The 51,384-nt window shown below is 41.8% G+C and overlaps 5 protein-coding genes across 5 annotated transcripts; all 5 read left to right on the top strand.

Annotated features, from left to right (window-relative positions):
* Positions 1-8,403: 8,403 nt before the first annotated feature.
* On the top strand, positions 8,404-8,994 carry LOC311607067 (interferon alpha-13-like; the record flags this gene model as incomplete). The annotated part of the gene is made up of 1 exon (XM_084798613.1): positions 8,404-8,994. One exon carries the CDS (start codon positions 8,404-8,406, stop codon positions 8,992-8,994), a length of 591 nt encoding a protein of 196 aa, XP_084654739.1.
* A 6,954-nt stretch (positions 8,995-15,948) lies between these two features.
* Positions 15,949-16,518, top strand: LOC311605441 (interferon alpha-13-like; the record flags this gene model as incomplete). Its single annotated transcript, XM_084795962.1, has 1 exon — positions 15,949-16,518. The coding sequence occupies one exon, from the start codon at positions 15,949-15,951 to the stop codon at positions 16,516-16,518; it is 570 nt and encodes a 189-aa protein (XP_084652088.1).
* A 7,812-nt stretch (positions 16,519-24,330) lies between these two features.
* LOC311607058 (interferon alpha-13-like) lies at positions 24,331-24,903 on the top strand (the record flags this gene model as incomplete). The annotated part of the gene is made up of 1 exon (XM_084798601.1): positions 24,331-24,903. The coding sequence occupies one exon, from the start codon at positions 24,331-24,333 to the stop codon at positions 24,901-24,903; it is 573 nt and encodes a 190-aa protein (XP_084654727.1).
* A 10,580-nt stretch (positions 24,904-35,483) lies between these two features.
* On the top strand, positions 35,484-36,056 carry LOC311607056 (interferon alpha-13-like; the record flags this gene model as incomplete). Its single annotated transcript, XM_084798597.1, has 1 exon — positions 35,484-36,056. One exon carries the CDS (start codon positions 35,484-35,486, stop codon positions 36,054-36,056), a length of 573 nt encoding a protein of 190 aa, XP_084654723.1.
* A 9,864-nt stretch (positions 36,057-45,920) lies between these two features.
* On the top strand, positions 45,921-46,493 carry LOC311607053 (interferon alpha-13-like; the record flags this gene model as incomplete). Its single annotated transcript, XM_084798573.1, has 1 exon — positions 45,921-46,493. One exon carries the CDS (start codon positions 45,921-45,923, stop codon positions 46,491-46,493), a length of 573 nt encoding a protein of 190 aa, XP_084654699.1.
* Between the last annotated feature and the right edge of the window lie 4,891 nt (positions 46,494-51,384).

The raw sequence follows: 51,384 nt of genomic DNA, 5'->3' as shown, positions 1-51,384 counted from the left end.
CAGTTTCATTTAACAACATTTATCTTCACATTTCATTAAAATTTGCAATAATTGACTTTATGTTATTTACCTGGCATTTTGTTTGATTTGGCACAGCATTGATTGTTGATTTTGTTTAAGTTCTATTACACCTTACTGAAAGCAAAATAAACACCCACATTTTAAAAACCAAAATTGAAAAAAAAAAAAAGAATGGTAAGATGCATGCTTCTGCATATGCAAATTAACACTATGGCAGTTTGTGATGTTTACTTCAAGAATTAGAAGTGAGCAAGTGAACAGATCCTGCTGTTTAAACTGTCAGGGTAACAAAGAAAGGCAGCATTCCTCTCATTGCAGTTATTTTCAACAGTATAAAGAAAAATAAAGGAAGCTGGTGGTGTCAAAGCAGAGGCTTGGGCATGAATAATGTCTGGAGTGAACTGTAAAAAGTAAAACTATTCGAGCCTCAAGATGGCGGCGCCCAGCAAGCACGGTATCTGGTCTACTGCACGGAGACCAGGGACTTGAGTGGAGCCACAGACTGTTAAATCCAGAGAACTTTAGGTGAGTTGGGTCCTGCACAGCGCAGACCACCAGCGGGCCTGGCCCCGGGTCAAGTAACAGTCCACGGAGGCCCTGAACCCACTCTCTGGATGCTCGTAAGGAATCTACCTGCGGGCTGCAGCTGGCAGATGAAGCCTGAATTCAGTGTGCGGGTCGGTACTGGAGCCCCTGGCCTGTGGAAGTCACAGGGAAATAGGGGAAGCTGCCCTTGGTCCCATCCACCCGCCCCACGCAAACTTGCTGAGGAAACACAGGCAACTGGGTCCACCTAGCTCAGAGAGAGCGCACACAACCCGCGGAACCCAACTGGGCCCACATTGGAACAGAGTGCAGGATATACTGAGCTGCTTGGGTCCACCTAGCTCAGAGACAGTGGTGCGCAGCCCAAGGCACCAAACCAGGCCCACATTGGAACAGAGCACAGGATACTGAGATGCTTGGGTCCACCTAGCTCAGAGAGAGTTGCATGCAGCCAGCAGGGACCAAACTGGGCCCACATTGGAACAGAGCTCAGGATACTGAGGTGCTTTGGTCTACCTAGCTCAGAAAGAGCGGCAGGCAGCCCGCAATACCAAACCGGGCCCACATTGGAACAGAGTACAGGGTACTGAGCTGCTTGGGTCCACCTAGCTCAGAGAGAGCAGTGTGCAGCTAGCAGGGCCATATTGGGCCCATATTGGAACAGAGCACAGGGGTCAGAGCCTGCAAATCTGAGCAGTTAGAACCCAGCTTGGACACTTCACACAGCCCTGGAAGGATCTCCCACCCTCTTGGTAAAGGCTGGATACCCCAGAGGTGCCTATACACTGGTCTAAAAGGTGCACATAGCTCAGTGGGTCTGAGCTGGGTGAGGTCTGGACTACAGGTCCGCAGGAAGTGCAGGCAACTGGGAACATATTGCCCACCCAGAGCTTGCCAGCCTCGATATGAGACCCCATAACAGCTGGCCTGAATCACAACACTAATGTGAAAGGGACCAGTCAGAAGCCTACTTCTGCTGACCCAGCCCAGAGCCTAAGGTGTAGAGCAAAGTCTCCAGGAGTGGAAACTAGGTCGCCTGCCTGTGTCAGGGAAAAACTCCCTGATCCCCACAGGCAAGAGCACGCGACCTATAATCATTCACCAAGTACCCACTCTCAACAACCAGTGAAGGAAACTATAAGCCACATTCCATTAACAGAAGCAGCAAAATGTCTAAAGGACAGTGTAAGAATGCAAACAACAAAAAAACAAAAACAGCACAGCACCTCCAGATCCCAGTTGTCCCAAAGAAAACCACCTGGAGAACTCAAACAGAATCAAAATACAATAAAATGACCTCAAGTCCTTAGTAAGGAAGATGATAATGGGAGAAATGAATGAAATCTGTAAACAACTGCAGGAGGATGCAACCAAGCAAGTGGAGGACATAAAAGAGTCATATAGAGAGGCACTAGAAGAATTTCAGGAAAATACAAACGGACAGATTAAGGAAATCAATAAAACACTTCAAGATCTGAAGATGAAAACGGAACCTATGATAAAGGAACATGCAGAAGAAAAACGTGACCGAAAGACTATAGAGAAGAAAGCAACCAACAAAGAGATGGCCTTCTCAAACAGAATCCAGGAAATGGAGGAACAAATTTCGCGACTTGAAGATACATTTGTAGAACTCGAAACAACCACAAACAACAACAACAACAACAACAAAAAAGCTAAATCAGAAAAGTTCCTGACACAGAACATCCAAGAAATCAAGGACACCATGAAAAGAAGAAACCTGAGAATAATAGGCATTGAGGAAAGAGAAGATGCCCGACTCCATGGCCCAGTAAATATCTTCAACAAAATCATAGAAGAAAAATTTCCCAATCTGAAGAAGGAGATGCATATGAACATACGAGAGGCCTACAGAACACCAAATAGAATAGACCAGAAAAGAAAATTTTCCTGCCACATAATAATAAAAGACAAAATATACAGAAGAAAGAAAAAAATAGTAAAAGCTGCAAGGGGAAAAGGCGGAGTAACATACGATGGCAAACCTATGAGAATTACACCCGACTTCTCAGCTGAGGCCATGAAAGCCAAAAGGGCCTGGACACAGGTCCTGCAAGCCCTAAGAGACCACAGATGCCAAGCTAAACTACTGTACCCAGCAAGGATATTGATAACCATTGATGGAGAAAACAAAATATTCCGTGACAGGAACAAATTCAAACAGTACCTATCCACAAATCCAATGTTACAGAAGTTACTAGAATGAAAACTCCACAGCACAGGGACGAGTTACAACCAAAACTACACAGGAAATTGATAACTACACGATCATAAAATCACAACCTCACAAACTCTTGACTGTAAAAAAAAATCAAAATGATGAAGGGATTTAACAGTCACTGGTCATTAATATCTTTCAACATCAATGGTCTCAATTCTCCAATAAAAAGACATAGACTAACAGAATGGATACATAAACAAGACCCAACATTCTTCTGCATCCAAGAAACACATCTCACCCACAAGGACAGACATTACCTCAGGATAAAAGGCTGGGAAAAAATATTCCAAGCTAATGGTCACAAGAAGCAAGCTGGTGTAGCCATCCTAATATCTAATAAAATGGACTTTCAACCAAAATTAACCAAAAATGATGAGGAAGGACACTTCATACTTATCAAGGGTAAAATCAACCAAGATGACATTACCATTCTGAGCATCTATGCCCCCACATTTGTAAAAGAACTATTAACAAAGCTTAAACCACTCATCTAATATGCAAACTATCAAAGAAATTAAACACCACCAAACCAAATAACCCAATTGAGAAATGAAACTCAGAATTAAACAGAGAATTCTCAACAGAGGAATATCAACTGGCTGAGAAACATTTAAAGAAATGTTCAACGTCTTTAGTCATCAGAGAAATGCAAATCAAAACAACTCATCTTACACTCATCAGAATGGCTAAGATAAAAAATTCAAGCAACACCACATGCTGGTGAGGATGTGGAGAGAGAGGAAAACTCCTTCATTGCTGGTGGGAATGCAGACTTGTGCAGCCACTTTGGAAATCTGTCTGGTGCTGTCTCAGAAAACTGGGAATAGGGCTCCCTCAAGACCCAGCTATTCCACTCCTTGGAATATACCCAGAAGATGCTCCAGCATACAACAGGGACATATGCTCAACCATGTTCATAGCAACCTTATTCATAATAGCAGAACATGGAAACAGCCTAAGCATCCCTCAGTTGAAGAATGGATAAAGAAACTGGTACATTTACCCTATGGAATACTACTCAGCTATTAAAAACAAGGAATTTCTGAAATTTGTGGACAAATGGATTGAACTAGAAATGATCATAATGAGTGAGCTAACCTAGAAGCAGAGAGACTCAAATGGTATATATTCACTTATAACTGGACACTAGCCCAAGGGGCATGTCTCATGAAAGTCTTCATTTATCAGGAAAGTGGGACTCTAGGTGAGAGAAATATAGGAGATAGGGAAATAGATGGATCCAGAGGGTCCTAGGAATCTACAAGACGTACACTATGATGGGCGCATCTGGGCCCAGGGGTTCTGCTCAATCTATGGCACAACCAAGGACAATGCATGCAGTCATCATCAAACCCCTACCTAGATCTAGCCAAGGGACATAACATTCTCCACAGTTAAATGGAGACTGGGAACTGACCTTCACACAAACTCTGTTGCCCCATTTGGCCATGTCCCCTTGATGTGGAGGCCCGATGGCACTTGGAGAAAGGATAGCAGACTACCAAGAAGAGACTTGATATCTTAGCATCATATTCAGGCAGAAGAGGTCCCCCTCAGTCACAGTCATAGGGAAGGGGAATGGGGTGAAAGTGGGAGGGAGGAAGGAATGAGAGGATGCATGGGATGGGATAGCAAATGAGATGTATTATGAATGATTTTATTTTTCAATTAAAAAAGTAAAACAAATGGGGCTCAGAACTAAACAGAGAATTCTCAACAGAGGAATATCAAATGGCTGAGAAACACTTAAAGAAATGCTCAGCCTCCTTAGTCATCGGGACATGCAAATCAAAACAACTCTGAGATTCCACCTTACACCCATCAGAATGGCTAAGATAAAAAATTCAAGTGACACCACATGCTGGCAAAGAATTGGAGAGAGAGGAAAACTCCTTCATTGCTGGTGGGAATACAAACTAGTACAGCCACTTTGGAAATTTATCTGGAGCTATATCAGAAAACTGGGAATAGGGCTTCCTCAAGACCCAGCTATTCCACGCCTTGAATATACCCAGAAGATGCTCCAGCACACAACAAGAACATTTGCTCAATCGTGTTCATAGCAGCCTTATTCATAATAGCCAGAACATGGAAACAGCCTAAGTGTCCCTCAGTAGAAGAATGGATAAAGAAACTGTGGTACATTTACACCATAGAATACTACTCAGCTATTAGAAATTAGGAATCCCCAAAATTTGTGGACAAATGGATTGAACTAGAAATGATCATAATGAGTGAGTTAACCCAGAAGCAGAAAGACTCAAATGGTATATACTCATTTATATCTGGGCACTAGCCCAAGGGATATGTTCCATGAAAGTTTTCACTTACCAGGAAAGTGGGATAGAGGTGAGGACATCCTATTGGGACTCTAGGTGAGAGAAGCATGGGAGACGGGGGAAATAGAAGGATCCAGAGGGTCCTAGAAACGTACAAGAAGAATATTATGTTGGGCAGATCTAGGCCCAGGGGTCCTGCTCAAACTATGGCACCAGCAGTAAACTTCAAACCCCTACTGTCGATGCCGCCCCCGTCCAGCAGGAAAGACACCAACACCGGGAATTCTTCTTGCAGCAATTTTATTCAGGATCCTGGACTACCGGAGTGACCCTGGGAAAAGCTCCCACAGAACCTTAATAGTGTGCCTGGTCCTATCAGAAACTGCCATGTCGTCACTCCTGGTTGGTGCATTCGGATCATGCCACCTCACTCTATGCCTTGTTCGAATCACGCCACCTCACGTCATGCCTTCAGGCATGCACATAAGGGGCTTGCTCACTGCGCATGCGCAAAAGGGGGCGCATTGCGCATGGGAAGCAGCAGGGGGCGCTTGCTATCTGTGGCTCTCCACACCCTACCCAGATCTAGCCAATGGATATTCTCCACAATTGAGTGGAGAGTGGGGTCTGACTTTCACACGGACTCTGGTGCCCCATATTTGACCATGTCCCCTGGCTGGGGAGGCCAGGTGGCACTCAGAGGAAGGATAGCAGACTACCAAGAAGAGACTTGAAACCCTATGAACATATACAGGGGGAGGAGGTCCCCCTCAGTTACAGTCATAAAGGAGAGGAGTAAGGGGAAAATGGGAGGGAGGGAGGAGTGGGAGGAGTGGGAGGACACAAGGGATGGGATAACAATTGAGATGTAATATGAATAAATTAATAAAATATATTTTTTTAAAAAGTAAAACTAGATTTTCTTTGCAAGCTGCCTTGGAGAAAATAAAGTTTACCCCTGAAGATGAAAACCACATGATAAAGTTCTTGAAGAACAATCTTAAAGAAATATTCCAAGGTAACACCATGGAAAATAGGAGAACATGCAAGCATACTAAAAAAAAAATTAGGAAACCAACACATGATGTGAGTGTACGTGATGGTGAAGAAGTAGAGACAATAAGACAAGAACAGAAATACTGGAATACAAGAACTCCTTGTGGACATAGAGCTGCAGGCCTTGATGACAGACTCCATAAAACAATGGAATAAAAGATGTCTGACCTGGAAGACACATGGGCAAGATTACCTGAACCACGTTTAAATTGTATACATTCCAGAATAGGACAGGAAGGTTTAAAATTTTTCAGTGAAGTAATCGCTACAATTCCTCTCATGTTTTGGAACAATAAGGGCATCCACATATAACTAATTTTGTGGTCTTGCCACATTCTACATATGCCACAGACCCTCTAAGGTGTTTGAATTTGTGCCTCCCAGCTAGAACAGGGAAAAAGTACAGTGAGTTACTTGGTAATACACGGTGATTTTACTAAGAGTACATAAGACAGGCATCCATTCCAGCCATAATAAGCTGGCCTGGATCTGTTCTCAAATGACCTTGGCACTATAATGATAAAGTTGCCCAGTTGGGAAAGTTGCCCACAATCGTATGGGTGCTGTTGGAAATACCGTAACAGTCTCCACTTTCACATTCTCTGAAGGAGCATGGAGAAGTGGAAAGCATCTTTAGACCCCTATCTTCTCAACACACAATGGCTATAGTGTAGTATTTATTTCTGTTGACTGCTAGGAAAATAATGCAAAAAAACCTTTCTTGATAACAGGGCTTCTGAAACGTTGCTATTTGTAAAACTGACAACATCTATAAAGCCCAAGAAAATGAAAATAAAAATAGGCTTTTGTGTAATACTCTTTAGAGTTAATCTGATTATATGGTGCCATATGCAGGTCCAACTCCTTTCTTTGGGGCATATAACTCTCCTAATGTCATTTGTGAGTAGAGTGTGTTCGCTCACGTAACCCTCATAGTCTGCTAAAGAAAGTCAGAATGTGCACAAGAGAAACTAAGGTGGTTAATTTTGATTGGCAACTTGAGTCACACAGAGACAGGCCTCTGGACATGTCTCTGAATGATTACCCAGGTTAATTAAAATAAGAAGATCTGACTTAAATGTAGACAGGTCATTTCATGAGCCCTGGTCTCCGACTGAATTAAAAGGAGAAGCTTAGAGAAACACATTTATTCATCTCTGCAGATGCAATGTGACCAGCTACTTTCAGCTCCTGCCACCATGAGTTTCCAGCAATGATTGACTGTGGCCTTGAACTGTAAGGCAAAATGAGCCCTTCCTTCTTTGAGTCACTTTTAATAGGTGTGTGTATGTGTGTGTGTGTGTGTGTGTGTGTGTGTTCATCATGGTGACAATCATACTTCATAATCATGATTGAATTCTACCGAAAAAATTTAGGCATTATTAATATGTAATCCTGAAGAGGAAAATGTAACCTTTTGTTGCTTGTAGTTATTGTTTGCTTTTATTGTTGTTTATTGGGTTTTTTGTTTTTTTGTTTTTTGAGACAGGGTTTCTCTATGTAGCTCTGGATGTCCTGTAGACAAGGGAGCCTTGAACTCAGAGATCTACCAGCCTGTCTCCTGAGTGCTGGGATTAAAGGCATGTACCAGTACTCCCCCATAACCTTTTACAAATAGCTAATACCCAAAAGAGAGCAAGCTTTATTTATATATGAGTCAAAAACTAAGAAAACTAAAAGTCAATGTGAAGATAATAATTTATTAACTTATAAAAACATTGAATATATTTGAATTATATCATTACTAGTTTTATAATTATTTATACAATTAATTTGTGACAAGACTTACTTTATGATTTATGTAATTATATGAAGGAAATAAAGATCTTTCTGAAAATTTAATTGTAAAGATAAATTCTAACATTTTAAGTACAATTTTCTAATGAAAATATTTTTATTCTTTACATTAGATGAGCAAATTTTATATATTTGATGCATACCTGTTCCGTAAAACTTAATTTATTTAGGAGAAAATTTCTAAAATGGCTTTGCTGAGGGAAGTACAGAGTTTCACACAATAATGAAAACCAAACTGGTTTAGAAAGAATGCCCAGACACAAGCAGAGAATGAATGAAAGAAAGTGAAAAGAGAATTGGGAAGTGAAAAAAAGAATTAAGAAGGGGAGGGCATTCAGAAAATGAAAACCAGTGTTTCCAGTTATTTAAGACACATGCACACAGGATGGTCCTCAGAGAACCTAGAGGGGAAGGTTCAGGACCACACAGCCCAGAGGACCAGCAGCATCTGCAGCATCCACAATGCCTAGGCCCTGTGCTTTCCTCATGGCCCTGGTGGTGATGAGCTACTGGTCAACCTGCTCTCTGGGATGTGACCTGCCTCAGACACAGAACCTCAAGAACAGGAGAGCCTTGACACTCCTGGCACAAAGGAGGAGACTCTCCCCTCTCTCCTGCCTGAAGGACAGAAAGGACTTTGGATTCCCTCTGGAGAAGGTGGATGCCCAGCAGGTCCAGAAGACTCACGCCATCCCTGTCCTATATGAGCTGACCCAGCAGCTCCTGACCCTCTTCAGCTCAGTGGACTCATCTGCTGCTTGGGAGGCAAGCCTCCTAGACACGCTCTGCACTGGCCTCCACCAGCAGCTCAGGGACCTGCAAGCCTGTCTGCTGCAGCAGGTGGAGGTGCAGGAACCTCCCCTGAGGCAGGAAGACTCCCTGGGGGCTGTGAGGAAATACTTCCAGAGGCTCACTGTCTACCTGAGAGAGAAGAAACACAGCCCCTGTGCCTGGGAGGTGGTGAGAGCAGAAGTCAGGAGAGCCCTGTCTTCCTCAGCCAACTGGATGGCAAGACTGAGAGAGGAGGAGCGAGTCATGAGCCAACGTGGGTAGGACTTCCTGGGCCAGGACACTGCCTCATTGCACCAGTTCTGCTCTTTCAATGATCTCACTCATTTTGACATTCTTCAATCAACCTTATGGGATATTTCATCAGTTATGAGCAATACTATATATATTGTACAGGCATTAGCTTCTAGGCTCATCAAGTTATTTCTATTTATGTGTATAAATATTTATTTATTAAACTGTAAAATGTAAGTTATAATGCCATGTGAAATTTTATATTGTCTTTATAATAAAACATCTTTCTTTGTGTAATAAAATGCCTTTCTGTGTTCATTAAAGTTTTCTCATCTAAATCTTGTAGTTTTCCATCCTTTATATATTCTCACTTTTATATTTTAGGCTAAATACCCATACATTAATAAAATATCCTTATATTAATAAGATATACTTGTAAATTGCACGGAGTTTAAATATAAGCAGATTTGCTCACCTTGTAGTTATCATTTCTTTAGGTGTACATCCAAAAATCGTGTCCTCTGGCGTTTTGTAATATATAGCAAGTGACTGTTTTTTTTGTAGACAATATGTTGTGCAATAGTAAAGCAGAACATACCTTCATATCAAACTATGATAGTATTTTTAAAAAATTTGTGTCTCATCTTCAGTAAGTTTACACATGAATAAAATGTCCGTAGATCACATACACGCTCTACTCCATGTGTTAGCATCTACCCTCCCCCACCAAATTCTCATCCTAGCTGCGTGTTTTTTCTCTCTTCTTTTTTTTTTTTAATTATAGTGTAACTAGTCTAGTTAGTGCTTCCCATGTTTGCATAGGCATAGGGTGATAGCCACTGAAGAATGGGTCATCTGCCGTGGGCCACACCACTGGAGAAAACTGACTCTTCCTCTGTGCTCAGTAACTGCCAGTGGCTCCCCAGTTAGGGACGGGGAATTGGAGCCGCTTCCCTCTCCACGACAGAGTGTTGAGTGGCTTCATCCCGTCTACACATCTTCTGCCCACAGACACAGCTGCCCTGAGTTCATGAGTGCTATAGCTCCGTCGTGCCCAGAAGATGTTCTTCCAGCAATCTCCCTTCGACTTTACAATCTTTCTGCCCCTTCTTCTGCAAAGATGCCAATGGCCTTGGTTGGGAAAAGAAGTTGAAAGGGAAAATTTTTAATTAGCATTAAAGCAACCAGAACAGCCGAGCTCTCTAACTCATAAGTGCAGGTCGACAGGTATGCTAGCCCAAGGTCCCAGATGATAAGTCACAAAGAATGCGGAGCTAGGAGACAAAGGCCTATTGAGTGTTCCAGGGACCGGCTGGCTGTAAAAGATAGGGAGGATACACAAAGACAAATTCCTGAGAGAAACAGGTACCGGACATGGTCGAGTGAGTAATGAGCCAAGACCCCTCATCCGATCTTATGGTGTCTGCTTAATCCCCCCTTGAGGCCCGCACACAATGTTCCAGGTTTGAGTTTAACCAGATGGGTTGTTAGCTCAGATAAACATCTACCCTTGGGTTCCAAGAAAACCAGGAACCAAGGACTGTTCCCATGTGATTAGGTCTGAGCTTACCCCCAGATCTGCCTATGCAATTTGCTGATGTTCAAATGTTTGAAACAACCAATCGTGTGTGGCTGCGCCAAAACTTCCCACTCCCCCCGACCCTTGCCTATATAAACCCCTAACCCCTGGGCTTCTGGGTCGACACCTCTGTCTCCTGCATGAGATACGTGTCGACCCAGAGCTCCGCCAATAAACTGCCTCATGTGTTTACAGCAAGACGGTCGTTTGTGTGTCTTTGGGTGCGTGCCATCCCAAGGCTTGAGTGAGGGTCTCCCTTCAGGGATCTTTCAAAGTCTAATATTGACATTCCTTTTAGGAGTGAGCACTCATAGCTTATGCTCTGCTGTTTGATTAACTCTGAGTTTCTGTATTAACCACCATCTCCTGTATAAAGACATTTCTTTGAAGGCTGAGTATTTCACTAGCCTCAAGGTACAAATGTAAGCATTTAGAAGAGTCTCTGGTACTGTGACCCTTTGGTATAATAATAGCAGTTATTATGCCTCCCCTGCCACAGGGTACGTGTACAAGGCATGAGTTTCCTCTTTTGAAGGAAACCTATTAGATTGTTGTTGATTAATCCCAAAACATTCATGCCACTGTTGCACTAATGATCCAGGCCAGTCACTACTGTAGCTCACAGGGTTCACAGCTGCATAAGGTATTTCACAAAGTTACTTCTCTAGCAGTGTAAAAAAGCACCTTAGAGTTTAAGGAGAGCTAGCCAACACAGGGGAAGATTTATGGTTAGTATCAGATTGACTTCTCTACTTCTTGTGGTCAAAATGTGTTGTATTTTTGAAATAGGATAGACTTTAGTGCGACATTTGTAGACATGTGTGTTGTATTTTTGTATTTTTATCACTCCATTACTCTCTCCTGTCTTCCCAAACCCTTTATCCTTGTCCCTTCTTTTTCCAAAAAGCACCCATCCACATCAATGTCACTTAAATATATATATTTTATATATTCACACACATATTTTGTATATTTTACATATTATTGAAAACATATGCTATATTTCTGTTAGAATGAAGTTACTGATATTTATTTAAACTCATATAAATTATGCAATTTATTCTTCTTTATATCTGAATTATCTACTACATGTTACATACCTTGTATTTTCTCCTTTTTATGTTTCTTATAACACATAGCTGATAGAATTCATACTAACACACACACATATCTTTTAAATATCCATCTACCTTTTTATATACACTTAGGCCAATGAAATATTTTGTCTAGTGTGAATGGTACCATAATAAATGTGGATGTGCAGATGTTTTTATTGTAAGCTAACTTTGTTCTTTCTGATATGTAACAGCAGTGGTATAGCTGGATCTTATGGTGGCTCCATTATTACTTTCTTTGAAAAACATTAATAGTGACACTCATGGTGTTAGCACTAATTAACATCCCTACCACCAAATAGAGAGGTTCCTGCATAGCTGTATTCTCACCAGCATATATTGGTTGATAGCCTCTTTGCCTGGGGTGAAATTAAACATGCATGAGATTTTGCTTAAGTTTCTCTGAAAGTTAATGGCGCTGAACATTACTCACATACTCACGGGAACTTTGTGTTTGCTCTTTTGAGAACTATCTTTTCATTCACTTGCCCATGAATTGATGGAATTACATATTGTTTTGACATTTTTGGCATTTTAAAAATCTTTTCTGGTATTTAATGTCTGGCTAGATGACTACCTGCGAATTCTTTTCCTTCCTCTCTGTCGGCTAGGCTTTCAATTAGACCACTCTTCCTTTGCTATGCAGGAGTTTTGGCATTTTATACTTTTTTTTTTTTTTGTCAATTTTTCATTTCTCACTTCTTGCTATTTCCTGGGTCACCTGAGGCCTTTTCATGAAGCCCTTGCCTGTAGCTACCGTGAAAAGTTTTCACTGACTTCCCAACTTCGGGTTGTCTGCACTTACACTCAAGTCTTTCTTCATTTCAATTCGACTGCTGCACCGAGCGGCAGCTAGAGACCTAGTTTCATTCTCTCACAGATGCAGAAGACATGTCTAACCTCCAATGTGTGCTGTTGTTAACTCAATGAAATTCATGTGGATGTAGTCGTCTGTGTTTATTTCTGGGTGAGCTATTCCACTTCACTGCTCCTTGTGCCTGCTTCTTTATTAATCTGTATTATTCTGATTATTAAAACTGCAATATATGCAATCGGGTGTTGTAATGGCCCCACTGCACTTCCTTCTTCCATGTGTATTTGAGAGTGATGTTTCTGTTTCTGAGAGGATTGTAATTAGACTTTTATTGAAACTTCATTAAATCTTAGGTCACTTTTGAAAAGAGTCATTTTCATATTATCATTTAAAAATTTTTCATAAAGTAGGATTTCCCAAAGCGGTATATTGAACGTTATTGGTGTTGCTTCCCCATCTGGCCAGCAAAAGTCACTTCCTCTCTTTTGCTTTCATGATAACTGACATCACATTTTTATTTCCATGCTAAAAGCCAAATCAGTGTTTTCTTTGCTAGGAAAGTAAAAAACAAACAGAAACCAATCAGTCAATCAACAAACAAACAAACAAACAGTTAGCTGTCTATTATTAGAAGGCATGCTATCTACTTGTGTCATTTTACTCTCTGATATCATCATGAAGGAAATGTAATGGAAAGACAGAAAGGTAGAATTCCACCATCAAAAGAACACCTGAAAATACAGTAAAATTAAATAAAAAGTTATGTATAACAGAAGGACATAAAGTTCTTCCTCCCTGGAAAAATAGTCTGAAGTTCCTACCATGCAATTTTGAGAGGAATTGAGGTGGGGATGTGAGGACCCTTCCTCTTTTACTGCAAGCCAACTGGATAAACAGCGTTAGTCTGTGTGTCCTGTTGAACTACCATAAAATGCTCATCCCTCAGTGTGCCTTGTATGTCCTTCCAACCATTTCAAACATAACAAGTATTTGATGATTAAGTGTGGATCATAAAAACAGTATTTGACAGATCAATTTGTACTTATCTACTATGAATGAAATTAAGAAAAACTGGAAAATGTCTTCAACTCTATAGACAAAACATGGCTGTGCTGTTACTGTCTGGGGATTCTTGACTTTGACACTCTGATCCCTGGGGAGTATTGGTCTCTATTGAAAGCAAAAGCCCTTCACATGAACACACTAAACCTGAGAACAACAGACTTCTAGGATTTGTGGTTTTGAAAAACCAAAGACACGATGATAATACAGTATGAGTGCTGACATCATCAGCATGTGGTTAGCATGCTCTCAGGCAGTGGGACACAGAAGGGAAGGTTCAAGATGTGGTACTCTGAAGCAGAAAAGGTCACCGAGTGAGTCACATGGTACTTGGAAAATGGGATCATATTGGGATCAGATTACACACACACACACACACACACACACACACACACACACATACACACTCACACACACACACAGAGAGACAGAAAAACAGAGAGAGAGAGACAGAGAGAGAACTAGCATTCAGGGTTGGGGGTGTATTATAACAGGCCGAAGGACATTGTAGACAACAGTGCAAAAAGGGTAGACAGAAAGGGAGAAGTCCATATTAATCCTGACTTTGATGGAACAGTGAGATACAACCCCATGGTCTAGTAACAGGTTCCTGAGAGTGAAAAAGTCAGCAAAGCTCTGTCAACTTTAGTGAGTCATGGATGGGAACAAACAAGAAAACCTTGTCTGCTTCTTTATACTGAAGAGCCTCTGTGCTGTGAAGGCTCTGCCCAGTCTCTGCACCGTACCGGAAACTCAGAGAGTCACGAGAGAACCAGCTCCCATATAAAGAAAGCAAGGAAAACAGCAGGGGCAGGCTAAACAATTGTCCTCAAAAGAGCAACACTTAGATATGGAACAAAAATGGACACTTGGTATATATTTTCAAGCACATATATACAGTGACCTTCTACCACAGTTTGTTTTCACTGGAAATGATAGATTCTATTAATATTTGATATATTTGAGGTTTAGTGGGGAAATTAAATTTTTATTTCAAAATTAGTATCTGAGTCTTGTGTTTTGAGGCCACAGAGAGGACACAAGAGTGAACTCTTTCCTACAAAAAATAGAAAGAAAAACTATGGAGAAAATCTGTGAAAATGAAAATGTTTGAAATATCCCTTCTGACCCCCTGTCACCTCAAAGGCTTCCACATATCTTTGGTTGCTTTGAAAAGACTCTGACTTCTACTAACTTAGCACAGTATTTAGGAATAGAGAGCAAATAAATTAACCATGTTATTCTTGTGAATGTTAAAAGCATTAATCTATTGGAACAACTGTCTTTCAGAGAGGACAGGTCTCAACTTCATTTATTTGTTTGTTTATATATTTCCATTACATTAAATATAATATCTGTACAATTTATATATTTAGATAGAATGCAGTTTTCATATTTCAATTAATGTATAAAACTTTAATTTTCTCAATTTATTTGAATGGCATTTTCTTTTCTTTTTACTTTTTAAAAAACAAAGTATCTCTATGTGTCTCTTGCTGTCCTGGAACTCAATACATAGAGCAGACTGGCTTTCAATACAAAAATAAGTATTCACTGTCTCCAGTAGGTTAAGAAAAAAGATATGAGTAGCAACACCTGACTTGATTTGTATTTTCTTTTTAAAATGTATATGTTTTCTGTGTGTAGTGCAGGATATACATGTTTGTGTATTTGCATTTGCATGTCCATGTTCATGCATGCCAAATATCAATGTTCCGTTGCTACCGCAAATATTGCCTCTCTTGTTTTATGTGCCAGGTTCTCTCACTTAAGCTAGGGCTCAAAATTGCAGTTATATGGGATGGCACTGGGGCTCTGGGGACCTGTCTCTCTACCTCCCAAATTTCAGTATTATAGATTCAGATACATGCTGCTGTGCCTGAATTTACATGGGTGCTGGGAAACCAATCAGGTACTTAAGTGTGTGCCATAAGAACGTTGATGACTAAGCCTTTTAACAGCTTTCAAGTGCAAATTTTGGGTAAAATTCTTTCCATTACTTATATTAGATGAGTTGAGTAAATTTCACTCTCTCTCTCTCTCTCTCTCTCTCTCTCTCTCTCTCTCTCTATATATATATATATATATATATATATATATTATATGTACATATAGTAAAAATTAATGAAAAATCATTTAGTGGAGAAGTTCTAAAATGGCTTTGTTGAAGGGAGCAGAGAAAGAGATGCAATAATGAAAACCGAAATGATTGATTTAAAAAAATGCCCAGACTCAAGAAGAAAATGAGTTAAAGAAAGTGAAAAAAGTGGAAAGTAAGAGGAAGGCATTCAGAAAGTGGAAACAGTGTTTCCCTTATTTAAGACACATGAACACAGGATGGTCCTCAGAGAACCTAGAGGGGAAGGTTCAGGACCACACAGCCCAGAGGACCAGCAGCATCTGCAGCATCCACAATGCCTAGGCCCTGTGCTTTCCTGATGGCCCTGGTGGTGATGAGCTACTGGTCAACCTGCTCTCTAGGATGTGACCTGCCTCAGACACAGAACCTCAGGAACAGGAGAGCCTTGACACTCTTGGCACAAAGGAGGAGACTCTCCCCTCTCTCCTGCCTGAAGGACAGAAAGGACTTTGGATTCCCTCTGGAGAAGGTGGATGCCCAGCAGGTCCAGAAGACTCATGCCATCTCTGTCCTGCATGAGCTGACCCAGCAGCTCCTGACCCTCTTCAGCTCAGTGGACTCATCTGCTGCTTGGGAGGCAAGCCTCCTAGACACGCTCTGCACTGGCCTCCACCAGCAGCTCAGGGACCTGCAAGCCTGTCTGCTGCAGCAGGTGGAGGTGCAGGAACCTCCCCTGAGGCAGGAAGACTCCCTGGGGGCTGTGAGGAAATACTTCCAGAGGCTCACTGTCTACCTGAGAGAGAAGAAACACAGCCCCTGTGCCTGGGAGGTGGTGAGAGCAGAAGTCAGGAGAGCCCTGTCTTCCTCAGCCAACTGGATGGCAAGACTGAGAGAGGAGGAGTGAATCTTGAGCCAAAGAGCTGAGGACTTTCCTGGACTAGGCCACTGCACCTCATTGCTTATATACTGTCATTTCAAAAATCTCATTTATTTTGGCATCATTGGTTCAACTTGCCTGGATGTTTACTATAATATTTGCAATGCTGTATTGATCTGTAAAGGCACTTGTTCTCCATCCATTAAGACAGTTTTTTCTTTTATAGTTATTTATGTAATGTAATTTGGCTGAATTTTGTACTTTGTATGTGTAAGTTATTATTAAAGATATATTATTTGTTCATTCTTTGCCTGTTTTCATAAGTCTTAATATTTAAGCAGGTACTATTGAATAAAATATGATATACATAATCAGGCTGCAAAGTATTGTTGATGCATGTGACCTTGTACTCATCACAGTGTTCAGACAAGTGTATAAACTCATATCTTGCTTCCCATTCATTAATGATGAAGTCCTACTTGTTTGCATTTCTCCTGTGTATCATATTTTTCTGCATGTCCAGCCAGCATGCTGTGCAGTGGTAATCTACAACAGCTTGCTCCTGTCAAACTGTTCAAAGGTGCTGGTATTGGCACGAGGCATTCTAAGAACACATACTTAGGAGATATACTTGCCCCAGCAGGACAAAGGGCAGGAGAAAAAGGACTAGAGAGAAGGGGAAGAGAACTAGGGCAAATTGGAAAGGATGTTTGACCCAGGGAGGACAAAGGACAGCCTCCAGATAGAGAGGAGGCACATATGGACCACAGGTAAATGGCAGTTTATAAAGGTAAGAAGGGACCCCCATGTGAGGATGAGGTTTTCAATTTTTTAATATATTTTATTAATTTATTCATATTACATCTCAATTGTTATCCCATCCCTTGTATCTTCCCATTCCTCCCTCCCTCCCATTTTCCCCTTACTCCCCTCCCTGCAGACTGTGACTGAGGGAGACCTCCTCCCCCTGTATATGCTCATAGGGTATTAAGTCTCTTCTTGGTAGCCTGCTATCCTTCCTCTGAGTGCCACCAGGCTTCCTCATACAGGGGACATGGTCAAATATGTGGCACCAGAGTACGTGTGAAAGTCAGACTCCACTCTCCACTCAACTGTGAAGAGCGTCCTATCCATTGGCTAGATCTGGGTAGGGGCCAAGGGTCATGTCCCATGAAAATATTCACTAACCAGGAAAGTGGGTCAGAGGGGAGGACATCCTATTGGGTTTCTAGGTGAGAGAAGCAAGGGAGAATGGGGAAATAGAGGGATCAAGAGGGTCCTAGGAACCTATGAGAACATTAAGATGGGTAGATCTGGGCCCAGGTGTCCGGCACAAACTATGGCACCAGCTGAGGTTTTCAATTTTGATTGGACAGGTTAATTAGGGAAGCCACAAGGGGCAGGGGTTGATTTCTGGTCTTCCATACTTTGATAGCAGGACCTTAGCAGTCAACCTCAGGGGAACAAGTGACCAAATAAGGCAACAGACCTTGGCGGCTATCTTTAAAAATGAAATCTAACCGCTTTTAGAAAGGCAGAAAGATGGATGGGAAGGGCAAGGCCTGCCAGAGCCACATTTGCCATGTTCAGTCTGGCTGGAGTCCCTTCACTGTGACTTAGTGCTCTCTGACCACTATTCCCCGGACTTTGACAGCCTCTGACTTCCCCCTAGTGTTTTGCTATTGTCATTTGGGGATTCTAGACACTCTGATACCTAACCATGTGTGTCACATCTGATGACAAAACTCATTCACACAAACAACTACAGAGAAAGGCTTCTAGGTTGTATGAAACTTAAAACAAGAGGACATGACTTCCAGCAGAGATGATGTCTATTTGTTTTTGAGTTCTTTATATATTTGGTAAATAAGCTCTCTCTAAGATGAGAAGTTGGTGAAAAAAGTCTTTTGCCGTTTCTGTAGGCTGCTGTTTTGTCCTATTGACAGTGTCCTTTTCCTTATAGAAGGTTTTCAATATCATGAGGTCCCATTTATTAATTGTTGATGCTAGTGCCTGAAATGGTGGTATTTGGTTCCGGAAGTTGTCTCCTGTACCAGTGCATTCAGAGCTATTCCATACTTTTTCTTCTATCAAGTTCAGTGTAGCCAGTTTTGTGTTGAGGTCTTTGATACACTTAGACTAAAGTTTTGTGCAGGGTGACAGATATGTATATATTTGCATTTTTCTACATGCAGGCATCCAGTTAGACCAACACCATTTGTTGAAGATGCTTTCCTTTTTCCATTGTATGTTTTTGGCTTCTTTGTCAAGAGTCAAGTGCCTGGAGGTGTGTGTGTTTATTTCTGGGTTTTGGATTCAATCCCATTGATCAACCAGACTTTTTCATGCAGTTTTTGTTACTATTGCTCTGTTGTACAAATAGTTATTTTACTGTATAGGATTGTTTTAGCTATTCTGTTTTTTTTCCATTTGAAGTTAAGGATTGTTTTTAAAGGTCTGTAAAGATTTGTGTTAGTGTTTTAATGAGAATTGCATTGTATCTATAGATTGCTTTTTGATAAGATGGCCATTTTTACATTGTAAATCCTATTGACCCACATATATGGGAGATCTTTCCATCTTCTGATATCTTCTTCAATTTCTTTTTTCAGAAACTTGACGTTCTTGTCCTACAGGTCTTTCATTTGCTTTGTTAGAGTTATACCAAGATACTTCATATTATTTGTGGCTATTGTTAAGGGTGTTGTTTCTCTAATTTCTTTCTCAGTATGTGTGTCATTTGTATACAGGAAGGCTACTGATTTTTTTTTTTTTACCTAATCGTGTATCCAGCCACTTTGCTGAGGTGTTTATCAGATGTAAGAGTTTTCTGGTAAACTTTTGGGGATCACTTATGTACTATGTAGTATCATATCATCTGTGAATAGGTATAGTTTGACTTCTTCCTTGATCTCCTTTAGTTGTCTTATTGCTCTTGCTAGAAATTCAAGTACTATATTGAAGAGAGATATTGGAGAGAGTGGGCAGTCTTGTCTTGTCCCTGATTTTAGTGGAATTGCTTTGGGTATCTCTCTATTTAATTTGATGTTGGCTATTGGCTGTATATTGCCCTTATTATGCATAAGTATGTGACTCCTATCCTTGATCTCTTCAAGACTTTTTATCATGAATAGGTGTTGGATTTTGTCAAAGGCTTTTTCTGCATCTAATAAAAAATGTGATTTTCTTCCTTTCAGTTTGTTTATATGATGGATTACATTGGTAGAATTTTTGTATGTTGAACTATCTCTGCATCCCTGGGATAAAGCCAGGGATAATGGCAGGTGGTATATTTGATGTATCTTTTTCCATTCAGTTTGCATGTATTTTATTGAGTATTTTTGTATCAAAGCTCCTGTGCTGTCCTCATTCACTGCACACTAAACAGCTCTTCTCACTGTACAACTGCATTCTATCACATCCTGATTTCTGCCTGTAATTCTTTTAGAAGAAAGTAAAACCACCTTTAAAACAAAAATTGAAACTGAAGGAGAGATAAATCTGTTTTCGTTACGATCCCAAGTATGGGATTGGAATGGTCTCGTGAGAGAACAGGTGAGGTTAATCCCCTAGAAGACCAATCATCTTGTGTGGGAGCTTAATTGTTGCCAGCTGAAAAGATCCTGTGAACAGACTCTGGGAGGAGATATATAAATAAGCCCAAAAGTAAAGTCAGGGGCTTTTTGGAGACTTTGGGTAGTTTTGGCTGTTCATCGCTCCACTTCGAGGTGCTCCTACAAAGAACTGCTTGAGGGAAGGCTTCATGGCTCTGGCTCCTGCTGAGGTTTCACGTTCTGGTTACTCCAGGTTCCAGCAGAAGAAATCCTGCTGATCACACCAGGAGAATTGCTCCTTGCAACTGATATCCTTACGGTTTTGTTGTAATCCTCATTTCCTATTGGTTTGGTCAGTCAGGTTATAAGTGATGTACACTTTGTTAATAAGTTGTAATAAAATATATTGCTTAAGAAAATTGAGCGAACATGAGGCAGATCAAGTTGTGTAAGAAACTCTCATGTGAGAGAATGTCCTTATTTTAGGGACACAGAAAATGGTTTTCTAAAGACTTCATGCTGACTGTGTCAAAAGAAAGAAAGAAGAGAACAAGGAAAGAAGTAGAGAGGAAGAAAGAAGAGGAAAAGAAAATAAGGCAAAAGGGACATAGGAAAGAAAGAAAGAGAAAAGAATGAGAAAAGAAGGAGAGAGGAAGGAAAAGAAAAAGAAAGAAAGAATGAAAGAAGGAAGAAAAGAAAAGGAAGCAGAATCTTCAATGCTGATGAGCATTTTGTGAAGAAGAGCCACCTACAGGCCATGGCCTGCAAAGAACAGAGCCCAACTCTGGCAACTTCTCTATAGATCTTTTTCATGGCAGTTTCCTGTCATGTCTTTTGAACTATGGTCAGCTAAACATGCTCAAAATGTCACTGTGTGTCCTTTCCCTCAAGCCTTCTAGAAACAAACTTCTCTGCAGCAGGAGTCTGTGCGTAGTCCCCTGAGAAGTTCTTCACAACCACATTTACATATTTTTGGTCATTAATTTTTTAAAAATATTTTTATTAATTTATTCATATTACATCTCAATTGTTATCCCATCCCTTGTATATTCCCATTACTCCCTCCCTCCCTCCCTCCCTCCCTTCCTCCCTCCCTCCCTCCTTCCCTCCTTCCCTCCCTCCCATTTTCCCCTTACTCCCCTCCCCTATGACTGTGATTGAGGGGGGCCTCCTCCCGCTGTATATGCTCATAGGGTATCAGGTCTCTTCTTGGTAGCCTGCTATCCTTCCTCTGAGTGCTGCCAGGCCTTCCCATCCAGGGGATGTGGTCAAATATGGGGAACCAGAGTTCATGTGAAAGTCAATCATTAAGAAAACACTTGGACTGCACTGTGAAACGGAACAACCCAACCCTGAGCTAGGAATGCTACAAAATAGCGTCTGAGGCCACAGAAGAGATTTTCCACCTGCTCCTCTGCCTGCTGATAGGGGCTTAATAAATGCACTGATTAATAACTGCCCTTTGTTCTGTGATTTCAAGACTTCAGATAACCTCTTCTACAATGGAACATGCCACCTGGGATCACATGAAATCTGCCTTCAGTGTTCTGTGCAGAAAGTTCGATCATTTGCCAACGAGCTCAAGCCTATTCACCACTTTCTCTTCTGTCAGATTCAGTCCTTGATCCTATGCAGTTGAGTTTTTTTTAAACAGGATGACAAATATGGATCTATTTTTCTTCTTACACACACATAACCATCAAGTAGGAGGAGCACAATTCGTTGAAGATGGTCTCTGATTTCCAGTGTGTTGTTTTCTATTCTTTGGTAAAACCAAAAGTGTCAGTAGGTGTGAGGATGCATTTCTGGTTATTCAACTATTTCATGGATCAATCATCTGTTATTATTCCAATCCAATGCTGTTGTTATCACTATGGTTCTGTAATACATTGTGAGAGTGAGGATGTTGTTGTCTGTGCCACTCATTAATTACTCAGCATTGCTATAGTGGTTGTACTCATTTTGTCCATAATAAATAAATTTAATATTATTAACTAAAACATATAATTGTTACATTGTGCGTTTGCATATGCATGTGCACACATTAGGACGTGTGTCAACCAATGTTTGGTTTTTATATCAAACATTCCCTACCTCGTTTCCTTCACATGTCCTCTCACTTAATCTAGGGCTCACCATTGCAACTAGACTGGATGACCATTAAGCTTGTGATGGCTAGGCTTGGTTCTCAACTTGACTACATCTGGAAGAAACTGAAACCCCAAAATGTAGGGCCACACCTGTGAGGGAATTTTCCTTAATCTGGAGTGGGAAGACCCACTTCCAAGCAGGATCTTTAAGATGGGAAGACACAGCTGCCATCTGGATCTTTGAGATGTGAAGACTCACCTCTGATCTGCTGGAAGCCTATGTAAGTACATGAGTGGAAGAAGCTTTGACGTGCCTGTGTGCTCTACCCTCACTAGCAAGTCCACTCCTGCACTGGCACTAGAGCCTACGGCTATTTGATTCTGGCATATACTGAACACCACTAAGATATCAAGCCTCTTAGAATAAACTATTTCTAATTCATGGACCTTCATACATGAGCAACTATTTTTGGATTAGCTGGACCTGAGCCTGTAAATTATTCTAGTAACTCTCTCTACTCTCCCTCTCTCTCTCTCTCTCTCTCTCTCCCCCCCCCTCTCTCTCTCTCACACACACACACACACACACAAACATAATGAGAGATTTTTTCTATAAATTCTGTTACCACAGAGGACACTAACTAAGCTGCTCCAGGTACATTGCATTTACTGCAAAGCATGTTTCTGAATGACAATCTCCTCAGTGCCTATATTATTTATTAAGTACAAAAATTCACAATGCTAATGAAAAACTAATCCCTATAGCGACTTTCAGAAAAGAGAGATGACAAATACTGATATTGACACGGAACTTGAGTAAAGAAGAGATTTACTGTTTACCAAAGAAAGTGAAGTAAGAAAGGCAAAGAGTTTCTCTTTCTTTAGATTATTGAGATGGGAGCAAAAGCCATACAACTAGTTACGCTTGCCTTTCAACGTTGTTGGATGACACAAAGAGAAAGGAAGGAAAATAAGGCTCTCTCAGCAGGTACTCTGGTGTGAATAATGGTAAACTGGGATTATAAGGCAATCTAGATTTTATTTGTGAGGTATTTAGAGTCATGGAAGTGGAAGAACCTGGCTGACTTCTGAGAGGGAAAGCAAAGTGCTGAAATTCTCTTTAAAAGACTTGAAAGCAAGAGTCAAAAACACAGGTTGCTAAAAGATCATGTACAAAAATAACAATAAAACCAGAATATTATTCATACCATGAAGGAGAAAATTGTAAAGAGGTGCTACAAAGACAGACAGAAGTCTTAGAATCGAATACATAAGTATATCAGGGAGAGTTTCAAGGCTCATGTTAAGTGTCTTTGTCACATTAACTGAGTGAATTAATGTGTGATTGTGTGTGTGTGTGATTGTGTGTGTGTGTGTGTGTGTGTGTGTGTGTGTGTGAGAGAGAGAGAGAGAGAGAGAGAGAGAGAGAGAGAGAGAGAGAGAGAGAATGCAAAGGCTTTGCATGTTGTGAATTTTGTGGTTGGAGGTTACCTTACAGTTGTTGCATCCTTGCAGTAACATGGGTTCCAGGAATCAAACTCAGCCCAACAAGCTTGAACAGAAAGCCACTTACACATAGCAGATTCATGTTGGCAAAAAAAAAATCATTGGATAAATAACTAATATAAAATGACAAATTATCCTGTATATATATTTATACAATTTTAAAACTTCAAATATTGGAAATTTTAAACCAAATTTTAACCAAATTTAAATAACATGATTTTTAAATATTTTACCTTAGGAAAAATTTGCACATTTTACATTATGATTTCAAAGTTTATGTAAATAATTTAAATGAAACAAAATAGGTGTGAAATGAATTTCACTAACATTAATAGGAAATTGTGTCTTTATAATAAATGTGTGAATTTCAAACAAAGACTATATCTGTGATCTAATTGTTAATGCCCGCTCTAATAGGAAAGGAAACCCTGTAGAACAGTTATTACAGGGGAGCAGTGAAAGAAGAAGCAATAGTGAAAACAAAATGGTTTTTAAAATGCCCAGACACAAGCAGAAAATGAGTTAAAGAAAGTAAAAAAATTTTGGAAAGTGAGGGGATGACATTCAGAAAGTGGAAACCAGTGTTTCCCTTATTTAAGACATGCACACAGGGTGGTCCTCAGAGAACCTAGAGGGGAAGATTCAGGACCACACAGCCCAGAGAACCAGCAGCATCTGCAGCATCCACAATGCCTAGGCCCTGTGCTTTCCTCATGGCCCTGGTGGTGATGAGCTACTGGTCAATCTACTCCCTAGGATGTGACCTGCCTCGGACACATAACCTCAGGAACAAGAGAGCCTTGACACTCCTGGCACAGATGAGGAGACTCTCCCCTCTCTCCTGCCTGAAGGAAAGAAAGGACTTTGGATTCCCTCTGGAGAAGGTGGATGCCCAGCAGATCCAGAAGACTCACGCCATCCCTGTCCTGCATGAGCTGACCCAGCAGCTCCTGACCCTCTTCAGCTCAGTGGACTCATCTGCTGCTTGGGAGGCAAGCCTCCTAGACACGCTCTGCACTGGCCTCCACCAGCAGCTCAGGGACCTGCAAGCCTGTCTGCTGCAGCAGGTGGAGGTGCAGGAACCTCCCCTGAGGCAGGAAGACTCCCTGGGGGCTGTGAGGAAATACTTCCAGAGGCTCACTGTCTACCTGAGAGAGAGGAAACACAGCCCCTGTGCCTGGGAGGTGGTGAGAGCAGAAGTCAGGAGAGCCCTGTCTTCCTCAGCCAACTGGATGGCAAGACTAAGAGAGGAGGAGGACTGAGTCATGAGACAAAGTGCAGAGGACTCTGCTGGACTAGGACTGTCTATCTCACATCATAGGTCTCCTTGGAAAACTCTGATTTATTGTGGTACGAACACAATCAACCTGCCTAGATGTTTTAGCAAAAATGAATACATTTTGTCTATATATAAAAGCATTTGTTTCTGCATCCTTTTAGTCATATTTATTTAATTATTTATATACTTACTTATGTGTGCATTTATTTTACTATTAATATAGTTTCAGGTATTTATGTCAAATTTTGCTATCTTAGTTTTCTTTTAATGCACCTACCCATCATATGTAGTTCAATTATTTTGTATTCAAATAAAATTGCTTTATAAGACAATTTTCATTTACTTTGGTATCTCTTCAAAATTTTTATGTTTTTTTTTTAAAGATTTATTTATTTATTATTATGTACACAGTGTTCTGCCTGCACATACACCTGCAGGCCAGAAGAGGGCACCAGATCACATTTTAGATGGCTATGAGCCATCATGTGGTTGCTGGGAATTGAACTCATGACTTCTGGAAGAGCAGTCAGTGCCCTTAACCTCTGAGCCATCTCTCCAGCCCCAACTCTGCATCTTAAAAAATTACACAAATAATCAGTAGCAAAACTCAGCCTGCATATATATGTGTATTGCGAAGCATTTAGAGAAACCCTGAAGTGTACCCTTGTCTCTCTCCAGTGTATAGTATGTTCTGGAGGTATCGTCTGCACTCTGTGGAGTGCTGAGCCAGAAAAGCTTGCTTTAATCACATTGTGTTCTAGTACTCTTTGACCTGATATTCCTGAGATCCATTTTCTGTTTGGCTGCCCTGACCTCTGGTACCTAGTGTCTACTCTCAACTGAGTTTATCTGTTTTGGATTCTAAATATGAGTGACATCATGGACAGCATTACAAAATAGACCAAGAAAGATAACTAGTCTGACTTTATAGCACAGACAAATATACCAAGAACAACCAGAAATCAACCCCATTCATAATAGCCCCGGGAACCAGCTCTTGGGATAAACCCCATCGCGGAAGTGAAATGCCTCTAAAATTAAGCTTTTCAAACACCGCTCTTTCCTCTCTATTTCATGGGCTTTCCCCCTTCTCCACTGATTATCCTTCTGCTTCTTTTCTTCATCATCTTTATCTAGCTCCTCTTCCTCCTCCACCATTCGTTCATTCTTCTTTTTAGTCCTTCTAGTTGTGCCTGGCACACCATCATCTCCTGGAGCATAGGTAGCCTCTCTCTGGGGCCCCATGCCTGAGGGTAACTGGATCTCTCTTTTCCAGCAGGCATCAGTTGCCATAGTTTCCCAGCTATAGGTAAAATTTCCTCCATTTTTCTAAGATGAGATTCTTGACTGGCTTGGTCTTGTTCACTGAGTCATAACCATTCTTAGGTCATGTGTGCAAGCAACACGCCGTAACTAAGGACACTCCTGTGCTGCAGCCATGCATGTTCTCTGGCTCTTACCATCCTCCTGATGCCTCTTGTGCAATGATCCTTGAGGACAGGAAATCAGCTGTTTCCTCATGCTCAGTGACCAGTTGTGGGTCTCTGTGTTTGTTTGCATGGACTGCAAGAGGGTCTTCGGCAAGGCTTGGCCAGTGCAGTGACCCTCTATGAGATGTATAGGTGTCATTTGAAATCAGGTGTTGTGTCACTGTGAGTACCACACTGCTCACATATGTTGGCATATTTGTGGTTCCATATGTATTTTAAAAGTGATATTTTGGTGATAAACAGTATTGAAAGTTTTATTTGATTTGTATTGAACGTGATGATCACTTAAAAATATGATCATTTTTGTAACATTATTTTATTTAATGGCACTAGATCTTGTGTATTTTATCTTAGTAGCTAACACTGTAACTACTATGTTTTGGGGGGGTTGTTTTGCTTTTTGTTTTTGTTCTTCATAACATATCAATTCCTTTCTTTAGCTTTTACTTTTAATGACATCACATTTTCTGGTTCTGTGCCACAAACCAACATCAGAGTTTTCTTTCTAGGAAAGTAGAAAATAGAAATAAAACAGAAGTGGAGATTTCTATCATCAATCTAACACCTCAAGGAAAGATGAAGCAGTAAGTGGAAAAGTACAGACAACTGAAGCAATGAAAGCACTTGCTGTCTGTCAGACCTGCCTGAGCATCTCTGCTTTAGACACATGGACACTGAAGATGAATCTCTGAATTCAGTGTTCAATAAGAAATTGATGGCTGATAAATACTTTAAATAGAGATCTATCTCCTAGATGAAAACTGAAAGTGGAATTGCAGATGAACTTCTATAACACACGTGATGTACTGTTTAACAGCAGTGCATACTGTATATAATTATGTACACATGTGCGCACTCACAGCTTCCTTTCTGATACACTCCAAACTCCTTCCTGCTTTCTCAGAACCCATCTTTCAGTCTCATAGCCCTTGTTACCCACAGTCGTGCTCCTTATACACCAGCTTTGTTCCTGCTCGTTGTACACTGCTTCTTATTACATCTTGATTCCTAACTAAAAATTTATGGAGGTCCAGCTTCGACATCAACTGGGGAAACTGAGGTGGAGTGCAGATCCAGCGGTGACCTTCAGACTTTCTCTGAGGGCAATCCCCCATCTGGAACTGATTGCTACTGGCAATAGCTTCCGCTGATGTTGGCAAGAGGATCTAGGGCTGATGGCTCCTATTGGGAGATAGGGCTGATGGCTTGCTCCTATTGGGGGCTTTCACTGCTGGTGGCAAGCATCTAAAAGAGAAAGGAGGGAAAGAAGGAGAGAAGCACACACACACACACACACACACACACACACACACACACACACACACACACACACTTATACGTATACTTTTTGATGAAGTAAGACAGACTCCAGTAGGTAGGTTTCAACAAGCGTCTTTTGAAGTTTCTTTTACTTTACTTCTCTCTCTCTCAATCCAACTAGCTGTTGTTCATACGCATATATACTTTGGTGCATGGAACAAACTCCAAAGAGTGAGTTCTAACAACTTTATGTGCATATATGCACACAAGAATGCATCTTTGTGGATGGAAAAAGATTGCAAAAACTTTATTATTTCTCCCTCAGCTTATATCCCGGCAAGACTGGTCAAGCAGTACAAAACCCACAATGTAGTTACATTCTATTTTCTTTAAGTGAATGATTACAATTGGTGTACATAAGAAAAACATGTTCCTCAATACCTTTACATGATCAAATGTTTTATGTGTGTAAGAAACTCGCATATGAGAGAATTTCCTCCTATCTTTAGAACTTAGAGAATGTTTTTCTAATGACCTAATGCTGTGTAGGGGAGAGAGAGAGAGAGAGAGAGAGAGAGAGAGAGAGAGAGAGAGAGAGAGAGAGAGAGAGAGAGAGAGAACAGAGTCCACGACTGGCAACTTTTCTGTAGAATTCTGTTTCCTGGCAGTTTCCTTTACTCTAAAACAGGCTTTTCCCAAGAGAATCAACTTCAGATTGGAAGACTCCATTTGCTTCCATTCTCATCTGAGGGACGGAAAACCCTCTTATGTCCACGCTGCTCATGTCTTCTGAACCATAGTTGGCTAAACTCGCACACAAGGTCACTTTGTATCCTTTCCCCCTGGCCTTCTATAAACGGAGTACTCACATATTTTTGATCATTAAAGAAAATATCTGGAACGCATCATGAAACTGAGCAAGCCAAACTTTATCTAGGAATCCTGTAAAATAGCAGTTGAACCCACAGAAGAGGTTCTCCACCTCCTGATGCTGAGCAGAGAATTCTCCATGTGCCTGCTGATGCCAGCAACAAGGAGCTTGGCAAAGGCACTGATTTATGACTTCAAGAGTTCAGACGACCTCTTCCACAATGGAGCATGCCAGTTGATGTAACATAAATCCTTGTTCCAGCCAAGGTAACTCTTAATTGGTGCAGAATAACATAGTTCTTATTCCTCCTGAAGCAAGATCTGTGATTTTTCAGGGGCATAGCTCTACAGACTAGGGCCTCTTCATCCATCAGCCCCGCCCCCGAGTTCTGCAGGACACTTGGAGGAAGACAATGTGCATCTGTCTGTAGAGCTGCAAGGAAATTCTTAAGAGTGAGCTGCCAGGAGCCTAAAGAAGGGGAAGCCACTTAAAGTCTCATTCAGCTATGATCCTATGAACCACAAAACCAACTGTCATGAAAGGAAAATCCAAAGTGTACAGTAGTGGTGCATATACATTCCTAATAACCAAGAGCTCTTCAATTAGGGTAAAGATCTGCTTAACAAGTAGAAACATTCCTGATACTGGAAACTTATCCCACTAACAAGTGCTAGGGAAATCAGGGAAATTAAGGGAGAAAATATGTTGTGGGATATTTGATAACATTGTGTACTCTGAGTTTGTGAACTGTAAAAACCTGTTTCTACCTTGGAATAGCTCAGTCCAAGCACACACCTTTAACTCAAGAACTTTTGTTTTTTGTAACACACACCTCTGTAGAAATATACACGGTTTGCAGTTTGCATGCTTAAAAAAAAAGACTGAGCTGCCAATTACTGATGTGCTGTCCTTCCTCTTAAATCCATGATCAGGAGAAAGTGGTCGCTGTCACTTCGGATGAGGAACATGCTCACATCAGTGTTGTCATGTCTGAGTCCTCAGAGGAAGTACAGGGACAGGTAAAGGACTTGTAGATACTGTAGGGACAGACCCTTGTGATCTGTGCGTTTGGGGAAAATCAAGTGATACCAAGGTGAGTTGAAGATCTTGTAATTGAAGTAAATATTGGGGGAAGGGATTGAAATTATTGACTAAACTAGGCTCTTCTTGTGATTGTGAAATAACTTGCAGATATGATATCCTGGCTTCATTCCTTGATTATTATTTTAATGTAATGTTCATCACATTTATGTACATATAATTTTTTAAATCCTATGAAACACTTCAAGATATAACCTGGCCCAGAAATTATGAATTGTCATACTGTGTTTCACATCTTAGGTTTAATAACATGCTTTAATTCAAGAGACAGGAATAAAAAAACTGAGACAGGAACATGTGGTGAGGAGAGCAATCTGTCCTGCACACATGACCAGAGTTGATTTACTACACACCCAGTCCACACAAGAACATCTGGTCCATGTGAGAAGGGACCTAAGGGTCAGGGAACATCACACAGCTGTCTGTGGAGATGTAGCTATGTACAGCAACACACGCAGACTTGAAATAACCAAGCTTGTCTGCTTTGGGATTGAGAGTGTGAACCTGGTCACATCCAGTTCTCTGTGCCTGCTGATTCCTGAGGTGCAGTGACTAATACAAAATGATGTAGAGCAGGACATAGAAACACAGTAACCAAAGGATGCAGCCAAACCCAGGCCAGAGACCTAGCCAAATCAATGAGCTCAAGGTCACTGTCATGCACTGTAGTGCTGGCACCAGGCAGAGAGTGGTAGAGGAAGATACCTGACACATGACTCTGGTTTCCAAATGTGCACATGACCAGGCAAGCACATCTAAACACACACACACACACACACACACACACACAGAGAGAGAGAGAGAGAGAGAGAGAGAGAGAGAGAGAGAGAGAAAGAGAGACAGAGACAGAGACACACAGAGAGAGACAGAGACAGAGACAGAGAGAGAGAGGGAGAGAGAGGAAGAGGAAGGGAGAGAGAGAGAGAGAGAGAGAGAGAGAGAGAGAGAGAGAGAGAGAGAGAGAGAGAGACGGTGGGTGGGGAGAGAGAGAGAGACTGTTGTTTCATGAAGAGAACTTCAGTGGAGCCGTAGATGCTCACGAAAAATTTGAAAAGCTAAAACTGCTTCTATTATCATTTGTTGCAAACATTTTTTATGGGTGCTGAACCATATTGTAATATCCTATGGATAATGATGAACATTGCAAGAAACTTTATATGATTTTGAATTAGGTATAATTTTAACAGTAGACCCAACATCTCTGGAGAACTAGTTCAGCAACACAGAGAGTCATGGAGAGTGCATAGTGTCATGTGCCTAAGATTGAGTGCATTCTTGCCGTAGTCATCCCTGCCTGGGGCTCTCGCTGTCTTGCCCCTATATCTTCTGATTCCTGAGCTTTGGAGGGAGGGTGTGACAGGGATGTCCTTTTTAGGACTGAGACTCCTCCAGTGTTTATTCTCTGTGTGGTGACCGATTTGGTGACTCTTCTCTGATGAGGGTTGAGAGATGCAGTAGCTCATCAGAAGTGCAGCTGTGATCAGAAATCAGGTAATAAGACATTCCCACATGGCCTGTGTCCTTCCATGGTGCTGATGGCATTTACATCCTTCTGACTGCATGTTGGCGTAGCATTACTGAACGTTTATTGTTATCGCATTGACTCTGTACATGACTTTCAAATAATATACATTGTTTAATACATTACTGTCATTACTGCTATTGTCTCCCCATTTGGACAACAGATCCCTTTCTGAGCTTTCTTCTTTCTTTCATTCATTCTTTCTTTCCTTTTTGAGATAATATATTTATTTTATCTTTTTTATTTTTAATTTGTTCATTTTACATTCTGAATATAGCCCCTTCCCTAGTTACCTCCTGGTCCCACTCTCCCTCCTTCATACTCCCCCACTTCCTCCTCTAGTCCTCCCTCAGAAAGGGGGAGCCCTCTCCCAATAACATCTGACCTCAGCCTATCAAGTCTCATCTGGACTGTCTGTATCCTCTTCCTCTGTGGCCTGGAAAGGTGGCTCTGCCAGGGCAGTGATCAACGTGTGCGCACCAGAGTCCATGTCAGAGGTAGTCCCTACTCTCCATATTGTGAGACTCACAAGGAGACTGTGCTGCCTATCTACTACATCTGAGCAGAGGGTCTAGGTCCTCACCATGCTTGGTCCTTGGTTGGTGCATCAGTCTCTGCAGCACCCTCCTCCGCCGTCTAGATTTGTTGGCTCTATTGGTCTCCTTGTGGAGCTCCTGTTCCCTCCAGATCTTTCTATTCCCCAACTCTTCCATAAGACTCCCTGTGCTCCACCCCAAAGTTTGGCTGTGAGTCTCAGCATCTGCTTGGATCCTCTGTTGGGTACAGTCTTTCCGAGGACCTCTGTGTTAGGTTCTGTCCTGTTCCTTCTCTTCAGCTGCTTCTGGTGTCTATTCCACTTGTCCTTCTCAATGAGAATTAAGCATTCTCCCTAGAGTCCTCCTTGTTATTTAGTTTCTTTTTTTTTATTATTAATTTATTCTTGTTACATCTCAATGGTTATCCCATCCCTTGTATCCTCCCGTTCTTCCCTCCCTCCCATTTCCCCCTTTTTCTCCTCCCCTATGACTGTTCCTGAGGGGGATTTCCTCCCCCTGTGTTTGCTCATAGGGTATCAAGTCTTTTCTTGTTATTTAGTTTCTTTAGGTCTTTGTGGTTACCCTGTATTATGTGGCTAATATCTGCTTATAAGTGAGCATATACCATGTGTGCCTTTCTGGGTCCAGGATACCTCACTCAGGATGATTGTCTTTAGTTCCTTCTATTTGCCTGCAAATATCAAGATTTCCTTGTTTTTAATAGCCGAGTAGCATTCCATTCTCTAACTGTATCCCAAATTTTTTATCCATTCTTTGGTTGAGGAGCATCTAGGTTGTTTCCAGATTCTGGCTATTACAAATAAAGCTGCTAGGAACATAGTTGAGAAAATGTCCTTGTTGTATGGCAGAGCAGCTTTTGGGTATATGCCAGGGAGTTGTCTGGCTGGGTCTTGCGGTACCACTATTCCAAATTTTCTGAGATAGTGACAGATTGATTTCCAAAGTGGTTGTACAAGTTTTCCCTCCACCAGCAATGGAGGAGTGTTCCCCCTTTCTTCGCATCCTCACCAGCATGTGCTGTCACTTACTTTTTTTTTTTTTATCTTAGCAGTTCTGATAGATGTAAGATGGAACCTCAGAGTTGTTTTGATTTGCATTTTCCTGATGACTAAGGATGTTGAGCATTTCTTTAAGTGTTTCTCAGCCATTCAATATTTCTCTGTTGAGAATTCTGTTTAGTTCTGTATCCCATTTTAAAAATTGGATTATTTGGTTTGGTGGTGTTTAATTTCTTAAGTTCTTTATATATTTTTGAGACCAGCCCTTGGTCAGATGTAGGGTTGGTGAAGATCTCTTCCTAGTCTGCAGGCTGTCGCTTTGTTCTGTTAACAGTGTACATATATGCTGCAGAGTGTATAGACAAGCCCTAAAGTGTTCCCTCCAGTGTACAGCATGGATCTGGGATGATAACCAGAATGCCGTGCAGTGTAAAGGTAGAAAGCAAACATGGCAAGTGATTTAAAATGAATATAAAATTAGGAATGATTTTCTAACACTATTCAAACACCATAAAGAATAACATCAATATCACAGGCAGTCATGGAGCCTTGTTCGTCCCATGTAGCATGAGCACTGTGGTCTTTGACACACATGGGAACTGAGCATGCAATGTAGGACCAGAGGAAAAGCACTGAGCGACTTTGTATGTGCTTGTGAACATGGACAGGCAAGCTGGCATCTTACCAAGGTCCATGTTTAATTTCAGCCAACTGTTCCTAAAACCACAGTTACATCATTAAACAATTTGCCTGAGTAATGTCACCCTTTGTCACCCAGGAGACTTAACTTTTTGATGGCTCATTTAGTAACTTCTATTATTTGTGCTTCTGCTTTCTGTGTCCTGCTCAGAAAGTCCTCTCAACTGCCAATGAGCTCAGGCCCATTCACCACTTTCTCTTCTATCAAATTCAGTGTGACACATCATATACCGAGGTCATTGATCCTACGCAGTTCAGTTTTTCCAGGATGATGACTATGGATCTATTTTCATTATTCTACATCCAGCGGAATGAGGACCATTTGATGAAGATGGTCTCTTATTTCCAGTGTGTAGTTCTGTATTCTTTGTTTAAAAACAGGTGTCAGATATGCTTAACCATGTTCATAGTGGCCTTATTCACAATAGCCAGAACATGGAAACAGCCTACGTGCCCCTCAATAGAAGAATGGATAAAGAAACTGTGGTACATATACACTATGGAATACTACTCAGCTATTAAAAACAAAGAATTTCCGAAATTTGTGGACAAATGGATTGAACTAGAAATGATCATAATGAGTGAGTTCACCCAGAGGCAGAAAGAGTTAAATGGTATATACTCACTTATATGTAGACACCAGCCCAAGGAGCATGTCCCATGAAAGTCTTCACTTACCAGGAAACTGGGTCAGAGGGGGAGGTCATACTATTAGCACTCTAGGTGAGAGAAACATAGGAGAATGGGGAAATAGAAGGACTCACAGGGTCCTAGAAACCTACAAGAAGATGGACAGATCTGGGCCCAGGGGTCCTGCTCAAACTATGGCACTAGCCAAGGACAATACATGCAGTAAACTTCAAACCCCTACACAGATCTAGCTGAAAAACAGGACATTCTCCACAGTTGACTGGAGAGTGGGGACTGACTTTCACACGAACTCTGGTGCCCCATTTTTGACCACGTCCCCTGGATGAGAAGGCCTGGTGGCACTCAGAGGAAGGATAGCAGGCTACCAAGAAGAGACTTGATACCCTATGAGCATATACAGAGGGAGGAAGTACCCCTCCGTCACAGTCATATGGGAGGGGAGTAAGGGGAAAGCGGGAGGGAGGGAGGAATGGAAAGATACAAGGAATGGGATAAAAATTGAGATGTAATAGGAATAAATTAATAAAATATTAAAAAATACAGGTGTCAGTGGGTGTGATAGGTCTTCAATTTTATTCCATGGATTCACTATCTATTTTTATTCCAGTTTTGTACATACATACACATACATACATATTGTATGCACATACATGTATATATTACATATATATGAAGAGAGAGATTGTTTCAATTCTATTACTCAAGAGGACATTAACTCAATTATAAAACTTTAAATATTAGAAAAATGCCATGTACACCATTACTTCAATGTGTTTTAATTTAGAAAAATGTTCATCATACAGTAGATTAAGATTTAAATAGTTTTGTAACTGATACAAATGGAAAGGTAATTTTAGAACATATTACAATAACATCTATAGAAACATTTTGTAGGAAAGTTTGTGTTTGAAATATCTGTGTAAGCTGGGTACAGTGGTGCACAATTGTAATCCTAAAGTTTGGAAGGTATAGGCAAGCAGATCACTGTCGGTTCAAAGCCAGCCTGGTTAACAAAACCAGCCCAGGACATCCAAGGCTACACAGAGAAACCCTGTCTCAAAAAACAAATAAAACAAAATACATGTGTAAATTTCAAACAAAGATTGTTTATCTGTGGTATAATGTTAATGAAAATTCTAATTAGAAAAAGAAAACCGCTAAGAGCTTTCAGAGGGAGCAGTGAAAGAAGAAGCAAAAAAGAAAACAAAAATGGTTTAGAAAATGCCCAGACAAACCAGAGAATGAGTTAAAAGAAGTGAAAAGACAATTGTGAAGTGGGGACGGCATTCAGAAAGTAGATACCAGTGTTCCCCCTATTTAAGACACATGCACACAGGATGGTCCTCAGAGAACCTAGAGGGGAAGATTCAGGACCACACAGCCCAGAGGACCAGCAGCATCTGCAGCATCCACAATGCCCAGGCCCTGTGCTTTCCTCATGGCCCTGGTGGTGATGAGCTACTGGTCAACCTGCTCTCTAGGATGTGACCTGCCTCAGACACAGAACCTCAGGAACAGGAGAGCCTTGACACTCCTGGCACAGATGAGGAGACTCTCCCCTCTCTCCTGCCTGAAGGACAGAAAGGACTTTGGATTCCCTCTGGAGAAGGTGGATGCCCAGCAGATCCAGAAGACTCACGCCATCCCTGTCCTGCATGAGCTGACCCAGCAGCTCCTGACCCTCTTCAGCTCAGTGGACTCATCTGCTGCTTGGGAGGCAAGCCTCCTAGACACGCTCTGCACTGGCCTCCACCAGCAGCTCAGGGACCTGCAAGCCTGTCTGCTGCAGCAGGTGGAGGTGCAGGAACCTCCCCTGAGGCAGGAAGACTCCCTGGGGGCTGTGAGGAAATACTTCCAGAGGCTCACTGTCTACCTGAGAGAGAAGAAACACAGCCCCTGTGCCTGGGAGGTGGTGAGAGCAGAAGTCAGGAGAGCCCTGTCTTCCTCAGCCAACTGGATGGCTAGACTGAGAGAGGAAGAGGACTGAGTCATGAGACAAAGTGCAGAGGACTCTGCTGGACTAGGACACTGACCCTCACTGCTCAGTTTCTGCAATTACCAAAATTCACTCATTTTGGAATACAATAAGACAGTCTGCATAAGTGCTTCAGCGATAATAAGCAATAATGTGTTTACCTGTAAAAGTATGTGTTCTCTACACATTCAGATTTATTTATTTATGTGTTTATATACTCATGGAACAATTTGTTTGGTGTAACATATTTTCTATTTTAATTTGATACAGTTTTATATTTCTTTAATGTAGCAAAGACTCATATAAACAGTTACTTTTGTACATTCTATAAATTATTGACCAAATATTCCCCAGACTTACCTGACTCTGATGCCCTTACTCTGGTACCTGTTATTCTACCCTGAAGGTCTGTGCATTTAACTGAAAACAAAGTCATTCACATGAACAACTGAGATAAAAGAAGGAATCTTATAGGAATTGTGAAACTTAAACCAAAAGGATCTGACTTCCAGGGTGAGTTCTGAACTCATCCTTCTTAGCACACTCTCATGGAGTTACATATGACAGGGAAAGCTGAGGATGTGATTTCTCTTGCAGCAATGGGTTAGTAAATTTGATAGCGACTGAATAAATAAGTCCCATGCAATGGAGAAGAAACAGCCTCCTGGGGACCTGACTTTCCACACACACACAACCATGGAAGAACCAGCACCAGGGCTGAGGGTTGTGGTGATTGTTACAGGCTAAAGAGCACTGTGGACCTCAGTACCAAAGTGGGTGGCAGAAATGGGGTGTCTCCATTGGTCCTGACTTTGAGAGACCAGTGAAGTACAGCCTCGTGGCCTGCAGGAATTTGTTCCTGAGAGAGAAATCTCTGAGATCTCACTTTGCCTGTTTGTGTCTCATATGGTAATAAAGAGCACAAGCACCATCTGGATCTCCATCCTGAAGAGACTCTGTGCTATGAAGGCTCTACCCAATCACTGCCCCGTTACATGAGCCAGGGAGCCAAGAGCATCACTTTCCACTTAAAGTAAGGAAAACGGCCAAGACCAAATGTTGTTCCTCAAAGAGCAATGCATATACATTAAATAATTAAATAATGGTATGTATGCATGTGAATGGGCACATGTGTGTGTGTGTGTGTGTAAGCACATCTCTCATTTTTCTTTATCTTTCTGTGTTTCTGTCTCTCTGTCTCTCTGTCTCTCTACCTCTCTGTGTGTGGGTGCATGTGTGCATGTACGCATGTGTGCATGCATGTATGTGTGTGTGTCTGTGTAGTAACAATTTTGGTTTCTTTATTAACCTAGTTATGTTATGTGGCTATAGATTTGTTTTAATCTCAAGTGTAGGATACGGGACTGCTTCAGATTATCCACAGCAGCTAAGTAGAACATGTCTCATGGACTGGCAGGGATGTGATTTTTGCCAGCTGCAGATAGTTCAGTTCTGGGAACTCTTGAGAGCGTATAAATGAGAGAGCCCCAAGAAGGACTGTAGCGGTTGCTGCTCCCATCTGCTGCCCCCCTGCTGCTGAGTTTGGGATTGCTGGATTACCAGACTTCTGATTTTACTGGTTTACTAGATTACTAGATATTCTGGCAAAAAGAAAGAGAGGTTGGACTTGACTGTAGTCGGCAGGAAGCAGTCTAAAGAGGTCTACAGTCCCTTTCCCCTCTAACTTTCTTGCCTACCCAGTGTTGAGTGGTGAAAGGGTTTGCGGTAGAGAAGGGTGGTAGATATAAGAACACAATAAAATAGCTGAAAATTTGCCTCTGTGTATGTATGTATGTATGTATGTGTATGTATGTATGTATATGTGTGTGTGTTTACGCACACTCCATGTGCATGTTTGTGTGCACAGATACAAAGCTGTGTTCTCAAATTGAAGGAGTAATGGACTTTCAGATAAAGACACAAGCTACAGGACTCTGCTCTCTGTATACTAGCTCTATGAACATGCTTCTTGGATTCCTACATTTCTTGAAACGACCTAAATATTTGACATTTACACGTCATTGATGTCACCTATGTGGATCTACAGGAATGACAGAAAGACAGACTTCTTGACTAAGGATTACAAACAAAAGCATTGGAGACTGATTATATGAATTTAAATGTTGGGGTTCTAAATATGAGTCAGATAATGTATACCAATAGAAAACAGATGAATAAAAATGACTATCCTGCCTACTCATACTTAGAAGAGACTGGGAATGAATCCCATTCACAGGAGCCTCAAAGAAACTTGCCACCGGGCAAGTGAGATATCTCTAAAATTAATCCTTGGTGGCATCACTAGTCCCTCCCAAGTGTATGGGTTTTTCTCTTTCTCCATCTATTCTCCTTCTGCACCTCCTACTATCCTGCTCAACTCCCCTAATCTTCCCTTTCCTCCTTCATCCTGGTCCACCTAGCTGTGCAAGGTACAGGGCCACCTCCTGGAGCACGGGTAGCTCTCTCAGGGCTCCCATCCCCGAGCATACTTAAATCTCTCTTTCCCAGCAGCCACTACCTACCGTGGTTCCACAGCCAGAGGTGGAGTTCCCTCCATTTTCCAAGCGGGATTTTGTCTGGCTTGATCTTGTTCATTCAGTCTAGTCTCTATCAGTTCATCTGTGCAACTGCACTGCTGTGTCCAGGAGCACAGCTTTGCTGTAGTCGTCCACTGCCTTTGGCCCTCACAGATCTCTTACACTTTCTTCCACAAAGATGCTTGATGCAAGGAAATCAGCCTGTTGTTTTCTGCCCAGTGACCAATTGTGGGTCTCTGTGTTTATTGTCATGGAGTGCATGAGGGTTCTGTGGTAAGCGATAGCAGATGCAGGGACCTTCCATTAGATGCTTGGCTGTAATTTGAAATCAGGTATTGGGACACTAGGAATACAATGCTGCTTTTATTCTTGACATCTTTATGGTTCCATGTATATTTCAAAGACGACACTTCAAGGAGAAACATTATTTGAACATTTTACTTAGATTGCACTGAACTTGATTATCACTTGAAAACACAGTTACTTTTACATTATTTTATTTAATATCCATAGATCTTGTCTATTTTATCTTAGGGGCTAAGACGGTTGCTACTACTTTCTTGTTTGAGTGACACATCAGTTCCTTCCAGTGACATCACGTTTTCTGGTTCAGTGCCACAAACCAGCATCAGGGCTTTCTTTCTAGGAAAGTAGAAGAGAGAATAAAACGGAAGTGGAGTACAACTTCTTTCTATTACGTCTTGATTCCTAGATGGAGTTTTCTCTGAAATTGCATAACCGCCATTTGAAACCAAAAAAACAAAGCAGTTAATGGTTAAGAGTAATTCTCATGTGAGAGGATCTCTTCCTAATTTTGGAACATAGAGAATGTTCTTTTTATGACCTAATGCTGAATGAGTCAAAGAAAAGAAAGAAGGAAAGGAAGGAAGGAAGGAAGGAAGGAAGGAAGGAAGGAAGGAAGGAAGGAAGGAGAAAGAAAGAAAGAAAGAAAGAAAGAAAGAAAGAAAGAAAGAAAGAAAGAGAAGGGAGGGAGAAAGAGAAAAAGAAAGAGAGATAGGAAATATTTAGAGTAATATTTAGAGAAGAGGAGCGCCACCTACTGGCCCTAATCTGAAATGAACACACATAATCCAACTGGCCACTTTGTAAAATTGTTCCCTGGCAGTTTCCTCCACACTAAAACAGCTTTTCCTCAGAAGAAGCGATCTCAGGTCTGAAGACTCCATTTCCTACATTTCTCATTTCAAGGAAGGAAAATCCTCTTAGGTCCACACAAGTCATGTTTTCTGAAGCATAGTCAGTTAAACCTTCACATAAGGCCACTTTGTGTTCTTTCCTTCAAGCCTTTCTATAAATGAAGTTCTCTTGAGAGGGAAGAGTCTGTGTGTAGTTCCCTTAGGAGCTTTTCACAACAAACCTCACATCTTTTTGTTCATTAAGGAAAACTTTTAGAATGCATTGCGAAACTGAGAAAACCAATCCTGAGATAGGAAAGCTATGAAATAGCTTCTGATCCCACAGAGGAGATTCTCCCTCGCTGCTCTGCCAGCTGATACCAGCAACAATGAGCTTGGTGAGTGCACCATGTCTCCAAGAGTTCAGACAACCTCTTCCACAATGGAGCGTGCCACAAAAGTCGCTCCAATTGGTGCAGAACAACCTAGTTATGATTCCTATTGGAGCAAGATCTGTGTTTTTGAAGAGGCATAGCTCAACAGGCCAGAGATTCTTGACTTATTAGCCCCTTTGAGTTCTGCAGAGCACTTGGAGGGAGGAAGATGTACATCCATATGTAGAGCTGCCAAGGAAATCCAGGAGCTCTATCAACTCTTTCTTATGAGTAATCTGTCAATCACTGATGTTGGGGCCTTTCTCTTGAATCCATGCTCAGCAGAAAGTTGTCACTATCACTCTGGATGAGCAACATGCTCACATGAATGTTGTCACATCTGAGTCCTCAGGGAGAGCACAGGAACAGGTAAACGACTTGTAGATATGTTAGGGACAGACACTTCTGATCTGTGTGTTTGGAGAAGAATAAAGTGATACCAAGGTGACCTACAGATCTTGTAATTGAATTTGACATTGGAAGAGGGGATTGTGATTATTGGATAAACTTGGCTTTCTGTGTGATTGCATAACATTGGCCAGATATGATACCCAGTGCTCTTTCCTTGATTTGCATTTTTAATGTAGTTTTTATCCCTATTAAGTACATATAATAATAAATGCTATGAAGTGCTTCTAATGTTGTGTTTCACATAACAGATTTGATAACATTCTTTTATTCAATAGAATTTTGGAGCCAAGAGATAGGAATGGAAGGACTGAGACAGGAGCATGTGGTGAGGAGAGAAAGTACTGAGCTATCTATCCTGCACATGTAACCAGACTTTATTTAAGATGAACCCAGTCCCCACAGGAACATCTGGTCCATGTGAGAAGGGCCCTAAGAGTCAGTGAGCATCACACAGCTGCCCATGAAGACATAGCTGTGTACAGTAACACATGCAAACTGGAAGCAGCCAAGTTAGTCAGTCTTCAGGATTGAGAGTGTGAAAATGGCAACATCCAGTTGTCTGTGCTGATTCCTGAGTTGCAGTGACCACTACCTAAGGATGTATAGCAGGATACAGAAACATAGTAACAAATGGAGGCAGAGCAGTCCAATGATCTGGCCAAGGGCTAGCTAAATCTGTGAGCATCAAGGTCAGTGTCAAACACTGTCCAGGAAGAAGTCTGGCAGAGAGTGAAAGAAGAGGGTACTGACATCCACCTATGGTTTCCACATGGACATTCACAGGCAAGCATGTCTAAATAGAAACACCCACACTCATACTTGCGCATTCACACACACACACACACACACACACACACACACACACACACACACAGAGAGAGAGAGAGAGAGAGAGAGAGAGAGAGAGAGAGAGAGAGAGAGAGAGAGAGAGAGCATTGTTGTTTCAAAAGGACAGTCTCAGTGGAGCCCTAGATGCTCACCTCAGTCGTTGCAAGCTATGATTCTGTGTGAAGCTTACATAGCAATCCCTAAAGCTCTGGAGAACTATTTCAGTGTCTCAGACAGTCATGAAGTCTGGCTAGTGCAGATCCCTAGATGCTGTGAGGGAATGCTGAGAAGCTAGAACTGCTTCTATTATCATTTGATGTGAACATTTTCTATGGGATACTGAACCATACTACAATAACCTTTGTATATGAATAAACTTGGCAAGCTAGTTAAAATGTTTATAAAATTGTGTATGATTTTGACAATACGAAACACAGATGAAGAACTATTTCAATATCACAGGCTCCACTCATGGAGCCTGGTTAGTGCCATGACGCCTAAGCAGCTGGTCTTTGTCACACATGAGAACTGAGCATGCAACGTAGGATCAGAGGAAAAGCCCTGGGCTACTACATATGTGTTTGAGAACATACACAGGCAAGCTAGAATATGAACAATGGCTGTGCTTTAATTTCAGATAATTCTGTATGACCAAAGTTACATCTTTAAGCAATTGGCCTGAGAAATGGCACCCGTTGTCACACAGACGTTTTTTTTAACTTCTTGATGGCTCATTTAGTCACTGCGGTTCTTGGTGCTTCTGCTTTCAGTGTCCTGGGCAGAAAGTCCTTTCACTTCCCAACGAGCTCCAGCCTCTTCACCACTTTCTTCTCTTCTACTGACTCAGCCCTTGATCCTATGCAGTGGAGGGTGTTTGTTTTTTATAGGACAGTGGATACAGATCCATTTTCATTATTATACATGCACCCATCCAGCTGAAGACGGCAGCATTTGTTGAAGATGGTCTCTTATTTCCAGTGTGTACTTTTGTGATCTTTCTTAAAACTGAGGTGTCAGTAGTTGTGAGTCCTTATGCCTTGCTCTTCCATTCTTTTCCATTGATCAACTATCAGTTTTTATTCTAATTCCACGCTGTTTTTATCACTATGGTTCTCTGATTCATTGTGATACACTGAACACATTGTATCACAATGAATACTCATTTTGTGGATAATAAAAAAACTTAATTTTAATTAACTGCAACATATAATTGTTATATTGTTTTAGGTTATAAAAATCTCATTACATACATATGCTCATGTGTTTGTATTTGCATGTGCATACAATGAGCCAGATGTCAGTGTCTGGTTTTTACCTTGGTCACTCCTTCCCTAGTTTTCTTTGACAAGATCTCTCACTTAAGTTAGCGCTCACCATAGCAGTTAGACCAACTAGACTTTGAGCTAGTTATGGCTATTCTTAGTTGTCAACTTGTCCACACCTGGAAGGAACTGAGACTGCAAAATATAGGGCCACACCTGTGAGGGAATTTTCCTTAATTTGGAGTGGGAAGATCCACTTCCAAGCAGGATCTTTAAGATGGGAAGACACAGCTGCCGTCTGGATCTTTGAGGTGTGAAGACTCACCTCTGATCTGCTTGAAGCCTATGTAAGTACATGAGTGGAAGAAGCTTTGACGTGCCTGTGTGCTCCACCCTCACTAGCAAGTCCACTCCTGCACTGGCACTAGAGCCTACGGCTATTTGATCCTGGCATACAGAAGACCAGCTAAAATATCTCATGGAATGAGCAATTACTGGATTCTTGGACCCTCCACGCTTAAGCATTTTTTGATTAACTGGATAGTTTGTAAGTCATTCTAATATCGCATAGGCACTTACACACACACACACACACATACACACACACACACACACACACACACACACGGATGGATGTGAGGATGAAAGAGACTCTTTCTATGAATTCTGTTACTCTGGAGAACACTTGTCCACACAGTGTCTCGGGTGCATGTCTGTATCTCCTCCTCTGAGCCAGGGTTACAGGCATGTGTTCTTGTACATTCTTTTACATGAATTATGAGAAATCAGTCAGGTTTTTATGCATTTACTGCAAGCGTGTTCCCGACTGGCAATATCCCCAGTGCCAATTTTACTTATTAATAAAGGCTCCAAAACTTTACAGTATTTGTGTATGAAAATCTAATAGGCAAGGTGACTTTAAGAAAAGAGACGTGACAAATACTGATATTGATACAGAACTTAAATAAAAGGGAGATTGTACTGTTTGCTTAAGGAACTGAATAAGTGATGCGACTTACTTATTGATTCTCTGTTTTATTGGGCTGGAAGCAAAAGAATGTGACCAGTCGTGCTTGATTGTCAACCGTGTTAAATGACACACAGAAAAAGAGAAGAAAATAAGGCTCTCTCAGCAGAAACTGTGGTGTGAGTAATGATAAGTGGAAATTATAAGTCAGCCTAGATTTCATTTATAACATGCTTTGTAGTCATGAAAATTGAGAATAGCGCTACCGCAAGACCCCGCCACTTCTGGGCATATACCCGAACGATGCTCCACCACACAACAAGAACATTTGCTCAACTTTGTTCATAGCAGCTTTAGTTGTAATAACCAGAATGTAGAAACAACCTAGATGTCCCTCAACTAAAGAATGGATAAAGAAACTGTGGTACATTTCAATCTTGAAAATTTCAGGCAAATAGATGAAACTAGAAACGATCATCCTGAGTGAGGTTACCCAGACCCAGAAAGACACTCATGGTATGCACTCACTTATAAGTGGATATTAGCTCGATATACATGTCCTCTAATAGACTCCATCCAGTGGGAAATCAGGACACATGCTGGGACTCTTCTGGAGTCCTGGTGGAGGGCTGAGAGGGGTATGGAAGAATGGGGTGATGAAAGGACCCAGAGGGTTAAGGAGCCCCAAAAAGACACCATCAAGGCCAATGGATCTGGGCCCAAGGGACCCTGCACAAACCAAGAACAATGCATGCAGTAAACCTAGACCCTCTGTTCAGATCTAGCCAATGGACAGCTCGTTCTCCATGGTTGTAGGGAGAGTGGGGACTGCCTCTGACATGAACTCTGGTGCCCCCTATTTGATCACTTCCCTGTAGTGCGGTGCACTGGTGGGTACACAGAGGAAGGAGAAGCAGGCTACCAGAATGAGACCTGATTGCTGTGGTCATACGGAGATCCCCTTCTGTCAGAGGTCTAGAGGAGGGGAATAGGGTGGAAGAGGGAGGGAGAGTGGGAATGGGAAGATACAAGTAAGGGGATAATGATCTGGGTGTAATCTGAATAAATTATAATAAATTTTTTTAAATCAGAAAAAAAGAAAATCCAAGAGAATTGTAGATTTTTGAGAGGAAAAGCAAAGTGCTGAAATGCTTGAAAAAGATTTGCAAACAATAGTAAGAGACATAGGTATAAATATAACAAATAAAAATCAGAAAATTCATCCATGACATGAAAGTGAAAATCAGTGAGGAGGTGCTGTAAAGGCAGAGACAGAAATATTAGAATTGAAGAGTTCAGTACATCAAAGGAAAACCCAGGGAGTGCTTCAAAGCACAGGCGAGGTGAATTGACACAATGAGTGAGTGAGTTAATGTGTGAGTGTGAGTGTGTGTGTGTGTGTGTGTGTGTGTGTGTGTGTGTGAGAGAGAGAGACAGAGAGAGAGAGAGAGAGAGAGAGAGAAAGAGAGAGACACACAGAGAGAGAGAGAGACAGAGAGAGACAGTGACAGAGAGAGAGAGAGAGAGAGAGAGAGAGAGAGAGAGAGAGAGAGAGAAAGAGAGAGAGAGAGAGAGAGGGAGGGAGAGAGCAAGCATGCACAAGTTTGTCAAGTTGTGGACTTTGCAGTAGGAGGTCACTTTACAATTAAGGGTTCTTTACAGTAACCATGGGTTCCAGGAATAAAAAGCTCATCAAGCTTGAATCGGGACTGTTTACAAATAGCACTCTTATGTTGCCATAAAATATCAAGTAAATAGGTGTTATAGAGTGATAATTAAATTAGCCTTTTATATACATTTCTATATGTATATAAGTATATGTTTATGAAAGCAATTTAAACAACTCAACTTTAGAACTTCAAATATTAAAAAAATTTAAGTATAGCAGCATTATAAATTAGACAATTTGAATCAATAACTAACTTGTATGGGATATTTTACAGAAACATTTGTCTTTATAATGAATGTATAAATTTCAAACAAAGACGGTTTATCTATGGTATGATAGTTAATGACAATTCTAATTACAAAAAGAAAACCTATAAAACAGCTTTTGGAAGGGAGCAGTGAAAGAGGAAGCAATAATGAAAACCAAAATGTTTTTTAAATGCCCAGACACAAGCAGAAAATGAATTGAAGAAAGTGAAAATATTTTGAAAACTAAGGGACGGCATTCAGAAAGTAGATACCAGTGTTTCCCTTATTTAAGACACATGAACACAGGATGGTCCTCAAAGAACCTAGAGGGGAAGGTTCAGGACCACACAGCCCAGAGGACCAGCAGCATCTGCAGTATCCACAATGCCTAGGCCCTGTGCTTTCCTCATGGCCCTGGTGGTGATGAGCTACTGGTCAACCTGCTCTCTAGGATGTGACCTGCCTCAGACACAGAACCTCAAGAACAGGAGAGCCTTGACACTCCTGGCACAGATGAGGAGACTCTCTCCTCTCTCCTGCCTGAAGGACAGAAAGGACTTTGGATTCCCTCTGGAGAAGGTGGATGCCCAGCAGGTCCAGAAGACTCACGCCATCCCTGTCCTGCATGAGCTGACCCAGCAGCTCCTGACCCTCTTCAGCTCAGTGGACTCATCTGCTGCTTGGGAGGCAAGCCTCCTAGACACGCTCTGCACTGGCCTCCACCAGCAGCTCAGGGACCTGCAAGCCTGTCTGCTGCAGCAGGTGGAGGTGCAGGAACCTCCCCTGAGGCAGGAAGACTCCCTGGGGGCTGTGAGGAAATACTTCCAGAGGCTCACTGTCTACCTGAGAGAGAAGAAACACAGCCCCTGTGCCTGGGAGGTGGTGAGAGCAGAAGTCAGGAGAGCCCTGTCTTCCTCAGCCAACTGGATGGCAAGACTGAGAGAGGAGGAGGACTGAGTCATGAGACAAAGTGCAGAGGAATCTTCTGGACTAAGACTGTCTATCTCACTTCATAGGTCTCCTTGGAAAACTCATTCATTGTGGTATAAATATGATCAACCTGCCTAGATGTTTCAGTAAATTTTACCTGTATGTAAAAACATTTATTTTGACGTCCATTTGGTTATTTATTTATTTTCCTATCAATTTTATTTTTTATATTTATGTTAAATATTGCTACTTTATTTTCCTGTTAATGTACCAAATTAAATAATTTTGTAATTAAATAATTAGTATAAAAATAAATTGCTTTATAAAAACACTTTTAATTAGTTAATTTGGTATCTTTTCAAAAATTTCCAGTGTTTTTAGCATTATACTCAGCACCATAAAAATTACCAAAATAAACAGTATCCAAAACTCAGACTGGATACTCATGAACACTGTACAGAGTTTAGCCAAACCCTAAAGCGTTTTTCTGCTTCTCTCCAGTGTACAGGATGCTTCTGGAGGGACAGCCATCATGCTATGCAGTGCAAAGCCAGAGAATCTTGTTTCTTTCACATTGTGTCTTTGTCCTCTTTGGCCTAATAGTCACCAGGTTCATCTTCTGCTTGACCTCCCTGACCTCTGGCACCTATCATCTACTCTAAATTTCGACGAGTGTAACTGTTTTAGATTCGAAATATGAGTAACATCATGTACAGCTATGCAAAATACACCAAGAAAAAATGTCTAGTCTTCCTTTACAGCACAGACAACGACAGCAAGAACAACCTGGGAGTCAACCCCGTTCATAATAGTTGCAAAATCCAGCCCTTGGAATAAATCCCACCAGGGAAGTGAAATCCCTCTATAATTAAAGTTTTCAGGCACCACCACTGCTCTTCCCCTGGTTCTCCGCTTATTATCCTTCTCCTCCTCTTCCTTATCATAATCATTTCCTCCTCCCTGAGATTCCCTTAGTTCTTTTCTTTTTCCTCCTCCTCCTTCCCCTCCTCTTCCTTCTTATCCACTTCCTCCTCCTCCTCCTTTTTGCTCCATTTTTCAAGTTCCGCTTGGCACAGCTCCATCTCTCAGAGAGTGAGCAGCCTCTCTCCAGGGCCACATCCCTGATAATAGCTGAACCTCTCTCTTCCAGCATCAGCCAGTTGCCATAGTTCCACAGATGGGGTGGGGGAGATTGCCTCCATTTTCCAAGATGGATTTTGTCCCGATTGGTCTTGTTCATTCAGACACAACCATTCTCAGTTCATCTGTGCAACTCCCCTGTTGTGTCCAGGAGCATGGCTTTGCTGTAGTCACACACACCTCTGGTGCTCACAGTTCTCTTACGTCCTCTACTCAATGATCCTGGATGTGAAGAAATCAGCCTTTTATTGTCTGTCAAGTGACCAGTTGTGGGTCTCTGTGTTTATTGTCACGGACCACAAGTGGCTTCTGTGGTAATGGTTGGCATGTGCAGTCACACTGTATTAGATGCATTGCTGTAATTTGAACCCAGGTATTGTGATACATCGAATCTAACACTGCTTTTATTCTTTGGCATCTTCATGGTTCCATGCATATTTTAAAACTGACACTTCTAAAGAAACTCCATTCAAAAGTTTATTTGGATTTCATTTAAGCTAAAGATCACTTGAAAACATAGTCACTATTTTTAACCTTATTTTACTTAATGATAATATATTTTGTCTATTTTATCTTAGGAGCTAAAATGGTTGCTAGAACTTTGTTGTTTGGATGACACATCTGTTCATTTCTTTAGCTTTCATTTCCAATGACATCACATTCTCTGGTTCGGTGCCACAAATCAACATCAGAGTTCTCTTTCTAGGAAAGTAGAAAAGAGCAATAAAGCAGAAGTAGGGACTTCTACCATCAAGGGAAGATGAAAGAGTAAGTGGAAAAGTACAGACACCTGAAGCACTGAAGGCACTTGCTGTGTGTCAGACCTGCCTGAGCATCTCTGCTTTAGACACATGGACACTGAAGATTAATTCTGAATTTAGTGTTCAATTAGAAATAGATGGCTGTCAAATACTTTATACAGGCATCCGTGCCCTACACAGAAAGTGGAATTACAGATAAACTTGTATAATATCATGATGTACTGCACAACAGTAGTGCATGCCATATAGAATTGTGTACACATGTGTGCACAGACAGCTTTTCTTCTGATATAATCCTCGTGCCATCCTGCTTTCCCAGAACCCCTTTCTTTCTCACAGTCCTTGTTTCCTGATCCCTGATGCAGAAAGCCCCAGTGTGTGCTCCTCATTGACTCCTCATTAAAGACCTCTGCTCAATGTACAACTGATGTCCATTTCTTCTCAGTACTTGCCTGAAAAATTATTTTTCTGAAAATGTATAACCAAAAATGTTTACACTAAAATGAAGTAGTTCAAGATTTGTAAGAAATGCTCATACGAGATAATTTTCTCCTATTTTTGGAACATAGAGAATATAATACCAATGACAATGACAATGCTGTCTGTTGAGAGAAAGAGAGAGAGAGAGAGAGAGAGAGAGAGAGAGAGAGAGAGAGACAGAGAGAGAGAGAGAGAGAGAGAGAGAGAGAATAAAAGAGAGAGAGAAAGAAAAAAGTAGGAAGGAAGAAAAGATAAAAGGAAAGAAAAATGAATGGGGGGATGGAATCTTCAATGCTGACAAACATACATACATACATACACGACTGAATTTTATTTCAGACACAGCCTGTCCACACAAGAACATCTGGTCCATGTGAGAAGGGCCTGAAGAGTTAGGGAGCATCACCTAGGTGTCTGTGAAGATGTAGCTGTGCACAGTAAAACATGCAAACTGGAAACAGTCAATTCGTCAGTCTTCAGGATTGAGATGGTGAACATGGCAACATCCAGTTCTCTGTGCTGATTCCTGAGTTGCTGTGATCAGTACCAAATGATGTAGAGCAGGGCACATAAACATAGTGACTAAGGTAGGCAGTGACCTCAATTATCCAGTCTAATGCCTAGCCAAATCTGTGTCCTTCAAGGCCAGTGCCATGTATTATTATAAAGATGGCATCAAGCAGAGTGGTAGAGGAATGAACCTGAGACCCACCTCTGGCTTCCACATGCACATGCACAGGCAATGACGTCTAAATGCACACACACACACACACACACACACACACACACACACACACACAAACACACACAGAAAGAGAGAGACAGAGACAGAGCACGCATAATGTTATGAAGTGTAATCAGGGACCATCTTACAGCTTTTGGATCCTTACTGTAAACATGGGTTCCATGAATCAAACTCAGCCCATCAAGCTTGAGCAGCAGGCCATTTTACAAAAAGCATCTTCTTGCTGGCCAAACAATCAACAGTTTAATAGCTAATACACACCATGATGAAATTAACCAACTATATACACTTATACCACAGAGAACGAAAGCAAGAACTTGACGAACTCAGTCGTAGGATTTCAAATATTGGAAAAATTTAAACTATAGCACTATTTTTTTAAAAATTGGGGGGAGTTCCAAGATGGTGGCGCCTATCTCTCACCTGTATCTGATCTACTGCATGGAGACCAGGGACGGGATTGGGAGTCACAGACTGCAAGAGCTGGAGAACACTAGGTGAGTGGGGTCCCGCACAGTGCAGACCACGGGCAGGCTTGGCCCTGGGCCAAACAACAGCCCATGGAGGACCTGAACGCACTCTCCAGACTTAGCAATGGAACCCACCTGTGGACTGCAGCCGGCCTCTATAGCCCAAGTGCAGTGCCTGCCCTGGTGGAACACCAGAGCCCCTGGCCTGGGAAAGTCTCAGAGAAACAAATGAATCTGTCCTCGGACACCCCCACCTGCCCCACCCCAGTCCACGGGGAGCCCCGGAGGCTGCTGCAAAGCCCACGGTACCCAGGAACAGCATGTGCAGTCTGGGCGGGTCCGACTGGAGCCAGGAAGCCCAGAAACAGCATGAGCAGTCTGGGCGGTCCGGCCAGAGCCAGGCAGCCAGCCTCAGCGGACGGAGCCTGCAAAATTGGGCTGATAGAACCCGGCCGGAACGGTCCCCGTGGCCCTTCAGGGACTCCCACACTCATGGGAGAAGCTGGACTGCTCTGAGGGTCTGGAAGGGAATCTAAATTGTGGCCACTGCTCAGTGGGACTGAGCTGCCAAAGGTGTGCAATCTAGACTGGTCGGCTATCTAGACTAATATGGGCAGGAACTTGTCGTGGGCCACAGCGGTCAGGGCCTGGAAAACTGGGCAGATAAAGCTACAGTCCCCATAGCCCAGCAGGGACTCCCACACTTGTGAGTGAAACTGGACTGCCCTGGGTGTCTGGAGGGGAGGCTGAGTTGTGGCTGTGGCTTCTTGGGATGAGCTGCCAAGGGTGTGCAATTGAGACTGGTCCACTCCCTAGACTGCTCCAGGCAGGAACCTGTCTGTCGACCAGGGTAGTCCAGGCCTGGACAATTAGACAGATAAAGCCACACTCCCCATATCCCAGCAGGGACTCCCCACACTTATGGGAGAAGCTGACTGCCCTGGGTGTCTGGAGGGGAGGTTGAGGTGCAGCTGTAGCTCGGTGGGACTGAGCCACCAACAGTCCACAATCTAGACTGGCCCACTTTCTAGACTGATCTGGTAAGGAACCTGTCTGTGGACCAGGGCAGTCCAGGCCTGGACAATTGGGCAGATAAAGCCATAGTCCCCACAGCCTGGCAGGGTCTCCTATATGCTTAGATGAGGCTGGGATGCCCCGAGGGGTCAGGACAGAAAGTTAAACAGCGGCCCTCAACACAGCTAGTCTGAATCCCCTCAGTAGCGTGAACGAAATCAGGCAGAAGCCTACCTCTGCTGACCCAGTCAGGATCTTAAGATGTAGAACAAAATCTCCTGAGCAGAAACCAGGTCACCTGCCTGTTG

This window comes from Acomys minous (assembly GCF_964271855.1).
Source record: "Acomys minous genome assembly, chromosome: 1".
In the NCBI taxonomy this organism is placed as follows: domain Eukaryota; kingdom Metazoa; phylum Chordata; class Mammalia; order Rodentia; family Muridae; genus Acomys; species Acomys minous.
This window is presented reverse-complemented; position numbering and strand designations above follow the sequence as displayed.